Source organism: Schistocerca cancellata, chromosome 4 (genome assembly GCF_023864275.1).
Source record: "Schistocerca cancellata isolate TAMUIC-IGC-003103 chromosome 4, iqSchCanc2.1, whole genome shotgun sequence".
Classification (NCBI taxonomy): Eukaryota; Metazoa; Arthropoda; class Insecta; order Orthoptera; family Acrididae; genus Schistocerca; species Schistocerca cancellata.
Window position 1 is genome coordinate 617,182,618 of NC_064629.1, and position 72,089 is coordinate 617,254,706.

Below are 72,089 nucleotides of genomic sequence, written 5' to 3' on the forward strand. Positions count from 1 at the left end.
TCACATCTGTAGATGGTAAATGGGTGCCAATACACATAGTGCAGGGATACTAAACATGTGGTGCATGTAGCAGCCCAAGATATGCCGGTCTACTTTTACGTGCACTCAGAGACTCAGATGAAACCCTCATCGTGCACAGATTATCTTTCAATTCATGTCAAACTCAGGTTTCAGACAAGTGAACATAGTGCAATGATAGTCGTAAGACTCTTTGTCGTGCAGCGTTAGTGACAACTTTTGTAAACCCTCATCGCCAGGTTTGTAAGCCCTCGTCGCCAGTTTTCTAAAGGGCTCGTCGTTACCGCTATGGAGGCCGAGTTGCCACTATTGTTACGGCAGGCCGAGTTTGTGAGTTCGACTTCTGGTGCAGTACACCTCTAAGACAATTTCTCCCCGCCACCTTATACAGATATGCTCAGGGTGAGGTAACAGGATGGCAGGACAAGGGTTCTACAACACTCCAACAAATTAGTGACAAAGTAACACAAATTAGCTATAAAGGTTCACTTATCTTTATGACTTGTCGAACAATGAAGTCTGAAAAACTGCATGTAATATAACACTATAACGGCCTTCAATGGCTAAGTGCAAATAATCATAGGTAAACTTCACACTATATAGTAATTTCAATTTACAACTGTCTGTTCACTTCTAAGAGTTCACTAAACGACGTTCCCTGTCCAAGTCTGCCCTGGACGATGATCTATAACCAAGTGAGCGAGAGCTGCTCTTCTATCATTCGACTAGGCTTCTGTCCGTTGTCGTCATTGGCGGATTGTACTCGGCCGGAAATTCGCCGAAGCGAAGTCGATATCTTCATCTTCAGCGCCGCCCGTGGCGCTGGCAAAACTCGCGCAAGTGGCGAGCCTCTATGACGCTGGCTCCAGCTCGCATCTTTGCCCCAGTGGTGCTTTTGCTCTGGCTGTGTCTTGTTCAGTATTCACAAAGTGACTGAATGTCAATAGCGCAGATCAGCATTTTCCTCCGCTACACAAAAGTAGTACTTTAAGTCATTAGTGCCTGAATTAATTTTTTGTTAATTTTTTACATTGATTACTTTCAGCTTGTTTGTTACATTTAAACGAACATTTAAAGTGAAAAAATAATATACCATGCCATATATATGTAATGCTAAGCACTGTTGAGAGAAAATGAGACATGCATATCAAAAGATTACACATTTTTGTACTGAATGAAATAAATTAAACATAAGTACAAATTAAAAATCAAAAACAAAAAATTACATGGTATGATAGCAGCAAAACATTCTACACACTGTCCCAAATTACACAGCACTGGGTACGTGCTGATGTCTTACTATTTGTTCCAACACATTGTCTTCTTTTTTGGGTTCCCATATTTTTGCAATCAGGTGCTTCATTCCATCAAACTGGATCCCATCTACTTTACTCCTGCAGTACAGGGTATGCTCAAGCACTCCTCAAGTAGAGATGCACAATTTCTGTTTGACACCTTTTCATTTTTTGAGTTGGAGTATCAATACATTGTGTACAGTGGCATCCAATAACCAACCGAATTGCCCAGTACTATTACCAGTTACGGATATTTATCCTGTACTGATTCACATTTTGACACATTCAATCTGTTCCATGCATTTTATTGTTGTATTCTGTCAGAATGGAGCATTGAGGAACCTTGATGTGTTTCCTTGACTGCTGGAAGTATTTTTTTAATTATTGTGTTCATGCCAGTTATATTTGATACTGGAGAAAAAATGGAACTGCCATACTGTTTATACAGAAACAGACCATTTTTCCATTGTATGGCAGGATGATTAGTCTCTCTTCCATCTTTCTTTGTTTCTTTCTTCTTTGGAAGGGGGTGTTTGGGGGTCTTCAATTTTCTCTCTCTATGCAACTGCCCCCAATTAAAAAATTAAAAGGTGTGAACAAGTTGTCAAAATAGAAGTAAAAATTATTAAAAGCTAACGGCTATAGAAAGAAACTCTGTTGCCTGATGCTGCTACTTTCTGTTCTACAGCTTCATCGGTACTTCACAGGCTACCTGATGGTGTGTGGCGGAGGGTACTTCTGCTACCACTAAGTGATCCCCCCTCCCTATTCTACTCCAGAGCGGTGCATGGGCAGTATAGTTTTCGGTTAAGTGTCTGTATTAACTCAATTCCTCGTATTTTCTCATCGTGGTAATTTCGCGAATTGTATGTGGGAGGAAGCAATAACATGAAACTTCCTGGCGGATTCTGCTGAACAGGTCAGGTGGCCATTAGACGCAGAGGCGGCTACACGGATAGTGGGGCCTGTGTGGCGTGGACTGGGCGGTTTTTTAGTTTAGAGGGCCTCGGGGAACACAGAAAGCGTGCAGGTCGAGCACAGGAGGAAAGTAGATACAGGAACCATCGGTATAACAGTTGTAAATTGTGGTAGCCGTATTGGGAAAGCATCAGAGCTCTAAGCGCTAGTAGAATCACGGATGCGAAAATCGTTATAGAGACTGAAAGCTAGCTGAAGCCGGAGGTAAGCTCAGCTGAAATTTTTGCGAAGAACCTAACGGTGTTCAGAAAGAACAGGCTAAATACGATTAGCGGTGGCGTGTTTTTGTTGCTGTTAGAAGTAGTTTATCTTGTAGCGAAATTGAAGTAGGTAGTTCCTGTGAGTTAGTATAGATAGAGGTCATTCTTGACGACAGGAACGCAATAAATAGACAGAGGTCATTCTTGACGACAGGAACATAATAACAACTGAATTCTTTTGCCGACCTCCAAGTTCAGATGGTACAATTGCTAAACGTTTCAGTTAAAACCTGAGTCAAGTTTCAAACACGTACCCGACTCGTACAAATATATTTTGTTCGATTTTCCGCTCGGTATGTCGGCGGAAACACATGTTTAAATCCGGAGGTACTCATGACACATGATCAGAAATTGTGCTAAACGCATTATCTGAAATTTACTGTGAGCGATTATTTCATAAGCCCACTCGAATAGTAAACGGTCGTGGAAATATACTTTACCTCTTAGCAACAAATTATCCTGAGCTAATAACGAGCATCAAAGCGAATAGAGGGATTATTGAACATAGGGTTGTCGTAGCGAGACTGAATACCGTAAATCCACCAAAAATAAACGAAAAGTATGTCTACTTAGAAAAGCAGATAATAATTCGATTGACGCCTTCCTGAGAGACAATCTCCACTCCTTTCAAATTAACTATATGAATGTAGACCAGATGTAGATTGAATTCAAAGAGGTAGTATAGATAGCAATTGAGAGATTTACGCCAAATAAATTAACAAAAGAAGAAGCTGATCCCTCATGGTATGCAAAATGGGTCAGAACAAGAGAACACTGTTGCAGAAAGAACGAAAAAAGCATGCCCTAATTTAAATGAATGCAAAAACCCCAAGATTGTCGATCTTTAGGAAAAGCTCGAAATTTAACGCGGACTTCAATGCGAGACGCTTATATCACTTTCCAAAAAGGAAATTTTATCTGGAAACCTCGCAGAATATCCAAGGAGTTTCTGGTCGTGTGTAAAGTATGCCAGCGACAAGACACAATCAATGCCTTCTCTGCGTGATAGCAACGGAAATACGATCTTTGACATAGCTGCTAAAACAGACTTACTAAACACAGCCTTCCGAATTTCCTTCACCAGGCAAGAAGAACTAAATATTCCAGAATCGAATCAAGAGCAGCTGCCAACATGAATAACATAGAAGTAGATACCTTCGAGGTAGTGAAGCAACTTAAAACACTTAATAAAAGTACGTCTTCTGGTCCAGACTGTGCACCAACTAGTTTCCTTTCAGGATGCAATAGTTCCATACTTAATCATATACAGCCACTCGCTCGACGAAAGATCCATACCCAAAGACTGGCAAGTGGCCTAGGTAACGCCAATATTCAAGAAAGGCAATAGGAGTAATCCCCTACATTACAGGCCCATATTACTAATGTCGATATGCAGTAGGATTTTTGAACATATATTGTGTTCGAAAATTATGAATTACCTGGAAGAGAACGGTCTATTGACACATAGTCAACATTAACTTAGAAAACATCGTTGTTGTGAAACAGAACTGGTTCTTTACCCTCTCGAAGTGTTGAGTGATATCGGCAAGGGATTTCAAATTGATTCCACTACTTCTAGGTCTTCAGAAGGCTTCTGACACCGTACCTCACAAGTTGCTTGTAATAAGATTGCGTTCTTAAGGAATATCATCTCAGTTATGCGAGTGAATTCGTGATTTCCCGTCAGAGAGGTCACAGTTTGTGGTAATTCACGGAAAGACATTGAGTAAAACAGAAGTGATTTCTGGCGTTTTCAAGGTAATTTTATAGTCCCTCTGTTGTTCCTTATCTACACTCCTGGAAATTGAAATAAGAACACCGTGAATTCATTGTCCCAGGAAGGGGAAACTTTATTGACACATTCCTGGGGTCAGATACATCACATGATCACACTGACAGAACCACAGGCACATAGACACAGGCAACAGAGCATGCACAATGTCGGTACTAGTACAGTGTATATCCACTTTTCGCAGCAATGCAGGCTGCTATTCTCCCATGGAGACGATCGTAGAGATGCTGGATGTAGTCCTGTGGAACGGCTTGCCATGCCATTTCCACCTGGCGCCTCAGTTGGACCAGCGTTCGTGCTGGACGTGCAGACCGCGTGAGACGACGCTTCATCTAGTCCCAAACATGCTCAATGGGGGACAGATCCGGAGATCTTGCTGGCCAGGGTAGTTGACTTACACCTTCTAGAGCACGTTGGGTGGCACGGGATACATGCGGACCTGCATTGTCCTGTTGGAACAGCAAGTTCCCTTGCCGGTCTAGGAATGGTAGAACGATGGGTTCGATGACGGTTTGGATGTACCGTGCACTATTGAGTGTCCCCTCGACGATCACCAGTGGTGTACGGCCAGTGTAGGAGATCGCTCCCCACACCATGATGCCGGGTGTTGGCCCTGTGTGCCTCGGTCGTATGCAGTCCTGATTGTGGCGCTCACCTGCACGGCGCCAAACACGCATACGACCATCATTGGCACCAAGGCAGAAGCGACTCTCATCGCTGAAGACGACACGTCTCCATTCGTCCCTCCATTCGCGCCTGTCGCGACACCACTGGAGGCGGGCTGCACGATGTTGGGGCGTGAGCGGAAGACGGCCTAACGGTGTGCGGGACCGTAGCCCAGCTTCATGGAGACGGTTGCGAATGGTCCTCGCCGATACCCCAGGAGCAACAGTGTCCCTAATTTGCTGGGAAGTGGCGGTGCGGTCCCCTACGGCACTGCGTAGGATCCTACGGTCTTGGCGTGCATCCGTGCGTCGCTGCGGTCCGGTCCCAGGTCGACGGGCACGTGCACCTTCCGCCGACCACTGGCAACAACATCGATGTACTGTGGAGACCTCACGTCCCACGTGTTGAGCAATTCGGCGGTACGTCCACCCGGCCTCCCGCATGCCCACTATACGCCCTCGCTCAAAGTCCGTCAACTGCACATACGGTTCACGTCCACGCTGTCGCGACATGCTACCAGTGTTAAAGACTGCGATGGAGCTCCGTATGCCACGGCAAACTGGCTGACACTGACGGCGGCGGTGCACAAATGCTGCGCAGCTAGCGCCATTCGACGGCCAACACCGCGGTTCCTGGTTGTCCGCTGTGCCGTGCGTGTGATCATTGCTTGTACAGCCCTCTCGCAGTGTCCGGAGCAAGTATGGTGGGTCTGACACACCGGTGTCAATGTGTTCTTTTTTCCATTTCCAGGAGTGTATTTAAAGGATTTAGGAGTCAATCTGTGCAGCCATCTTAGGTTTTTTGCAGATTATGCTGTCGTTTACGTCTAGTAAAGCCATCAGAAGGTCAAAACCAATTGCAAAAATATTTAGATAAGATATCTGTGTGATGAAAAAATTGGCAATTGACCCTAAATAACGAAAAGTGTGAGGTCATCCACATGAGTGCTAATAGGAATTTGTTAATCGTCGGTTACACGATAAATCAGTCAAATCTACAGGTCATAAATTCAACTAAATATTTAGGAATTACAATTATGAACAACTTAAATTAGAAATAACATATAGTGGATGTTGCGGGGAAGGCGAACCAAAGGCTACGTTTCATTGGCAGAACACTTACACTTGTCCGTCCTCTTTTGGAGTACTGCTGCGCGGTGTGGGATCCTCACCATATAGGATTAACTGAGTACATCGAGAAAGTTCAGTGAAGAGCACCACGTTTTGTACTATCGAAAAATGGGGGAGGGAATGTCACGGACATGATACAGGATTAGTGTTGTACAGCATTAAAACAAGGGCGTTTCTCGCTGCAGCGGTATCTTTTCACGAAATTTCAGTCTCCTACATTCACCTCCGAATGCGAAAATATTTAGTTGACGCCGGCATACGCAGGGAAGAACGACTATCATTATTAAATAAGGGGAATCAGAGCTGGCACGGAAAAATATAGGTGTTCGTTTCATCCGTGCGCTGTTCTCAAGTGGAATAACAGAGAACAAATGTGAAGGTGGTTCGATAAACATCTGCCCGGCACTTAGGTGTGATTTGCTGAATAGTAGATGTAGATGTAGACGTAGAGCTGTGTGCTGTACTGAAACTCGAACTCGGGACCTTTCTCTTTCACGGGGCAAGTGTTCTACCGACTAAGATACGCTAGCACAACTCACGTCCCGTCCTCACAGCTTTACTTTCGCCAGTGCGTCATCCTCTACCTTCCAAACTTCACAGAATCTCTTCTCCGAAACTTACAATAGCTCCACTCCTGGAAAAAATGATTTTGCGGAGGCTGGAGCGTTGAGGTTTTCACTCTGCAGTAATATTTCGTCCGACTCTGCCTGGAAAATACTCTCTCGAAACTTCAGTGGTAAACACCTCTGTGATGCACAACGCGTCTTTCATAGTGTCCGCTATTGGAGTCTGTTGAGCATCTTTCTGACATTCTCGCGTGAACTAAACGATCCCGTGATGAAACACGCAGCTCTTCGTTGCATCTTATCCGTCTTTTCTATCAGTCTCACCTGGTATGTTCCCAAATTGATGAACAATACTCAAGAATTTGTCGATAAAGTGCCTCGTAAGCCACTTCTTTCGTGGGTGAGTTACATTTCTTTAGGATTCTTCCTACGAATCTCAGTGCAGAACCTGCTTGTCCTACTATTGCCTTTAAGTGGTCATTCCACTTAAGATCCTCTTCCTTGATATTTTACGGTAGTTACTACTTCCAGCAATTTCTCATGAATTGTGTAGTTGTACAGTAGTGGCTTTCTTTTCTTTTGTATGAGCAATATATTGCATTTATTTACGTTCAAAGTTAACTGCCAGACCTTGCACGATTCACCAATCCTCTGTCTGCTCTTTTTCAAACCGGTGTCGTCTCCTGGGGTTATAAACAAACGCTTCTTCTGCGAACAGACTTAAAGAGATTCCGACGCTTTCTTGTTTCACTCTAAATTGACATAGCGTTTTTGCTCTCTGGTGCGTTAGTCATAGATCAAGAATCGATTACTGACAGTCCCACATTACTGCTCTTATACATTTAATGACCAAACAGGAACTTATTACACTGGTGTGCAAAACTTAAGGACGAATGTAACTTTCGCATGATGTGTAGCTTCCAAGTGACATAGCTCGATAAAGCATGCACTATACATAGAAAAAACTGCTACAGTATAGCACAGAAAGCAACTGAAAGAAATAAATACTAAGACGAACAGAAATGGAACTTTTATTCGAATATATAGTAATTAAACTGAAGTCACCGGGATTTATGATGGTGCGCTGGACATAAAAAAGGCGGATGTGGTTCATAATAGAATGTGTGATCACCACGGACGGCAATTCATGCTGTGCAGCGAGCTCACAGTCTGGCCACAAGGTTGACATGGAGTTCTAGTGGTATGGTACTCCATTCCTCCACCAGCGCGGTCGATAGCTACTGGATTGTCCGCGGTGCATGTGGACGTGCTGCAATACATCTCCCCAACGCATTCCACACATGCTCGATGGGGTTTAAGTCGGGACAACGTGCAGGCCAGTCCATTCGGTTTCAAGAACTCCTCCACCTGCGCCGTTCGATGTGGTGGAACATTGTAATCCATGAAAATAAAGTCATGGTTGAACACAAATCTGATAATATGCGCATTGGGAACGAGTACAGTGTCACGATAACGTTGACCGGTGTGTGCGCCGTGTACCAAGATTTGGAGGTTAGTAAACCCACGCAAAAGTATGCCTCCCCACTCCATAACACATGGACCTCCAGAAATATCATACTCGACAATGTTCCTGGGTTCATACAAGGGTACGTCCAGAATCAATACTCAGATTTAATCTGCTCTGTTCTGAGAAGAGTAGGCGCTGCCATTGCCAGTTGGTTCAGTCCCTATGCTCTTGGCACCATCGCAAAGGGTGCCGCCGATGAGCGGGTATCAGCTGAACACTGCATACTGACAGTCGGGCAAAGAAACCACTCCCATGCAGTCGCAGCGCCACTGTGGAGTTTGAGAATGCGTGCTTTGCAGTCCTGTTAGATATGGTTGCAATTGCACCAGCTGTTTAACATTAGACGCTTCTTGCGGGCAGCAGTGTCTGTGGCTCGGAACGCTCCCCATGCACGTGAAAAAATTTTCTGAGCGGTACCAAACTTTTGGGCTCCACTCGTCACACTTCGTCCTCCTTCTAGTTTCCCAATGACTCTTCACCATGTGAAACCATCCAGTTGTTGTCTCCAAGCAATGTCATAACAAAGAAAATCAGCACAGCTCACCCTAACTGCTCACTGATTGACTCACAGTGTCTTTCCCCGTTTATTTAAGTGCCTCGTACAGCAGGGCCATTCCCATTTGACCTCACGCCACATGACGTCCAGGTTTCTGTGCACGACTGGGAGACCTCTGGCAATATGCTCCTGCACTTTTATTCATTTCCAAAAAATGGTTCAAATGGCTCTGAGCACTATGGGACTTAATTTCTGAGGTCATCAGTCCCCTAGAACTTAGAACTACTTAAACCTAACTAACATCACACACATCCATGCCCGGGGCAGGATTCGAACCTGCGACCGTTGCGGTCACGCGGTTCCAGACTGAAGCGCCTAGAACCGCTCGGCCACACCGGCCGGCATTCATTTCCACCGAGGGGTTAACATGTAGTGTTAGTTTATCTAACTAGTCCTTAAGATTTTCAGAATAATGTTCGGATCTCATTCCTGATTCCCTGTTAGGTTTGCTGCGTAATTTTTCTCCTGAATGAATCTGTCGCTTACAGTTAACAAGCTCTGCCCTTTTTTAGATTGCTCAGTTGTGTATTTCCTCATTAGGCGGATCTTTCATGAATGTATTCCTACCTACACTAAGATATGTTAATCGCCCTAACCACTGATTTCACGTCTCCTGCATCGAGCAGACTGCTAACTGAACGTGACAGTAAAAAGGAACGTAATTCTGTTTTCATCCTTCAGTGCATCTAAAAAAAAAAAAAAAAAGTGCATGCCTCCATGTTTCATTATAACTTCTCTACGTGTATTATTCATATAATTTCATCGTGATAATTATTATTCTCCGCCGTTTCTAGTTCATGTATACCCATCACATTATTACGCTACGCCGGACGCCAACGGTCGCTATCGAAACGCAAGTCCACTTGTACTGTCATCCTAGTAAATCTTCTTCTGCTGGCATGAAAGTGTACGATGTGTCCCCTCGAATACTCAGTGTTTTGTAGTGCTTAGGCAGAATCATATGCTTGTTAAAATAATCATGAACAAACTAAAAGCGTATTACAATAAAATTTAATATCGGCTATAAATAAATATTGCCATCCTTCATGTAGTTCAACCAACTACCGTCTGTCATGTAGTTAAATCAACTACTAGGTCGTGTTTAGGCTGTCGTGGTAACTCGCAGAGAATGACCTATTCTGCAGAGCAACGAATGTCGCCACAGACAAATTTGTTTTGTTGCTTGAAACAGTGTCATATTTTAACTGTTTCCTTTTCAGTTACAAGTTATACTCTCAAAAAGATGGACTGGCTATAGGTAATTCCCTCGCTGGAGCAGTAGAGATACATTCATAAACTGCATTGGACATAACTTCGTAGGCTTTCCAGGCGTAATAAGTCTTGAAAGTATCTTCGTGTTTGCTGCCGGATCCTAAAATCAACTCGATTCGATATGTCGGCGATCCAACTGTTCACTATCTTCAGGAGAATTCTGCTTTTGCTGATGAGTCCTGCTGAGAACTGACGCCAGGCTGCAAATCGACGTCCTATATAGGCACCCGTACAGTACACGTGGTGCATGTGACGTCCATCACAGTTGCTTCCCACCAAGACTTGGCAGGTAGCGCCGCCCTTAGTAGAAGACTGGCGGCAACGATAAATCGCACTTAGGGACCATTTTCGAACACTCGGACTGGCCGCACCGAAGAACATTCCGTTATGATGCGAGATAGTAGAGGATTCCCCGTCCTGCTAAGAGGAAACCCATTTCTCTATTAATTAAATTATCCGCCAACCAAATTTGAATTGCCTCTTTATAGACACTCTTCCAAAAAGCGGAAGTGTCGGCACCCATCACTGTTTAGTCAAATTTCATACCGTGCCTCTCATTCAAGCGGTGTTCTGCTACTGCCAATTTTTCCGGCTGTTGTAGCCTCGTATGACGGTGATGTTCCACACACCTGTCATTAACTGTGCGAATCGAAAGGCCGTTGTAAGCCTTCCCACATTGACACGGAATTTTGTATACACCGGGTTTCCTAAGCCCCAAATCAACTTTCACAGAGCCGAGTAGTGCCCTAGTCTTGGAAGGTACAGGGAACACACTCTTAATGTTAAAATTCCTTAAAATTTTTCCAGTCTGGCGCCACGTGCCCAATCTTGGAGGGCAGCAACCGTGATGGGCGGCGCATGCACCGTGTATGGTACGGAGCACTATATGGGACGTCGATTTGCAGCTTTGCGTCAGTTCTCAGAGGGACTCATCAGCAAAAGCAGCATTCTCCTGAAGATGGCGAACAGTTGGATCACCGAAATATCGAATCCAATTGATTTAAGGATCCGGCAGCAAACCCGAAGAGACTTTCAACACATGCATTGGACGTATTTTTTTAAAGAAAACCCGGAAATTAGAGCCAAAATTATTATTTACAAAAGATATGTTGATCGTACGATACTACTCTACACTAGCACAAACGGTGAAATAGATAACATTGCACAAATGCTAAATGGTATAGATTCTAAGACACAATTGACAGCCTAACATGAAAATGTACACATCGGTTCGCCATTTCCAGAAAGTTTACAACTAGAGATGCGGTTATTAATGCAAAATCATGTCATCCCTACAAATATATAAGTGAAATATAAAAGTGCATTATGAAAGTCTACAGTTTATGGAAAGTTAAAGTTACCTTTGGACCCAGTTGAATCTGAAAATGAAATCTTCATTTTCAAAAAAACTGTGAGGGCAAATGATTACAGTATTGCAGAAGTGGACGCTGTTCTAAGTAAGGTAAAATAGATATCGGTAAAAATGTCAATTATAGAAACACCCAGTTTCATCAGTATGATGTTTTATTGACAAATAGGTCGGACAAGATCGGAGTCGGTTATTTCAAAACCAAAATATTAACATAAGTTATGTCGCAAGGACATCCTTACAGATGAAACTGAAACACACTGTAGGTAACCACCAGAATAAGTTTTATCAGTCTGTTATTTACCATATTAAAACTAACGACTGTGATAAACAATATGTAGAACGGAATTACGTCAATTTCTTTATACGATTCAAAGAGCATATCATAGGAGTAGCACGTAGTAGATCTATATTTAATCAGCATCTTTTTAAGTAGGGAAGACAGTGGGCACCTTAAACGACAGCATAAAAATATTCATTAATGCTCCGAAAGGTTCAAGCGAGGCGTGAGCATAGCTGCCGCTGCGCACGACGTTTACTGGGCCGAAGAGAGCTTGGGAAGAGGTTCTCTTCTGTGGTTCTGTTGTTATCACAACGCAAGCAGATTGTCGTGTTCTCCGCACCACAGAATGGGAAAGAAGACTGAGCAGAAGAAACCTGCTGCCACGAGGGGACCATCAGTCGTGCGACTCACTGGAGTCTGCCGACCAGGCAAAAAAGGATCGAGAAGACGAGTCGCAGCCTGTCCCCCTTTTGTACATCAAGTACAGAGGCGGGTGGACAGCGCTGTTCGACTTAATGACAAGCTGCGCCAAGAGCGAGGTAGTCTACGAGTCTGACAATTCAGACTCGCTGGTCTGTGTTCTGGGAGAGAACATGGACGACGGGAGGGCCATCAGGTTCTCTAAGGTCACCCACATCGTCGACGCGCCACCTGGACGTGAGAAGACGCCGTCCCCCGTAAGAAGAAGACGACTAAGGCACTCTTAAGGAGACTGTGAAACGTCCCCTTTGAACAATTATACATGACTGTGCTTAAACTGACACACAATATTTTTAGCGCAACGCAATCTGACTTTCAATAATCCCTACAAAAGAGTGGCCCTGACTAACATTAACCTATACCTTTCACAAATCACTTACCTCACAAAAATCTTCGTTACTCGAACTACTGCAATACAGCGAGCGCCACTACTGCCAGCTAAATAAAAGATTCAAACTACGGAAGGCACTAACTACTGATAGGCATAGTTAGCAAATGAAAGATTTTAATAGAGAACAAACAATGTATTTACCTTAATAGTGTTGAAAAATCATAATATACATAGCAGTTCATGACATCCAGTCTTACAAATTTCAAAACTCCGCCAGTTTTCTACCCACATCCAACACTGCTGGCGGCTCACCTCCAACTGCGCAACGCTACGTGCTGTTCACATCCAGCTGCCCAACACTACAATGGCAGACAACAATGCAAACAAGCCACAGACTGCACACAGCACAGCCAGTGATTTTCATACAGAGAGCTAGGTGGCGTTACCAATAAGATAACCTAAACAGCCTACTTACATAGCCCCCATGCTCCCCACAAAAAATTTTACAAATTGTTTTGGGCACTGGCCAATACAGATTTGAAAAAAAATTTTCATAATTACAGTAAGAAAGATATCAAATGCACACACTTATTAATACAATGTTGGTCAAAAGCTAAAATTTTCTCACAGTCCAGAAAGACAGTCCTGATCATTCATCACAGTAAAACTGCCGTTTCTTTTCTCAAAGTCTGAGCAGTAAAAGACAATGCACACGGAAGTAGTGGATTTCCATGCAGTCTTGAAGAAGTAGTGTTGTCCTTCCAACGGAAAGACAATGCTGACTCTCGACATGCAGACAGGTAATGGGCCACAACAGAGCAAACCCACAGCAGAGTCAGTCGAAGTTTTGAAGAATATTGGTAAGTAGGTCATCACAGAGCAGACCCACTGTAGTCCTGGTCGAGATTGTGGTATTGGTGGGCCACCAGAGGAGCAGACCCACTGCAGTCCTTGTAGAAATAATGGTACTGGTGGGCCACCAAAGATGCAGACCCACTGTAGTCCTTGTAGAGATGGCCAGCAGCCATCTGTTGTGACTGTGCAGGTGCACAATCACCATTGAAGAGTCTTGCGGATAATATAACAAGTCCATGAACCACCACTTGTGCAATCACAAAAATTTTTTTGAAATGTCCTTCGAACCAGCAATGCTGTTATCCAGTCCCTTGCTGAATTATTAACTCACGTGCAAACACTATCAGTCCCTACTTCTCACATATTGTCCATATACCATGACCAACAGAAACGTGTGCAGTGAAATGGAACTTACAAGTTAATAATATGATGAACTGGTGTCAATTATAATTTTATAACATAAGAATACAACTGCAAAGGTAGAAAATACACCATTAAAGAAAATAACAATACAGATAACTCTGTAGTAGTACAGGTTTTACAAAAGAATAGAAATAAACAGATACATCAGTGTTACAGGAATTATGACATAAGTAAATACATAAAGATCAGAATAACTTTTGAAACATCACCTTCAGATATGAGCAACAAAACGGAACAGATAAATAATGTCTAAACATCTTTACAAAGTAAATAACATAGTATTAGAAAAATTCCACAATATAACTCTCATCAGCTTAACACATAAAGACAGGAAGAACACAAATATACAAAAGTACACAAACACATAGCGGAATAACAGAAAGGGAAAGGACAGGGTTTGTTTTACTGCAGTATCTTGCAAACAAAACTTTCTTTACTTCTTGGAGATCTCCCTTCATTGTTCATTATTTCAAAAAGTGCTATCTATACCTGCTTTCTGTACTTTTTTCGTAAAACTTCTCAATGCATTTCTTCCAATTCATCGCAACTCATTCTCTTATATAGTCTACCCCCTCATATGCTAACTTAAATCTACTGAGCTCAGATGCTAAACTAAGGGATGAGGCAATGCAGCAGCATAAAACAATTAATACAAACAGCAATGAAAAATGGAAATTGTCAAAGCAAGCTGCAGTAAATCTAAATTACCAAGCAATGCAACATTACAACTAATATGAGCCAATGTGCAGCAACAAGAAAAATAAATCAGTAGTAAAACTAGCTTAACAGAGTAATACAAAGTGAAACTTAGTAGCACTATGCCTGGCAAACAGCAGCAGCAAATGCAATAACTTATATCTAAACATGACAAAGCTCAAGCAGAAAAAATATTACACTAAAGATGGCAATGTCTAATATCTATGTCACATCTTAATACTAGACTGATGCATCACCTTAACTTACACTACTAAATAGGTTACCCAGTCATTGACAAAAATTATGTATGCAATTCCTGTGAAGGGAAATGTCTTTTTGTGCTCTGTAGTTTTTTTGAAGTAGATTATAAAATGGTTATTTACTGGATCTGTAGGCATAAAATATCTACACTCCTGGAAATGGAAAAAAGAACACATTGATACCGGTGTGTCAGACCCACCATACTTGCTCCGGACACTGCGAGAGGGCTGTACAAGCAATGATCACACGCACGGCACAGCGGACACACCAGGAACCGCGGTGTTGGCCGTCGAATGGCGCTAGCTGCGCGGCATTTGTGCACCGCCGCCGTCAGTGTCAGCCAGTTTGCCGTGGCACACGGAGCTCCATCGCAGTCTTTAACACTGGTAGCATGCCGCGACAGCGTGGACGTAAACCGTATGTGCAGTTGACGGACTTTGAGCGAGGGCGTATAGTGGGCATGCGGGAGGCCGGGTGGACGTACCGCCGAATTGCTCAACACGTGGGGTGTGAGGTCTCCACAGTACATCGATGTTGTCGCGAGTGGTCGGCGGAAGGTGCACGTGCCCGTCGACCTGGGACCGGACCGCAGCGACGCACGGATGCACGCCAAGACCGTAGGATCCTACGCAGTGCCGTAGGGGACCGCACCGCCACTTCCCAGCAAATTAGGGACACTGTTGCTCCTAGGGTATCGGCGAGGACCATTCGCAACCGTCTCTATGAAGCTAGGCTACGGTCCCGCATACTGTTAGGCCGTCTTCCGCTCACGCCCCAACATCATGCAGCCCGCCTCCAGTGGTGTCGCGACAGGCGTGAATGGAGGGACGAATGGAGACGTGTCGTCTTCAGCAATGAGAGTCGCTTCTGCCTTGGTGCCAATGATGGTCGTATGCATGTTTGGTACCGTGCAGGTGAGCGCCACAATCAGGACTGCATACGACCGAGGCACACAGGGCCAACAACCGGCATCATGGTGTGGGGAGCGATCTCCTACACTGGCCGTACACCACTGGTGATCGTCGAGGGGACACTGAATAGTGCACGGTACATCCAAACCGTCATCGAACCCATCGTTCTACCATTCCTAGACCGGCAAGGGAACTTGCTGTTCCAACAGGACAATGCATGTCCGCATGTATCCCGTGCCACCCAACGTGCTCTAGAAGGTGTAAGTCAACTACCCTGGCCAGCAAGATCTCCGGATCTGTCCCCCATTGAGCATGTTTGGGACTGGATGAAGCGTCGTCTCACGTGGTCTGCACGTCCAGCACGAACGCTGGTCCAACTGAGGTGCCAGGTGGAAATGGCATGGCAAGCCATTCCACAGGACTACATCCAGCATCTCTACGGTCGTCTCCATGGGAGAATAGCAGCCTGCATTGCTGCGAAAGGTGGATATACACTGTACTAGTGCCGACATTGTGCATGCTCTGTTGCCTGTGTCTATGTGCCTGTGGTTCTGTCAGTGTGATCATGTGATGTATCTGACCCCAGGAATGTGTCAATAAAGTTTCCCCTTCCTGGGACAATGAATTCACGGTGTTCTTATTTCAATTTCCAGGAGTGTATATTAGTACATCTATTAAATTTTATTTTAACCATTGCTGCAGTGCAGCTAGAAACTAGATATTAAACAAAATAGCAAGGCATGAAACGTCATTCACTAGCCATATGGCATTTCATAATGCAGTAAACAATCTTTCAACTAGGAAGGCAATAGATGTGAAATGTTTCTCATCATTTCATTAGGCATGTTAGTGAACATCATAAATTACAAGCTCCACAGTGTAATCATATGTTTTCAAGTTTGAGCGTGTCGTATTTGTGATGCTTTCTACAAAGAAATGTCAATAGCGAGGATAATGGCCTCCTTTTTTTTTTACCTGTGCCTCTGAAAAGGCACACACTAATGGCTTTTTCTCCAGGCGTCTGACACAGCTGGCCGCTCAAGACGCATTACGTCAAGGTCACTTGGCTTTCTTACCGAAATATTTACGACACCAATTGGCATTACAGTGACAGTCTCATATAAAAAATTTCACAGGTCGAGAATTTGCGTTGCAAATGTGTAGAAACAAAATCCTATGAATATAACAGTGTGCAAAAAATTTTCGCCTGCATTGTGATACATTCACACATTTACACACATTTCATAACTCTTAAAGTACGATTCTTGGTTTCCAACATCCTTTTTCACAAGTCAGAATCCCTAACCACTATTCATTACTCCTTACCTTGTTACATATATACATATTCGCCGACACTTCTTCAATATTTCATCTTAATAAATACAGAGCATAATCAAATTCCTTATATAAAATCAGCTTATTGATCATAAACATACCTCAACAGCATAATACACATCGTCGTCATAAAAATAACATCATTGCACCTCAGTCAAATCTCTCAATAGTCGTAGCTTCCTCCAATAATTTCAAAACCTAAAAAATTCTCTGCTCATGTCAAAAGTGTCATCTACCTCAAACGTTCTTTAAAAATCGTGATCCCATACCAAATATATCATTCAAAGCTCTCATAATATCACAATGGGTCCGAAAAAATGTGAACAGTTCACAAAGTACAGACAAAATACAATTTCGTAAATGTGAAGTTATCCAACGGTATAATTACGTAAACATCTGTCACTGATGTAGTAAAAAAAAGTTTATCTCTCAGTTAAATGATCAGATAGCTGTGTAATTTATGTGTTAGAGGAATATGGTACCGATGTGTAAAGTTGTATAAGCAAATGCCATATTAGCTAGGGCTCCTTGTGCTTGCCACACATATGGTACACAAAGTAGGCGTGTACCCCCTGAGGATTAATGTAATTAATACCATCAGGTGTTACAGATTACAGCAATGGAATGAAATGTATCACGGAAAACCTTTGTATCATTGTACTTCAAATATCTTTAAAAATAAATGATTTAAGTACAAAATTAATCACTCAAATACGTGTCCTGTAGTGCTAAATGTGCGTCTTGCTGTAAGATAATCTCTGTGGAAGTGTCGTAGTTATTTTCCTCCGAAAGCTAAGTTCTGCAGAAGCCAATGTACTTACCTCATGATAAACAAAAGTGAAATGCTTTGCGTATAGATATTGTAGTTATTATGTACAGTACCGTGACCAAGAAAGTACTACACTGTAACGTATTGTTGTGCTACAAAACAAAAAAAAAGGCTGTCTTATTGTAGCTATGCCACAAAGTTACTGTTAAACATGTTTTACTTTCCAAAAGAATTCAGAAAAACTGTGCAGATATAAAGCAGATACAGCACAAAAGCAACAATGTAAATTGTGTCACACGTTAGTAGCGTCGTGATATAATTGTGTAGCTGTCAAAGAAACCAAGTGCTAAGTCATCTTTAATCCCACAGAAAGTACTTAAAATAAAGAATGTCTTTTCAAGTAAACCAAAATGTTGCATGAAAATCTCATTAGCAGTGCCGGTATATGTTCTAAGTATGTGGGCCTTATAGTCGTTACGTGATCGTGCAACTAACAAGCCAGAATGTACAAATAACAACACTGTGTCGTCTGTTCACTATAACAATGCATTCGTAATTTCTGTTTAAATAAGTTCTCTTGGTTCTTGACTGGATATTTAACTTCAAACATTGTTGCATGTTAACAGATTCTAAGTCTGACAAAGCAGACTGGTAATGTAAAGTGAAAAGTTATATGGCAAAGACAAAGTTAAAAAGCAGATTATCTTTCAATAAACGGTTTTACATGTGAAATGTGGTCTAAACCTTTACTCTTCCTAGTACGCAGAGTTTCATCTTCAACGCAATTATCATGTGGTATACGTCGGATTCTGTAAGGTCCATTGTAAACTAGAAAGAATTTGTGACTGAAGTGTTTCTTCTTATGTGACAATGAATGAGCTTTAATGAGAACTTTCTGACCAATATATAATATCTTTGCATTTGCTTTACCGTGTAGTTTTCTCCTTTTGTCTGCTGCATATTTTATATTTTTAAGAGCCAAATCAATTATGTCTTTGTGTCGAAGTTTACGTGTATTCGGGAAAGGTACAAGCTCTCTGATTCTGTTCTGTGGTTCTTCATTCTTCAGTACAAGAGTAGGTGGTAAAGCAGTGGAATCATGAGGCATTTCATTCAGCATATTTTGAAATAAGTGTAAATATCTGTCCCTATGCTGATGCTTTCTGTGACAATAAAGTCTGCAAAGGTTATTGATTTCTTTCATAATCCATCCAGACGGGTTACAATGTGGTGAGTACAATGAAATAAAAACAGGTTTGATTTTATGATTCCGAAGCATGCGTGACCAAACAGCACATCTGAATTGCGGTCCGTTATCTGAAATGACTTTAGCAACGTGACCAACTTCACGTAAGATATTTTTAACAAAGGCGTCGGATACAGACCGTCCAGTGGCTTTACGTAACGGACTGAAAGAAACAAATTTTGAAGTAAGTTCAACAGCGACTAGAACGTACGAAAATCCATTTGATGTTCTGACAAGGGGTCCCAAGAGATCAACAGCAGCAAATTCTTTTAATTTAGAAGGAATAATAGGAAAAAAGGGTGCACGATGTGAGACAGTAGATGGTTTCACCTTTTGACACAGTTTACAAATAGACAAGACTCTTCGAATTCTCTTTTCCATATTGTTAACATAACAAGTCGTTCGAAGAATATGATAACATTTTCGTGGACCAAAATGTGCGTAGCTGAAATGAATGTACCAAATGAGCTTATTAACAAAATCGTCTGGAATGCAAAGTACCCATAGCTTGTCATCAACAGTGCAGCGTTTGAAGAGTATATAGTTTCTAACCAGGTAATAATGCCGAATCTGAGTGTGTGTCTTTTCATTCCATTTACTTTTGATGTCTTTCCAAATCGGATCTTTATCTTGTTCATGAGCAATGTCCTTTAAAGATGTGGTGATGAAGTTTTCAAAGGCGACTTTCTGAATATAAAGAATACTGAAATTTTTCTCGAGGTTGCCTTCTGTGTTACTTTTCTCAAGCCCAGCCGGTGCGCGTGACAGTGCGTCCGCAACAATGTTCTCCTTGCCGGGAATGTAGACTATTCTGAAGTGGAATTCTTGCAGAAAAAATGCCAAGCGTTTTAACCTGTCATGATTTAATTTTGAAGACCTAAGAAATTGTAATGCACGATGATCACTGTATACTTTTACGTGCTTACCAGAAAGAAAGAAACGGAATTTTTTAAATGCCCAAACGATAGCTAAAGCTTCTAATTCAGTAACGGAATCATTTCTTTTCAGATTTTTTTAGCGCTCGGCTAGCAAAAGCAATGGTTTTCTGAACAGTAGTGTCATTTTCTGCGGCTTCTTGAAGTAAATGGGCACCAAGACCGACTTTAGAAGAATCCGTGCTAAGGCAGAAATCTTGTGACAGATATGGATGAGCTAGTATTGGCGCGTTAAGTAGCGATTCTTTCAAAGAATTGAATTCCAACTGTGCTTGTTCGTCCCAGTTCCAAATAGTATTTTTTTCAGTGAGAGAACAAAGTTTTGGTGTAACTAGAATTTGCATATTCAGAAAACGACGGTAAAAATTTACAAGACCTAGAAAACTGCGGACTTGTTTTTTTGTGGATGGAACTGGAATGGCTCTTATTGCTTCTAACTTTTCAGGATCCGGCTGAATGCCTTCAGAAGAAATAATATGTCCCAAAAACTTCACCTTTGTGCTACCGAATTCAGACTTTTCGAAGTTAACTGTAATGCCAGATTCTGCAAAAATATGTAACACGCTGTTGAAGATGCGATTGTGTTGTTCCCATGAGGCTTCTGTTATCAGAATATCGTCCACATATAAGGTGATGTGACGTTTTAAGAACTCAGGTAATATGGAATTTAGCCCGCGAATGAATGCTGCCGAAGAAATGTTCAAACCAAAAGGAAGTTTCCGAAACTGATAACAAACGCCGAAACAAAGAAAAGCTGTGTATTTTCTACATTCTGGATGAAGTTAGATTTGATAAAAGCTGGATCTGAGATCAATAGAAGACAACACTTTTACGCCATTAAAATTTTGAAGAAGTTCTTCCATCGTTTGCGGCCTGGCTGTTTCAGGAATGATGATAGCATTGATTTGTCTCGAATCTAAGACAAGTCTGATCGATCCATTTTTCTTCTCAGCAACATGTAATGGATTGTTGTATGAGCTTACTGCAGGCTCAATAATGCCTTCGTCAAGCATAGATTGCATTTCTGTTCTAACACGGTCCCTATAATGTGCTGGAATTACGTATGGTCTAACACAAAATTTAGTATGCTCACGAACACGAAATTGGTATTGAAATCCCTTGATTGTTCCTGTTTTGTGAGTAAAAACTGTAGAATGTGCTTGTAAAATCTCAAAAAGATCCTGCCTCTCAATGTCATTACAGTTCTCAATTGTTTGAATTTTATTCTGAAATAACTCATCAGTATCAAATACGCAGTCGATATCATCCCTGTCAGTACTTGCAGAGTGATTGTTAGTGTCAAGTTTCGTCGAAAATTCCGAACTGTTGTCTAGCAGAAGGTAAAGCCAGTTAATTTCCTCGTCATGGTTTGAGAGCCAATCTTCAAATTTCAAATCAATTGACTTACCTTCTTTCTCTAAACTTATTTCAGCATCGTGAAAGTTTAAGATTGCTTTGTATCCATTCAAAAAGTATACTCCCAATATAATTTCCGTCGACAATAATGGAGCAATAAGAAAGTTCATAGAGAGACTGTGGCTTTGACAAAAGAATTCTAAGTTGGTTTCTTGGCGTAAATCTACACTTTTTCCAAAGATTGCACCTTGTAATTTAATCTTACGTAACGGAAGTGGGGGACAATCGTTCGATTTGTTGCATTTGCTAAAGGCTGTTTCACTAATTACTGAAATGGGACTGCCAGAGTCAAGTACGGCCTAAATTTTACGTCATTTACTGTAATGTGAATCACAGGATATGCAGTGTTGTTATGTTTTACGTCGTGCTCCTGGAGTAAGATGTCCCTAATGTCTTCCATTTTTACGTAATTACTAGCTACGGCAGCTGCGTCGTCAGTTTCATAAGTACGTTTTGTGGCTGCCAGCGGTATGAGTCATTGCCTATTGTGTTTTTGTTGGCGCGCGTCATTATTGGGATTTGGAGACCTAACTTCTACAAATTCACCTTGTCGAGAGGGCCCTGCTCTGTTTGAATCCCGCCAGTTCTGATGCAATTCAGCTCTGTCGTTACGATCACATCGTCTGTCGTCATGTCGGTAGATTCCATAGTTTCTTTCTTGTCGGTCACGTGGGGGAGAATTTCTCCCTGAATCGTAACTGCGCGCTGGACCGTTGCGTCTAAAGTTTTTGTGTCGCCCTTGATAATAATTATTTTGGTTCCCAAATTGTCTGTTTTTCTGTCTCTGTGATAGTCACTACTGCGGAGAGATGATCTTTCCCTGTAATTATTACTACTCTGCCAACGGTTGCCATACGGGTGGTGTCTGTTTTGGTCACGATTTGTGTTGTGAGAATAGCCTTATCGTGTCCAGTTATTATTTCTTTCATCGCATAATTGCGACGGATGTGACCTGTAATTCTTGTGTTCCTGTTTTCGCATTCCGCGATTGTCAGTGTCAATTTCCAATTCTTGTAAGAGTCCCTGAAAAGCTTCAATGTCGTCTTTGCAACGTCCTGCCAAAATAATATTTCGTAAATGTTCAGGTAATTTGATTAAGCAAATGCAGATGAGTTCTGAGGGGCTGTATGGGTTTGACAGGTACTGATTCTTGTTCAACATGTCTTCAAAATATTTCACAAGACTGGAAAATTCAGATTGTTGGAAATGTTTCATCATTATGATGCTATGCTTTACTCGGTCTTATGTAGCTTGAGACCAATATGCTGAGAGGAAGGCGTGGTAAAATTCTCCTTCATTGTGGCAGTCGTGAATGACCGATCGCATTCTTACAGCTGGTTCATTCTCTAAATAGCCACACATAAATTCTAATCTGTGCTCTAATGACCAGTTGGGAGGAAAACAATGAGAGAATTGATGGAGCCATGCTTGTGGATAAATGTCGTTGCCAGAATTCTTAAATGTTTTGAATTTACGTGTAGTAATGAACAGCTTATAGTCAAAATCATCATGTCGGCGAGTCGCATGTCGGTCATTGTTACATCGTTTCGGCGGTTCCATCTCAAAATTCGGTGTACCTTGCCAATTTCTTTCATAATTTCTGAAGTGCCCTGAGTTATTATTTTGTGGCTGTTCCGTATTTCTATGTCCCTCTTCCCGTATTGGAGCGCGAGTGGCCTCTGAAATACGTACATCTTGTATTACCTGTGTCAGCTGATCTTGTACTTCCCGGATTTCTCTTTGGTGTTGCGTATTAATTTGATTCTGATTTTGTTTGAATTTCCTAATTTGTTCGCACACTTCTGTGTCATTAAATACTACCGGTTTTGTGTCATTCAGGTTATCATCTACCTTCGTAGATAAATTATTTAGCTGATCCGAAAGTTCAACTACTTTCTCTGATAATGAACTAATTTCCTCCGTGTGTCTTTCTGAACCAATTTTTAGAGTATCTACTGTGTCCTTTAAGTTTTCCTTAGTTTTTTCAAGTTGCGTAACCGAATCGGTAGATGCAACTGAGTCAATTTTAGCTTGCAAGGTCATATGATTTTCATGAACAATAGTTTGATTCTGTAATGCATTTTCATGCCGCGAAAAAATAGGTTGAAAATGCTCACAAATTTGTGTTTTTACGTCATTACAGACTTTTTGACATTTCGAATCGATTTTAAGTAACTCAGCAGTTAAACCTTCACGTGTTTGTTCAAGCGTTTGTTCCAATGAGTCTAACTTTTGAAGCTGTTGCTGTGTTTGTCTCTGATTTTGTTCCATCGTGTCTAACTTTTGAAGATTTTGTTCCATTGTGTCTAACTTTTGAAGATTTTGTTCCATTGTGTCTAACTTTTGAAGCTTTTGTCCCATTTGTTGTATTAATTGTAACAACAATGCACTGGTGTCTGAAACATGTTCCTCAGTGCTTTTCGGCAGCGAATTTGCACCGGCAACATTCACATTTTGACAAGCAGAAACTGTGTCTTGACTTATTTGAGAGAATGGTGAGGACCCAAAACCTGAATCTACAGTATTTGCGAGATTGTGTACTGTCATTTCGGATTCCTGAGGCGAGCTGTTACCGACCGATCGATCGATAATGCTTCCCAGTTCACTAATTGTTTCACTGTCTACGCCGTTATTTGCCGCCCGCTCCATTTCCCTATGCACAGTTACCAAATTACTATGTTGAACATTAGTTAATTCAATACACGGTGGCGCTAACACACTGCTTTCGTCTTCACTGTCATTTCTCAGTTTACTTTGGAGTCTAGTATTACGTTTTTCACACGCCATTATTGTCACAATATTTCACACGATAACACAGAAAAGCACAATCTGAAGAGCAAAAATAAGAGAACACATTAACATAGCACTGAAAATAATATCTAGTTAATTGCAAGCGCAGCTGCGAAATACTTGGTGCAAATCTACATGCATGCCACAACTGTTTTACTGTACAACAATGAAAGACTGCAACTACAAAGGAGATTCTCTCTACAATTCGCGCTAGCAATAAACAAAAGCTACACTAATTACACAAACTACAAGAAAAAATCAGAAGATTCCAGTGAGGTATCCTCGGCTAAGGGTCGACATATGAAACGTCCCCTTAGAAAAATTATACATGGCTGTGCTTAAACTGACACACAATATTTTTTAGCGCAACGCAGTCTGACTTTCAATAATCCCTACAAGAGAATGGCCCTGACTAAATTAACCTATACGTTTCACAAATCACTTACCTCACAAAAATCTTCGTTACTCAAACTACTGAATTACAGCGAGCGCCAATACTGCTAACTAAATAAAAGATTCAAACTACTGAAGGCACTAACTACTGATAGGCATAGTTAGCAAATGAAAGATTTTGATAGGGAACAAACAATGTATTTACCTTAATAGTGTTCAAAAGTGATTTTATATATATATATATATATATATATCAGTCCATGAATCCAATATTACAAATTTACTATTTCTGCTGGACACACGTCCAGATCGTCCACTTTCAAAATTCCGCCATCTCTCTCCCCACATTTACCACTGCTTGCGGCTCACCTCCAACTGCGCAACGCTACGCGCTGTTAACAGCCAACAGCCCAACACTACAATGGCAGACAACAATCCAAAGTAGCCACAGACTGCACACAGCACAGCCAGTGATTTTCATACAGAGCGCTACGTGGCGTTACCAATAAGAAAACCTAAACAGCCTACTTACAATTGTACCAGACGGCTTTCACTTTAATTCATTACCCCTAGTCCATATTCACCTATGACTTTTCTTTCCCTTCCTTTTCCTGCTATAGAAGTCCAGTTCCCCATGACTATTAAATTTTCGTCTCCCTTAACTATCTGAATAATTTCTTTTAGCTCACTATACATGTCTTCAATCACTTAATCAGATGCAGAGTTAGTTGGCATATAAACTTGTACTTCCGTGGTGGGTGTGGGCATCGTGTCTATCTTGCCTGCAATAATGCGTTCACCTGTCTTTCGTTGTAGCTTATCAGCGTTCGTATTTTTCATTCATTATTAAACCTTCTCCTGCATTACCCATATTTGATTCTATAACCCTGCATTCACCTGACCAAAAGTCCTGTTCCTCCTGACACCGAACTTCACTAATTCCCGCAATATCCAACTTTAGTCTATCCATTTCCCTTTTTAAATTATCTAACCTACTTGCCCAATTAAGGAAACTGACATTCTACGCTCCAATCCCTAGAACACCAGTTTTGTTTCTCCTGATAATGACGTCCTCCTGTGTAGTCACCGCTCGGAGATCCGAATGGGAGACTGTTTTAACTCCGGAACATTTTACACAAGAGGATACTACCATCATTTAACCACACAGCAGAGCTTCAAGCCTTCTGGAAAAATTACTGCTGTAGCTTCCCCCTTGCTTTCAAGCGTTCGCATCACCAGCACACCAAAGCCGTTTTGGTTGGTGTTACAAGGCCAGTTCAGTCAATCATCCAGACTGTTGCCCCTGCAACTACTGAAAAGGCTGCTGCCCCTCTTCAGGAACCACACGTTTTTCTGGCCTCTCAATATGGTTCAAATGGCTCTGAGCACTATGGGACTTAAGATCTGGGGTCATCAGTTCTCTAGAACTTAGAACTACTTAAGCCTAACTAACCTAAGGACATCACATACAACCATGCCCGAGACAGGATTCGAACTTGCGACCGTAATGGTCGAGCGGTTCCAGACTGAAGCGCCTAGAACCGCTCGGCCACCACGGCCGGCGGCCTCTCAATAGATACCCCTCCACTGTGGTTGCACCTACGGTAAGGCTATCTGTATCGCTGAGGGAAGCAAGCCTCCCCACCAACGGCAAGGTCCATGGTTCATGGGAGAAGGCTGCACAACCAGACGATAACAGGAGACCGTCGCTCTGTGCCGTGATCGTGCAAACGGCCGACGACGAGGACGACATCGTCGCATTTCGGAATCTGCTAGGCTTCCCTGTTACGGCAGAAGCTCTCCCGTCCGGCGTGGATCCTCAGCCCCACTGCTTCAAGTGAGAGGACGAGGATCATGCCGCCAAATACTGCCGCAATGCAGCGCGGTGCGTCACATAATCTGGCCAGCTGGACAAACGTGCCTGCGACCGAGGCAGAGAAGTTGAGCTGACTTGCGCTCGTTGTGGCGGACCGCACGTCGCCAGCTGGCGTGGCTGACCGCCTTTTTCAAGCCACAGCTGTGCCGTGGGCAGCGAGGCGACGCAGCAGAGAAGACGACGACGACCGGTAGGGACCAGCGCGGCACAGCTGAGGGCCAGCACAGAGGCAGCTCCCTCCGCCAGCCGCGGGGCGACCGCCCAGAGGTGGGCTGCCAGGATGAAGTTCACGCCCCGGAGAACAGCGGCGTCGACTACCGCACCGCCGTGGAGGAAGCCATAGCGGCCTCAAATCCGTCATCGCGGCAGAGAGGGCCGCCTTAGCAGCCCCCTGGCTGCAGAGAAGGAAGAGGCCTTGAGGCATCTGCGTACAGAGTTCGCCCAACGCCTACGTTCAGCAACAGAGGACACATCCCGATGACCGCTCCCACACCTAAGCGGAAGAGCGTCGGAAGATTCGCAAGGTGGCTGGCCCTGCGACAGCGCCGCAGGAGAACAGCGCCATGAAGACGACCGTCGTCCCCGCAGCAACGGCGGCGGCGCAGAAAGCTACGGTGGTGGCCAGCGACAAGACTGAAGAGAGCAAGGCAGCACTCATCGCCTGTGCGCAGAAGGCCCAGCGAAACTTCTATAGCTTACTCAAAACAGCCTTGGCAACATGTGGACGGATATCTTGTTGACAGACTATTTCGAGTAGGCAACACAAGTTTCGCTGGGTAGCCCGTAAACATCCTCCACACACTCCCGATTTCCATATTTTTCGAACCCAGAAGAAAGAAGTTCGTCGCCGTCGATTTGGTTCCGATGAAGATATGCACCCCTGGGTACTATCATGATTTTGCAGGCAACAGCGAAAATTTTGTGCTTGATGGCACTGCCTATCTTTTCTCGCAATGGGATAGATTACTTTTGAAACAATAAAGAGCTTACCTACTTTTTTCTATGTGTCTCATTTTCATTGGACTACCGATTATCTATTTATCTGTCTTCTAGAGATTAAACGGCAATTTATTTGTTGTTGTCAGTCAATAAATTCTTCTGGGTTTGAGACCGTACTGTCAACAATAAAATTCCGACGTTTCGGCGACTAATACAAGACGCCTTACTCAGTGTGTATTGCTAACTGCTGAATGAGCACTAGTTTGGTTACTTATGTACTATGGAGAAGTATTGTCATTGGATACGAGGCTGATGAGGAAGGGTATTAGATGTTCTTTTATTGGTTTTTGCATTGCGTCTTGTCATTGGTAGAAATAGGCGTTTTCCATTGGAGTTTCCTTTATTGCTTGCCATTGGTGGAAATTGGCGAACAGGAAACTGAGCGGCGACTGCAGCGTAGCGTTGTGTACTAACTCTAGTATCGGCTAGGGCGCGTCAGTCCTCTGTGTACCCTACACCGCTGTGACCTAACGCGCCTGTTGCTTTGCGAGAGCTGTCCTTCCGCAAAGCTGTCACTGCTGGCAGCCAAGACGGTGGAAGTCGGTACCCGTCTTCTCTATCCATGTTGTCGGGTCGCTTGGCTATTTCTATAGCCTCTCTAATCTTCCTCCTCAAACTAAACGGCTGTTTCGCTAGTACGCAGGCCTCTCGAAATTCGATCTTCATTCTGCACTGGTCCTGGTGTTCTGCCACCGCTGATTTGTTGTATTGTTTGATACGGATGTATCTCTCGTGTTCATTGGACTTATTGGACTTCCAGTCTCACGTACATACACCAGTCCACTTTCGCACGCGATTTAATAAACTCCGGCGGCATGAAACTTGTCAGTTTTATCTTTTGTCGTGTCTAGAACGTCTTTTATTTTGTTGTCGCTACGAAAAATAGGCTCAATATCTGCCCGACGGAGAATTTTTCCCAGACGTTCAGTAACCCCTTTTACGTATGGTACCAGGACGGTGCTCCGTGCTTGGTTCTGCATTCCCTATTGCCCTCCTCCTTCACCGCCATAGTTTTAAGTATCATCCTCAAGTCGTAGCCATTAGCTCCAAAAATGGACATGAGGTTCTGTAGTTCAGCTTTGTGATTGTTTTCATCGCTGATCCTGTAGGTTCTCTTGGTTAAAGTTTGCAGGGCCGGTTTCTTTTGCGTAGGATGGTGGTAGGAGGATGCATGCAGTTAGATGACCGTGTTGGTGGGCTTCCTATAAACTCTGTGTCCAAGCTTCCCGTCAGGCTTACGGTAAACTTCCACGCCGGGAAAAGACAATACCCCGTTCTTTTCTATTTCCATGGTAAAGTGAATTTTGCTGTGGTGCCGACTGAGATGTTGGTGGAAATTCTGAAGCTCTTCTTCTCCGTGTGGCCAGACGACAAAGGGGTCGTTAACGTATCGTAGCCAGCATTCTGGGCGTAATGGTGCGCACTGGAGTGCTGTTTCTTCGAACTCTTGCATAAAAATACCTGCTGCGACAGACGATAGAGGGGAACCCATAGCTACACCGTCCGTTTGCTCGTAGAAATCCCCTTTCCACCTGAAATAGATGGTCGTCAGACAGTGGTGCACTAGCTCGAAGATATCACGTGCCATGCGTTCCTCTAAGACAGGGGTCTCCAAACTACGGCCCGTGGGCCGAAACCGGCCCGCGAGGGCCAGCAAACCGGCCCGCGTTAGCTGGCTGGACATCCCCGGTATCCGGCCCGCCAAATATTTGAGGTGGTACCTATACTGCCAACAATTGAGTTTCGAGGCCTATCGCGACCAATACACCGCGACATTTTCGGAGCTCTATCTTTACAAAGCGGAAGGTCATGTTAAACTTGTGGCTATCCACAATAAACAGACAGACCATTCTCCGTGCTATAGTGAAAAAAAAGCGGTTAACAGATTAGCTTGGCGAAAACATTTTAAGTAAAAACATTCTTTGCATTTTATTCTACTCAAGAGTCTATTGCAAGTCTTTCAAATGGACGCCACTTCGGCGGCTAGCCTTAGTAATCAATCATTATGGAAGATGCTTCTTAAGCGAGGTTTTACCTTCTTTTGATTACGTTGTAAAATACACATAGCAAGTAAATCGTATAAAATATTTTTATTTAAAGGCAATTTAAAGAAAATACAATACCTCGTGTACATAATGATATTGGATATTTTAGTTGTAACTGATGTATAAAAATAATTGCAATTAATTTATATCTTGAAAACTCACAGTGTTAGAGTATTCACGTAAAGAAGTTTAACATCTTAGTGATAATTAGTGACTTTTATGTAGCTGTAATTTTACTTTCATAATTACCTCCAGTTGTGGATCAAGCTTACTAGTAGAGATAATTATCAGCGACTTCAAATGCTCATCACTTAATTTTGATCTATAAATACTTTTTGCATGTTTCATTTTGGAGGAAGTTTTTTACACAAATAAGTAGTGCCAAAAGCGGAGAAAAAGCCACGGGTAAATTTATGTAAATTTGGAAACTGTGTGGATGGAAGACACTTATAAAATTCCAGTAATGTTGACTTTGAATGTTTTTCTTTAAAAAAGTCGCTAAATTGCAAATCAATAATTTCAAACTGAAGTTCTGTGGATAACGCTTCTATATCGACGTCAAAGGGATTTTGAAATATCTTGATATCGTTTGAATTTTCATCGATATCTGAAAAACGTGATTCAAAATTAATTTTTAAAGCGCCCAAAGCTTCAATTGCGAAAGGTACAGGAAACGGAATCTCAGTTCGCTGACTGAATGTTTGGCATGTACTAAAATGCGTGAAGCATACTTTGTTCAACTGAGATTGAAACAAAGCAATCTTGCAGTTTTAAATTAAGGTCATTCATATGTTTAGTTAAGTCTGTATAAAATGCTAGCTTCCATAACCACTCACCGTTCCGTAACTCAGCCAGAGGGCGATTCCTTTCGTTCAAAAAAATTTCAATTACTGTTCGGAGTTAAAAAAAACGGGTCAGAACTTTACCGCAGCTAAGCCAGCGCACTGCAGTAGAATATGGCAAGTCGCTTTCCTCAACATCTTCAAGAAACTCGTGGAACTGGCGATGACTGATTGCATGGGATCTGATATAATTAACAACTGAAATAACTGGCTTTAAAACTTCTGCCATATCTAAATGTTTTCCACACAAAAGACTGTTGGTTAATAATACAATGCACTACTAATGGTTCTGAGCCACCGTCATTTTCCACGGCCTTAGAAAGGAGAGCAACAACACCTTTACTTTTCCCACACATGTTTTTGCCACCATCAGTTGTAATACATTTTAATTTCTTCCACTGAAGATTGTTTTTCTGAACTGCCCTTTCAACTCCTTTAAAAATATCTTCACCAGTGGTCGTCCCGTGAATACTGTGAACATCAAGGAGCTCTTCATACACTTCATAATTTTTGTCAATCCCTCGAATAATAAAGTAGTACTTGAGCCGTATCTGATACATCTGTTGACTCATCCACGGCCAAAGAGAACCGATCTTAGGCTTGATTTTTGTCACGCACTTTAGTGCTGATATATTTTGTGTAATGTCATCTATCCTTCGAGCCACAGTGTTTGCCGACAAACTTACGTTTTTAAATAAATTAACTTTTTCTGGACACATTTCTTCTGCTGTTGCAATAATGCAGTTCTTAATTAATTCACCTTCGGTAAATGGCTTACACTGTTTCGCTACTAAATGAGCCACACGAAAACTAGCACGAGTTGCTGCATGTTGTTCAGCATTTACTTTCTTAAACAGCGACTGCTGGATTTTTAGCTATCGTTTCAGAGACTCACACATTTCTAATCGTTCGCATCCTGTAAACTTGGAGTAATTCTGAGAGTACTTAGTCTCATAATGACGTTTTATATTGTATTCTTTGAAGAGTGATATTAGCCGGCCGCGGTGGTCTAGCGGTTCTAGGCGCTCAGTCCGGAACCGCGCGACTGCTACGGTCGCAGGTTCGAATCCTGCCTCGGGCATGGATGTGTGTGAGGTCCTTAGGTTAGTTAGGTGTAAGTAGTTCTAAGTTCTAGGGGACTGATGACCAGAGATGTTAAGTCCCATAGTGCTCAGAGCCATTTTTTCAAGAGTGATATTACTTCATTGCAATAATACACGTTGGTTTGTTGCTTGACTCCACCACGAAATATTGACATTCCCATGCTCTTTAAAAATTTTACGTTCACTGTCAACCTATCGTTTCTTTTCCATATTTGTACAGAACTTCACAAAAAATTGTAACCTGGAAATAAAATTGTGCTATTTAATACTAATAAAACTAGGGAGTAGTCTGCCTAAACAAAATACAATGAATTTATTTTTAAGGTACTTTAATTACTAAATTAAATACTCACAATTACACTGTAGTTCCACTAAAAAATACAGTGAAAAAATATTCAAGTCGTACTATACGTATTTCGATTTTCAGGTTTTCCTTGTCTCTTCGAATTCAAATTTTGAATTGTCGCACACTTCGTCGTCTCATCTACTAGTACAGCGCATAAAACACTAAAAAACTCGTTAGACACTCGCAACATAGACACAATCACGCAACAGAACTATCAAACATATGCTCTGGCTCTGCTACTCGCTACAAGACTACATAACTAAACTTATTGTTGCGCCGCTTGAAATAACAATACGTTGACATACTGTACCTCTGTTACGTCTTGCAGTAATAGTGTTGCTAACAATGATTCTGAAATTACGTTAACTTTGCAGGACGCTTTCGTGAAGAACGTACAGTGACATATTTTTTTGTCGGTGAAATTCGCCAGAGTAAAATACGGCAGAATTTCGGTCAGCTACGTCCACCAATCAAAATTATGTAATTAAATAAAAATCGTAGTTCGTTTCAGTGCTAGCTATACCCACAACCTTAGATTTTTGCGATTTCATCTTTCCTTTAGCCTTACATTACGGTGATCATAGAGTGCTAGGGTGCTTTAATCCCACTAGGTAGATCTTGGCCCTTATGACTTCGTGGAGGAGTCAATGTGGCCCGCGGACTAAAAAGTTTGGAGATCCCTACTCTAAGATGTTCATGGTGTCTCTCACAGATACATTCGTGAATAAAGACTTCACGTCAAAACTGACCATCAAATCCGTACTAGAGACACACTTGTCTTTCAAAAGTGCAACAAAGTGAGTGGAGTCCTCGACGTATGAATCTGCGTGACTTACTAAGCTTCGGAGCCAATTCTTTCGCTAGTTCGTAGGTCGACGAGTAGGTCGCCTGTAGAGGAAAGGCTTCTTTCTGGATCTTTGATACTCTATATATTCTTGGTGCCTGTGGTTCTTGTGAAATGAGTCTTCGGGCCGTGTCAAAATTCATCTTAGTTTGCTTCAGCAGCGCTTGCGTCGATTTCATTATCTTGGCTGTCGGATCTCCCTTAAGTTTATGGTAAATTGGTTTATTCAAGAGATCCTCCATCCGCTTGTCGTAATCTACTGTGTGCAACACTACGGTGGCATTTCCCTTGTCTGCCTGTATTACCACTGTCTGAGAGTTCTTCTTCAGCTCCTTGATGGCATGATGTTCCTCGTTACTGATGTTTTGCTTTGCAGGCTTTGCGCGAGCCAAGACTCCTACTGTTTCTTGCCGTATCTTCTCTGCCTCTTGTTTTGGTAGGTGACGAATCGACGCCTCCACTGATTCGATAATGTCTTCTTTTGGTAATAGTTTTGGTGCGATTGCATAGTTCATCCCTTTAGCCAGAATGTGTGTGACTGCATCGCTCAAGGTGTGGCTAGAGAGGTTCACCATTGTATGTCGTGTGTCCAGAATCGGTCCTCCATTCATTTTTATTGTCTGTGACATCGGTCGCGGAGGCCTACGTTTACATTTATTTGTTATTTTGCTTTAATGTACAGTGGCTTATATGAGGGAGACGTTTGACAATATTTTCTTATAATGTATTTTCTATTCCTAATACTTCAATTATGGTTTACCCACAGTTTGGAATTACGTATCGGTTAATAATGTACCTAAGAAATAATATACGCGTTGTAAATTTCTTGATATGTTATTTTTCTTTAAACGCATTGAAATTGCCAATCTAGCCAATAATACCAGGTATTAACCAGTTTAATCCGAGGTTTTCGTATGTTACCAAATATATCTAACTGGTCTGAAGCACGGTCACAACTTCAGGCGGAACACTTCACTATACTGGTACGCCAGCAAGAGCAGTTATGACTGGGATGGCAGTACAAGCGGACTTGCGTACCCCTAGTGACAATTGGCGTCCGACGCAGCGCGATCTTTGTTTGTCTGAATGGATTGTCTATACCAGACACTTTGAAAACCTGCGCACTATGAAATGGTTCGGTAAAGTATACAATAGGGATCAGTGTTTAATATTATGGCTGCTACTATTGCCCTTTAAATTTTTTAAACAGTTTTATATGTATTTGTGGAATTTTTATTACGTTCGCATGTACTGTATGGTGCTTTTCTGTTCATACGCACGCTATTCGTGAATTTTAATCGTTTTTATTACGGATCACATGGGGAACGGTGGGCACTATTTCCCCTTTATAACGCCTAGCCTTTGCTAGCTAGTTAGCAGTTGATCACTTATATCAGTTGGTACTCACAACAGCTCCGTGTACCGGCTCTTCACGTCGGCTGGGTAACTTATCATTTTATTTTATATCAATATTGCTTTTATTGAGCTAGCAGTGAAGGAATCAAAAGAAAAATTCGGAGTAGGAATTAAAATCCATGGAGAATGAGGTTCGCCGATGACATCGTAATTCTGTCAGAGACAGCAAAGGACTTGGAAAAGCCGTTGAACGGAATGGATAATGTCTTGAAAGGAGGATATAAGATGAAGATCAACAAAAGCAAAACGAGGATAATGGGATGTAGTCGAATTAAGTCGGGTGATGCTGAGGGAATTAGATTAGGAAATGAGACACTTAAAGTAGTAAAGGAGCTTTGCTATTTGGGGAGCAAAATAACTGATGATGGTCGAAGTAGTAAGGATATAAAATTTAGACTGGCAATGGCAAGAAAGCGTTTCTGAAGAAGAGAAATTTGTTAACATCGAGTATAGATTTAAGTGTCAGGAAGTCGTTTCTGAAAGTATTTGTAGGGAGCGTAGCCATGTATGGAAGTGAAACATGGACGATAACTAGTTTGGACAGGAAGAGAATAGAAGCTTTCGAAATGTGGTGCTACAGAAGAATGCTGAAGATTAGATGGGTAGATCACATAACTAATGAGGAGGTACTGAATAGGATTGGGGAGAAGAGAAGATTGTGGCACAACTTGACTAGAAGAAGGGATCGGTTGGTAGGACATCAAGGGATCACCAATTTGGTATTGGAGGGAAGCGTGGAGGGTAAAAATCGTAGAGGGAGACCAAGAGATGAATACACTAAACAGATTCAGAAGGATGTAGGTTGCATTAGGTACTGGGAGATGAAGAAGCTTGCACAGGGTAGAGTAGCATGGAGAGCTGCATCGAACCAGTCTCAGGACTGAAGACCACAACAACAACATTGCTTTTATGCTATGTTAGTTTCTAAGGCGAATAAGTTTTGCCGCACATGACTCTTAATGTTATACATTTGAGAGCTCGTGGTCTAAAGATGGTCATATAGACCGAAACTGGTTACCTGGTTCATATTATTCTCTTGGATGGGTGACCATCCGTTCTGCCGAGCTCTGCTAGGAAGGGGGGGGGGGGGTTGCTCTCAGCCCTTGTAAGGCAAACTGAGTACGGCTGGGAGAGCGGTGTGCTGACAACATGCCCCTCCATATCCGCATCCAGTGACGCTTGTGGGCTGAGGATGACACGGCAGCCGGTCGGTACCGTTGGGCCTTCATGACCTGTTAGGGTGGAGTTTAGCTTTTAGTATTTTATTCTGGGCCCGCTGCGTAATGTACGTCTTTTAATGACATTCTGTAATTCTGAGTCCAAGTGCGCTGCTATGTTTGAGTGCTTCAATTTTTACAAAAGACCTATTTCGGCTAAATTGCCATCAGCAGGTTATCTGCAAGTAATGGTACATAATTTTGGCACATTATTTCTAGTTTTATTGATAATTATTAAATGTATTTCGTTATTATACATTTTTACTAAGTCTGATGGTTTGACAGCCATGCGATATCACTGATTGTGTCATTGTCTATTTCCTTGTAATTATCTTCGTTACATGTTACTGCAGCAAAGTTAAATTAGCAAAAAAATTAAACAACCTTGTAACAAAATTCAATATATATAATAAAACATTTGCAATAAGAAAGTCAAGATCATTAGCACAAAAAGTAAAAGACATCAAAATAGCAACAAATGGAAAATTCGTGTAGCTCGATATTCCAAATCCTTACACTAATATTTCGATTCATTAAATAATCACTATAATTGAGAATGACCTACTAAAATTAGCGCTACAAGAAAACTACTTTCAATATAGCAATAAAATTTATACACAACGCGATGGAGTGGTCATGGTAGGCAGTATAGCTCTGACAATAGTAGATATATTCTTTGACAAGCTAGAGGAAAAAATTTTCAGAAACACAAAGAAGATGATGAAAAAATCGTGTATAGTTATAGATACGTCGATGATACTCTAATGCTAATAGAGGTAGACAATACAGACATCCGGTAAATGCACACGGCATTGGTGCACTGAACCTTTAGATGAAATTTACCAGACAATAATAAAACAATAAATTTGCTCGTCCTAACTATACAAAACATTAACAACACATACAAATCTGAAATTTATTGTAAGCCCACTACAAAAGATAACATTATTGATGCCAATTCCTGCCACCCAAAAGCGCGTAAATGAGTGTACACGTTAGACACAGCGACAACAATTCATCTACCCTTTTCCATCACCTGAAGAACAAACAGCACACAGTAGATAATACAGAACAGCCACTCCAAACTTTACACATAACACCCAAAGCACCGCTAACGAAAGTTCCAGAAGAAACGGAAATCTAAGTACGTATACAATAATACGCGTAGAAAATACTAAATGAACAAATCGACGCGAACCACAAACAATACATAGAAAACTTCATTGCACTTATCCATCAGTGCAACGGATAGATACATAAAAACTATTATAGTTAAATTTACAACAAGCTATAGATTAGAACAACCAATGCTGTTGCATATAGCATCGCTGGAAATCCTGTCACATAGCAGATAGAAAGACGCACCTACGAAAAGTAAAAAGAACGTATATCACAAAAATAACAAGAAAGAAGTGTTTAGTTCTATTTATACCTGAATACAAACGAATACATAGGACTAAACACAGCCTGTACCAGATTACAATGACAATATCCAGCAACAGCATACGGAATGCAAATAAAAAGTGAAATAAATAATAATTAAAAAACAGGACTCCAAAATTTGTAAATAATATCATAATTTAACGAACACGTAGAGTTACAAAAATAAAATACATAGGTATAACATACATAAAATAAAAGTTATACCAGTAGCAAAGATCAGTACCTATGTAACAGCAATGATAAACAGAACTGCCTGTAACCATACAAGAACGCTAGATTATCGCTCAAGTAAGCTGTCAAGAAAATACCTATTTAAAAATAGAATCCGACAACTATATAAAATAATAAGTGAGATAAGGTGAATAGCAACCATTATCATTCCAGTAGCACCTAAGGAACGTAATTGATAAGTAGACAGAAGTTGGTTGGTTTGTGGGATTAAAGGGACCAGACTGTAGACAGAAGTGACAGGTATCGCATGGATGTCAAAACCATCAGACATAAGTAAAAATGTGTGATAATGAAATCTGTTTAATACCCGTTACATATAGCTAACCTGTTGACGGCGGTTCAACTGAAATAGGCCCACTGTAAAAATAAACCAATCGAACTCCGCAGCATACTTGGAATTATAATTATATAATGTCATTAAACTAACAATTTATTGCAACCTACATTTTCATCTACATCCACATGTACAGACATACACCGCAAGCCACAGTATGATGTATACCACTACTACCCTTTCCTTTCCGTTTCCACTTGCACATGGAGCTAGAGGAAAACGACTTTCTATCTTGTCTTCGTGATACTTAGGACGAAATGTCGTAAGGGCAGGAGAAAGGTTTTCCTGTCAGCTGCAAATGCATATTCTCTACAATTTTTTTATAACGTTTCGAAAAAAGAACATCGTCTTTTCTTTAGGGATTGAAGTCGACCATTCGTATTCCATACTGTCGCTTTATGTGCTCATGCCATTTGGTATCACTATGCAACGTTACGTTTAGATATTTAATCGACGTGACTTCGTCAAGCAGAACATCACTGATACTATATTCTAATATTGCATGATCGTTTTTCCTTCTCATTTACACTAATTTACATTTTCTACATTTAGAGCAAGTTTCCATTCATCATACCAAATAGAAATTCTAAGTCAACCTGCATGCTTCTAGTCACAGCGACGATACTATTCTGAATACTGAAGCGGGATCAGCAAACAGTAGCAGATCATTTAGCTGTTATCTGCTGCTACGTTCACACAGCAGTAGTTGTGTTATAATGAGTGACAGTAAGTAAGTAAGCTATTGTACGTACAATAACGTTAGCTGCTCTCACGTATCTACGTCTACGTTTTCAGGCAAGCGTGTCTCAGGGCATTGATGCGCCCTCCCCCCCCCCCCCTCCCCCCTCCTCCAACTATTTGAACACGACGACGTGGTACTAATACAGGGTTGCTGGCGAACGGTGCATGTGGACGGGCGTAACCAAGTGCGCCCATCTGTGCATAGCGCCATTGAAGTAGCTATACATTATACAGAGTTTACATTATGCAACAAACTTAATAGTTTTTTAATGTGATATATGGTCATTGGTCTAAAAACGTGTCTATCCTCTACTTCACACTTTTGAGTGTCAATTTCTTTTTTTCTTGCATTCTAAAGTAGTCTGTGTCTTTTCTCATGGTTCAAAATACCTCATTACCAAATTTCATCGAAACTGGTTCAGCCGTTTAGTCGGGAAAACGTAACAGTGTTACCTTCGAACGCAATATATTATAGGGTGAAGCTAGTTGGGTTGACGAACGTAGGAGAGGATACGCAGTTTCCCTTTTCATACTTGCCGGCATGTAGCAGCACCAGTCTGTTAGTAGAGAATTAGTAGCTGTAGAACACAAGTGTGCTGCAAATTCTGTAGAAATTGTGAGAACATTCTAAAGTTTTAGGAGGGAATTAGCTCATCGACTAGCTGAGGCAAGTGTCTGAAATTTCAGGAATATGGTGCAATAATGCCATGGTAATAGCGTGTGAAGCGTTTAATGATAATCAGGCTCTTTTACACCGGAATGACAAGTTGTGACTTCTGTACTACAGTTTTAGGACAGTTGACGCATGAAAGCAGTCGGAGAGGAGAAGCAAACCGTAAACGGGTGTCAATTTATTGTGCTGCAGTGTCGCGCTTGCAGAGTAGCGTAATTTGTCTAAATCACCTGTGTTGTGCTTGCAGGTTAAATTCATCCTGCCGAATACCGTAATCGGATAACGGATCGACACTCTTGCTGTGAAGAGGATTTGAGAAATACAGTCGCGGGTAGCGAGCAAGCATTTAAATATACCTCAGAAAACTTTAAGGACTAGAATAACAACAAATAATTTCACTAAAGGAAATCTCGGACAGAACACAATTAGGGCTTGATGAAGAAAAAACATTAGTAAAACATAATCTTCATCACCGAGCGAGGTGGTGCAGATGTTAGCACACTGTACTCGCATTCGGCAGGACGACGGTTCAATTCCGCGTCCGGCCATCCTGATTTAGGTTTTCCGTGATTTCCCTAAATCGTTCCAGGCAAATGCCGGGATGGTTGCTTTGAAAGGGCACGGCCGACTTCCGTCCCCGTCCTTCCCTAATCCGATGAGACCGATGACCTCGCAGTCTGGTCTCTTCTCCCAAACAACCCAACCCATAATCTTCATCTCCAGACCGTAGAACTCCAGAAGAGGAACCATCCAAGGCTTTGAGGGCTATCTGGCCTATTTCGTCACACTTAAAACCATCTGTTTCAAATAGTAAAAAAAGTTCTGTTAACATAACGGATCCAGCTTAAATTGTCAAGCAGAAAATCAAAGAAGGGAACAAGAAGAAAAGCAAATAACAATAAGCCTTCTGATAAAGTTCCTCATAAAACACAGAGAAATGAATCTAGGTCGCCAAAGAAACTTGCAGAAGTTTCTACGAAGACACGGAGAAGATTGAAAGTAGAATCATCAATGGATGATGACAACGACCAGAAAATGGCTAATCACTGCGATGATGAGTCAGACGAATTCAGTGAAGATAAATGTATGAAATGGCTGGAAATTTAGTCTAAAAGTTGATCTAAAGCTGACTAGGTCATTCAAGAAACCATGGACCTAACCATACTTGATTCAGCGTTACAGGCAGTCGCACTGTGGCAGCAACCACATGGGAGGGGTACCTGTGGAGACGTCAGGCTAACATATGATTCTTGAAGAGAGCCAACAGCCTTTTCAAAAATTTCAGCAGTCTGTAAGCGTGACAGATTTGGTCTTGTATTATTTTCCGTCATGACCTTACTGATTTGATACCCTCGACGGCTGAACGGTTAGCACTACAGCCATTATTCTCCCTAAGGACTTTCAGCTCTACTGTATAGTGTAATAACAATGGCATCATCTTAGATAAAATATTTCAAAGGTAAAACTGTGTCTGTTTCGGATCCCTGGGCTAGCGTTTCTCAGGAAGATGTTGCTACCAGAAAAAACAAGATGTTAGATCCCTTAATCAAGTATGTTGGTTAGAGAACTTCAAAAGAGAAATGGATGGATGGATAGAAGGCAGATGTAGTGGGAATTAGTGAATTACAGTGGTAGGAAGAACAGGGTTTCAACTCAGGTGAGTGCAGTATAATGAATAAAAACTTAAATAGAAGTGACGTAGTGCGGCGGAGTGGTTTCGTTCGTCCCTTACCTGCGTTTACCTGTGCCCCGTGACGCCGTTGCAGCAGATCGCCGGCAGGAAAGCCGTACGGCAACTTGCACCAGGCTGCATACAACGTAACTGTTCTAAGAATCGGGGAAAGGTCTCAATTTCGAATGAAATGTGGAAATACTGGAAGAACTTCGATATATTCCGAACCTTGAGATGTACACATTCACTGCCAAGCCCACGCTAATTTTAACACAGTCATGCACAAACCCTTTCATTCACGTTTGCAAGTTTAAGGCAACGTATTTGTGGAAATATGAACAGCTACTAAGCACGGATTATTCTCAAATGAAACTGCTCGCCTTATTATTAAGTTTATTGGTGTCTGAGGCGTTCATAAAGTGCACGAACGACACCGTCTTCATGCTATCTTGAGCCTGTCATAGGGCACCAGAGGTGCTAAATCTCCCCACCCACACGACAGCACAAACTCCTGTCGAACCAGGGCAAGAGTTAAGAAACATGTCTCTGGAAAAAAAAGCGCTAATTACTGGCTTTTTTTGAGTTTTCACGGAGGAGGAAGATGATTTTCTCCAAAGTTGTGTCGCTTCCCACTCTAACAAATGAACATATACAGTCTTGAAGATCTTAATCTAAATAACCTGTGCTTTGGAGCTTGTCAGTCCTAGCTATGAGGAGTAATGAAGATTCTATCTTTAAATATTTCTCAGGTGCCAGAGTTTCTTATACAACTGAGACGGCCGATGGAAGTGAGCCAGAGGCCTATTTGCAGTATTGGCGAACACGAAAACTTGTGAATTTTGATTACATGTGGCTGTGCACATAATGCCCAGTTTACGACTCCACTGTGTAGATATGTACCTTCAGTCCACCCAGGGATCGGCCGGTGCCAATGCAGGTATCACCACATTGTTCTGCTGGAGACCTGTCTCAGAGAGGGGGCTGCTCTGTCTACCATGTATGGCTGTGTGCCTGTCTGGTAAGATTTACTGAGGGATTGGCTCGCCGCCCATTGCTTCCAGCCGTTGGGGGTAGCCACGTGGTCTGAGGCATCTTCTCATGGCTGTGCAGCTTCCCCCTTGGAGGTTCGAGTCCTCCCTTGGGCCTGGGTGTCTGTGTTGTCCATAGCATAAGTTAGAGTAAGTAGTGAGTAAGGTTAGGGACCAATGACTTAAGCAGTTTGGTCCCATAAGATCTTCCCACAAATTTACATTTACAATTGCTTACAACTCTCAAAATGCCATTTCTGCGAGCTAAGAACCATAAAAATATCTTATATTTTTAGCACCCTACGAGGCTCCATCAACGTCTGTCTGTTCAGTCCATTAACTTTCTAGAGTCTCGCTCAAGCTGCGTCAGGTTGTAACAAAATCTTTAATAATTTTCTGTATATGAAAAATAGCTGAGAGAGTAACTTGTCATCTCTCAAGGTCACTCACACCATACTGCAGTTAGAATACTTGGTGATTGCAGATTCCTTTGAGGAGCGAATCTCCTTCACAAGGATCGAGAATCTGGCAGGAGGGTATCAAGAACCTGTCGGGTTTCTAAGGGTGTGCCTTTCTGTTGTGGGAAAGGAGATTCTCATTGTAGTCAATGATCCATGGTAACCCACCATTAAATGCAGTATGGTTGCTCTGCGTCGAACTGTCCCCCCCCCCCCTTCCCCCCAAAGTTGGTTCTGGCATTGAAGAAACAAGTCTTGATTATCTTTTGGGGGGAAATTGGGTGATAATGTGGGGCACATCAATCACTGATTGGTTTTGTGAATCCACCTTGAGTGCTATAATGGATCGGTTTTCTGAGGTGGAAGTGGGAAGGGTCAGCTAAAGCACTCACCCGAAAACTACACCTGGACATCCATACATACGTCTATGATCTGGTAACTGGAGCCTCTGTCTACACTATGTGATCAAAAGTATCTGGACACTTGGCTGTAAATGACTTACAAGTTCGTGGCGCCCTCCATCAGTAACGTTGCAGTTCATTATGGTGTTGGCTCACCCTTAGCCTTGATGACAGCTTCCACTCTCGCAGGCATACATTCAATCAGGTGCTGGAAGGTTTCTTGGGGAATGGAAGCCCATTCTTCACGGAGTGCTGGAGTGAGGAGAGGTATCGATGTCGGTCGGTGAGGCCTGGCAAGATGTTGGCGTTCCAAAACATCCCAAAGGTGTTCTATAGGATTCAGGTCAGAACTCTGTGCAGGCCAGTCTATTACAGGGATGTTATTGTCGTTCAACTGGTTCAAATGGCTCTGAGCACTATGGGACTTAACATCTGAGGTCATCAGTCCCCTAGAACTCAGAACTACTTAAAGCGAACTAACCTAAGGACAACACACACATCCAGGCCCGAGGCAGGATTCGAACCTGCGACTGTAGCGCTCGCGTGGTACCAGACTGTAGCGCCTAGAACCGCTCGGCCACCTCAGCCGGCAGACATAAATGTGTCATGTAGATCACTACTAATACTGTATTCAGACATTACAAGATTGTTTTTCCTACTCATCTGCATTATCTTACATTTTTTCCTACATTTAGATCTAACTGCGATTCATCACACCAACGATAAATTTTGTGTAAGTTGTCTTGTATCCTTCCCGGGTCATTCAACGACGACAACTTCCCTTACACCACAGCATCAACAGAAAACAGCTGCAGATTGCTGCTCACCCAGCCCATCAGATCATTTACGTACATAGAGAATAATAGCTTTTCTATAATACTTCCCTTGGCCAGTGCTGAGGGCACCCTTGTCCCTGTGAACACTCGCCGTAAAAAAGAACATACTGGATTGTATTTCTTACGAATTCTTCGAGTCACTTCCATATTTGGGAGCCTATTAGTAGTAGGGCCACCCGATATGGCCCCACTCTGCATTGTTGCCAAATTTATTCAAGATGGCGGATGCAAGAAGATGGCCATAGATGTGGCAATGTTGCAGTGATGTCATAGCAGGAAGTTCAAATTTTGGGGGGGAAATAGGTCAATTGGGCTACCTCTACTAACCTAAGCCCCCTTCCGTCACCCCCTTCCCTACCCACTCCTCTCCCTCACCTGGAAATTGGCGAGAAAAGGACTCCATCTGTGCTCAACTGCCAGATAGGACAGACGTAATATGCTTTGTTTATTTAAACAAGTTGAGTTGTCATACACAGAAGTTCCATCCAGTGTGTTCACCACAAGGTCCAGAGTGCAACTGATCTAGTTCACAACACCACCACCAGAGGGCTCTGTCAGCCCTCCCACTCTCCCCTCTCATGACGTAATCCAGGATAGCGGTCTGATAAAAAATGGCGGGAAACGGATTTAGTCTGTATTTAGCTGCTGGACTGGGAAAAACTTTGTGTACTGACTTACTGCAAGTCTTGTCATGGGGGAAGCCTCGTCAGAGAGGTCCACCGCATGAGCGTCTAGGGAAGTGATCACAGTGGTCGTTTTTGTTGCCTTCCACTGGTGATGATGAAATGATAATGAGGACAACACAACACCCAGTCCCTGAGTGGAGAAAATCGCCAACCCACCCAGGAATCAAGCCTGGGCCCCTTGGCGTGACAGACTGCCACACTGACCACTCAGCTATCGGGGCAGACTGGACTGGGAGGAATGACATATTTGTTTACTGCGTTCAATTGATGAGATGTCTGTGTTGGAGAAGGAGTTTAAAGGACATATTAGCTGTAATCATGCATTTGAGAACTGTGTCTACAGCAATGATATTTGGTTAAGACGAATATGCTTTATGAAATAATGAAGATGAAGCAGGATGGGGCTAAGTTGCACTTCGCATCACACACTGATTAATGCGCTTGCTGTAATTGTAGCTCATTCGATAAAATCCCAGACTTCCGTTGCGGAAGAGGCAACACATTCACTCTGGTGCATGTACCCACATACCGGTTTACGCACAGCCACGCGGTATCCGCGTGAGTGGCCAAAGACTTCCTGTCACTTTGAAAACACCCACAGTCTTTCTCCTTCTCATCCCTGGCAGACGGATATACTTTGTCGTTGAACACAAACTTCTTCGGGAGATATTACATCTGGTGTTGCAGAATATTGTCACATACATAGCTTGAAGAAGCCACAGGAACTAAATGTGCCACTGCGAAAAGAGGGAAAGAGAGAGAGGGAGATTTGTAGATGACACAAGAATATTTAAACAGTTACACGTTTTATTCCGAATAATAAACAATTACACGTTTTATTCTGAGGAATACCACCACCACCATCACACTTGAACACAGACTCTAGAAGGATCGCGACGCAGTTGTGAACCCACCTCTGAGACACTTCTCACGCTTTTCTGACAAATACCCCTGTCTTTGAGCATGCACTGCTTCAGGAGTCACTAAATCCGATTGAATATTTCTCTAAATACCATTAAAAAAGATCTCTGCACAGTAGTGTGCTTCAATTTTTGGTATATACTGCCACACTTGAACACAGCCTCTAAAAATAAGATTGCAGCACACTTGCTAAACCATCCCTGAGAGACGTCATGGGTTTTTGAGAAAAATACCTTTGTCTTTGAGAACGAACTCCTTCAGGAGTTACTAAATCCAATTGAATACCTCTCTAAATACACTCTCAAAAAGATTACTGCACGGCAGTTTGCCTCAATTTTGCGGCGTATCCCGCCACACTCGAATATGGACTCTAAACATATCACTGCACATTTCTGAAATCCCCCTAAGACACTACACATACTTTTGCGGAAAGCAGATTCCGAAACCGATATCAGCTGCAATATCTCATTTTACAAGTACAAACGACGATATTAGAAAGTTGAAATAAATATCTCTACAACACTAAACAGAACGCTCACCAAATCTCCAGTTTCAGCTGCTTGTTTGAAGGCACTGTCAGAGAGAGAGAAAAATTTCTGAGTCCTAGAGCTTTTGTGGTGTTCACCACATTTCTGAAACGGTGAGTGGGCTTAGTTTTATATTTGTTGCTGCTGGAGTCAGGGACGTTATTTTCCTCACTTCTCGAAGAACTCACGGGTGTCAAAGCAGAGACAGGAAAATCAAAACAAGTACACAAAGAGAACGCGTCGCAGTGTCCACCAGGCGGGAAAAATGGCTGGAATTTTCTGTGTCTTAAAGCTGCTGTTCTGGAGATGCTCTAAAGCCATAGTGGCGGATGAGAGACCGAATCCTGCCAGAAAAGGATGGTCTGCTTGGACCTATCCCTAAACACAAACAAAGAAGACATCAATTACTCTCAGAACTTTCTGTAGATACCTTTATCCCATCTTGTTCGAACCAGCCAATAGAGGCTCCTATGCCCCACGCAAAGGATGTCTTGTGAATGGAGAATTCTGATTGGTTCTCACTGAATTTACTCTCCAAACTGCTGCTGCTGCCGTTGTGCGACCACTGTCTGCCATTTTCTGCAGACTGTCAAATTACGCGACTTTCAGCGGCAAAATATACAGCAGTGATATTGCACTGATAGTTATACCCTGGAAAAGTGGTCTACAGATCATGGAATATGGAAACTACCGCCAAAGACACTTCCTAAATTACAGTGCTCTGCCAATGTCGAGGAGAGCTCGAATTTTTCATCGTGAAACCAATCTCCAACTCCGCTCACCCTGTTTCTACACGGATTGCAGAAGGTTGTAGATATAGCGCTCTCCGACTTCTGCTCAGTTTCGACTTAAATTGGAACGATCACATGCACAAAGCTGAGGGAGGGCGGGGTGGGGATTGAGGAATAGTTACATTATACACTCCTGGAAATGGAAAAAAGAACACATTGACACCGGTGTGTCAGACCCACCATACTTGCTCCGGACACTGCGAGAGGGCTGTACAAGCAATGATCACACGCACGGCACAGCGGACACACCAGGAACCGCGGTGTTGGCCGTCGAATGGCGCTAGCTGCGCAGCATTTGTGCACCGCCGCCGTCAGTGTCAGCCAGTTTGCCGTGGCATACGAAGCTCCATCGCAGTCTTTAACACTGGTAGCATGCCGCGACAGCGTGGACGTGAACCGTATGTGCAGTTGACGGACTTTGAGCGAGGGCGTATAGTGGGCATGCGGGAGGCCGGGTGGACGTACCGCCGAATTGCTCAACACGTGGGGCGTGAGGTCTCCACAGTACATCGATGTTGTCGCCAGTGGTCGGCGGAAAGTGCACGTGCCCGTCGACCTGGGACCGGACTGCAGCGACGCACGGATGCACGCCAAGACCGTAGGATCCTACGCAGTGCCGTAGGGGACCGCACCGCCACTTCCCAGCAAATTAGGGACACTGTTGCTCCTGGGGTATCGGCGAGGACCATTCGCAACCGTCTCCATGAAGCTGGGCTACGGTCCCGCACACCGTTAGGCCGTCTTCCGCTCACGCCCCAACATCGTGCAGCCCGCCTCCAGTGGTGTCGCGACAGGCGTGAATGGAGGGACGAATGGAGACGTGTCGTCTTCAGCGATGAGAGTCGCTTCTGCCTTGGTGCCAATGATGGTCGTATGCGTGTTTGGCGCCGTTCAGGTGAGCGCCACAATCAGGACTGCATACGACCGAGGCACACAGGGCCAACACCCGGCATCATGGTGTGGGGAGCGATCTCCTACACTGGCCGTACACCACTGGTGATCGTCGAGGGGACACTGAATAGTGCACGGTACATCCAAACCGTCATCGAACCCATCGTTCTACCATTCCTAGACCGGCAAGGGAACTTGCTGTTCCAACAGGACAATGCACGTCCGCATGTATCCCGTGCCACCAAACGTGCTCTAGAAGGTGTAAGTCAACTACCCTGGCCAGCAAGATCTCTGGATCTGTCCCACATTGAGCATGTTTGGGACTGGATGAAGCGTCGTCTCACGCGGTCTGCACGTCCAGCACGAACGCTGGTCCAACTGAGGCGCCAGGTGGAAATGGCATGGCAAGCCGTTCCACAGGACTACATCCAGCATCTCTACGATCGTCTCCATGGGAGAATAGCAGCCTGCATTGCTGCGAAAGGTGGATATACACTGTACTAGTGCCGACATTGTGCATGCTCTGTTGCCTGTGTCTATGTGCCTGTGGTTCTGTCAGTGTGATCATGTGATGTATCTGACCCCAGGAATGTGTCAATAAAGTTTCCCCTTCCTGGGACAATGAATTCACGGTGTTCTTATTTCAATTTCCAGGAGTGTACATAGGGATTGCCTAGAGAACCACATTGGAGTCTTACTGTAGCAGATAGGTTCGAAAAAGGTGGTTCGTTTCGAGATATCAGAGTGCAATGAATATGAATAACTAGTGGCTGTAATCAGTAAGACATTCCATAGGATCTAACGCAGGTATGTGGTTGAATGGAAAGGATTTATTCCTAATGGCAGGCAGCATTTCTACCAGAAAGCGTAACACTACACATCTGAAAAGCCAATGTATTGGTCGTAGCATTTTGATCATCCTTACATCCACAATCAAGCGTTGCATTTTTTGAAAGTGATTCGTCGCATAACAGACGATCTACTGTATGTGACCATTCTCAGTCAACTATAATCCTCCTTTGTCTATAACCCAGTGAATTCATCACATAACCTGTGACTTGGCATCGAGGTAGAGTGTGTTAGAAATATTGGGGGAATATCTACTGGCGGCATGAGCAGTTGCAAATACTGTCTTCATATAACGTTCCTTAACCGAATCTCTTTCTAAATTCGATGATTTTACTACAAGCTTACACCGCCAGTGAGGAGCAATCCGCGCTTTCGGTCTGTTAATACACACCTAAGCGATCACCATCTGTATTCAGTCTCACGGTGCTTTTGTGGAAGACTACTACCTTCAGAAGCAATAACATACACCGATTTATAAAGCTTGTATAGTTTTTAACATGGATATTGATATCGATACCTGTGCACGTCAGTGAAAACAAGCAACTTGTGACAGTAACATAGCCGTTGCAATCGTGTTGTCTTAATAGCCTGTCTCTTATAAGGTGATTACGTCTGTGTTCCTAAGACACACTGGTACTACTTGTAAGAAACACAAATGAGACATGTCCATTCATCGCGGATTTTCGCTCAGTATTCTTTGGTATCGCCAGTATTCAGTTACTGGCGAAGAATTATACTTACTAGGGGATATGTGATGGATTCGCTGAGACCAGCAGGCTTATAAAGTATGTGTACTGTGGTCAGTGTCCAAATATGTGCGAAGAATATGACTATGTCCTGTCATAAGGTAAGTATGGATTTAACAAGGAAAATTGCTATAGCAATAAGGGGGATGAAAGATTTTCTTTAAATTTCCCGGAATATGGTAAATTCGGAAACTTTGTTACGAAAAAATTCAAATGGCTCTAAGCTCTATGGAACTTAACATCTGAGGTCATCAGTCCCCTAGACTTAGGATTACTTAAACCTAACTAACCTAAGGACATCACACACATCCATGTCAGAGACAGGATTTGAACCTGCGACCGAAGCAGCAACGTGGTTCCGGGTTGAAGCGCCTAGAACCGCTCGGCCACTGCGGCCGGCCTTTGTTACGAATACTGCGACGATTGACCGATAAAATTTTGACAGTCGGAGTGTCTTTATTCCGAACTCTGTTTCATTTGCTATCTGCCTACGACTGGTTAGTGTTCATCAGTGTACCTCAATCTACCACATAACCTAAGAAACCTCATGTGCAATCCACAAGTACTCTGCTACCCGAGTAGCTGGTTCCTTTGGGTGATGAACTCCTGGCCTGTCAAGGGGAGTCCTACAAATCTCCGCTCGATAACGTAGGTCCAGATATCTGCAGCCAAGGCTTTCATAGAGTCGACTGAGCCTTTGGTTGAGTCCCATCATCTGGCTTCAAACCAAAGGGCACTGATAAACTGTGCTGCAAATTGCGAGCTTTGTTTGCACCTCCACGCAGATGACCATTAGTCTTTACCAATTCCGTCAGCCACTCGTATGAAATGAGTATGGTCTCAGAACCTAAGTGGTATTAGTCATTGATACCGACGGGAGCCACAACTTGCAAACGACTGCGCCCTACACGCTCGATAGTTGTAGGAGAGGCCTCGTCCACATCTCTGATGAGCCCCCTCCCCCCCCCCCCCCCCCCCCCGCCCCATAGACATACGCTGCACTTAAGGCAGATGCACCGTGCACCGCGTAGGGAACACTGCAAGGTGCCCATGGGCGAAACAAGAGATACCTAAGGCGTCCCATACGACAAGCCAGATTCTTCGCCAACGATACAGCCCGAGGAAACAGCCTCAAGACGGCTGATCGTAGCCAGAAGGGTCTTCAATTGTTTCCGAACTGCGACCATCTCCTCCTGTGTCTGTACCAGCATGCACACATGACGAACGGGGTAGCCGCACGGTCTAGGGCGCCTCGACACGATCCGCGCGGCTTCCCTCGTCGGAGGTTCGAGTCCTCCCTCGCGCATGGGTGTGTGCGTTGTCCTTAGCGTAAATTAGTTTAAGTTAGATTAAGTAGTGCGTAAGCTTAGGGACCGATGACCTCAGCAGTTTGATCCCATAAGACCTTATCACAAATTTCCAAAAATTTTCCATGCACACATTCCCTCCACCCCAGCACGACTAAATTATAAGAAACACACAGTGATACCTAAATATGCTACCCTTCTGCCTTATCGCTAATTGAGGCTGAAGCCTTACTGAGCAGTGTACTTGCCGCTCAAAAGAAACGACAACTGAGCTTCAGACTCTACACCTAACAGACTCTACACCTTACAGTTACAAAAAGGCGAGAATGCACCTCTTAAATAGAAAAACACGCGCGGAATATAAGAAATAATTACGAAGAAAACAAAGAAAAAGCTGAATACGTAACTTGCTAGTGTGACAGGCGACAGCAGAACCTGACTGTGACTAGGCTGAAACGAACAGTTGCTGGCTCTTCAAAACAATACTAGTGACCAGCCCACTATAACCACGGTGTCGACAGTTGCAACTGGAAAGAAGACAGGTGCTGACAGGTGCAAATATTATCGAACTATAAGTTCGGTAAGTGATAGCTGCTAAACACTGAGTGGAATTATTTACAGAAGACTGGAAAGACAGTTAGAAGCCAAAGTCGTGGAAGATCAGTTTGGATTCCGGAGAAATGTAGGAACATTGCAGGCAGTACTGACCTTATGGTTTATCTTAGATGATGAAATGAAGAAAGGCAGAACTTGGTTTATATCATGTATAAATTTAGAAATAGTTTTTAACAAATTTACCTGAAACACACTCTTTGAAATCCTGAAAGTACCAGGAACAAAACATAGGAGTAAAATGTTACCTATAACTCGCAGAGATACCAGCTTGCATTTATAAGAGTCGTAGGACTTGAAAGGGACACAGTAGTTGGCGGAGGGGAGGGGGGGGGGGGGGGAACAGAATCTTCTGTATTATTTAACCTCTAAACTGGAGCAAGCAGTAAATATCACTACACTGAAATCTGGACAGGGAGTTACAGTCCATGAAGAAGAAATTAAAAATTTAAAGATTGTTGATGGCACTGTAATTCTCAAAATACTTGGAGGGATCAACTGAACAGAATGGATACTGTAACTCTTCAGACTCTCCTGGCGAGGCGTTATGCCGGCAGGAACTCGATTGTTCAGGAAGGGATACTGCCTTGAAAGAGGTTATAAGATGAACATAGATAAGAATAAAATAAGATTAGCGCAGTGTGTCCAGTTATATCAGGTGACGTCGAGAGAATAAGATTCGGAAATCAGACAATAAAAACAGTTCATGAGTTGACTGCAATGAATCAATTACACCAGACGCGTTTCGCTTTTATTTACAAAGCATCTTCTGTGGTATTCTGTAAATTGGATACACACGTTTGTACATTTATTTGGCAAAAACCGCAGATGTGAAATGAAGCTTGTCGACACCAACCACAGCTAGCAAGAGGGAAAGAAGCAGATTATGTAAAGAAACATCGTAAGTAGCTTGCAGACCAACTTTTTAAAGAAAACGCTGTTTTTAACCTAAAAGAATCAAAAAATAAATGTACAAACGCGTGTATCCAGTTTACAGAATACCACAAAAGTTGCTTTGTAAATAAAAGCGAAACGCGCCTGGTGTAATTCTTTTTAATTACATTACAATCAGCTCAAGACAGATAACCGATAATAACAGATGTTAACAGCTGCTGCGGAAGATGGTCACACAAACAATCGTATTACAGTTCATGAGATTTGTGATTTGGGCAGCAAAGCAACTGATGATGACCGAAGAAGACAGGATATAGAAGGCAGACTGTCAATATTAAGTAAAACTTCTCTTAAAACGAAAAAAAATTTCAGCATCGAACATTAGGATTTCTTTTCTGACAGTATTTGTCTGGAGTGCAATACAATAATTGTGGCAGCGAAATACGGACAATAAAGAGTACAATCAAGAAGATTACAGAAGCTGAAGAGGCACTAAGTCCAGCCGGAAAGAAAAAGAGATCTTTATGGTACAATTTGACTAAAAGAAGGGATACGTTCAAAGGGCACACCCTGAACTATCAAGGAATCGTCACTTTGACAATGGAAGGACATGTTGAGGATACAATTTGTAGAGGGATCCAAGCGTTGACTGTGATAAGCAATATGAAGTGGATGTAGGTAGAAGTAGTTATGCAGTGATCAGGCTTTCACAAAACAGAATAACGTGGAGACCTGCAACAAATCAGCCTTCAGAGCTAAGAGTACAACAACAAAATTTCGGTTGTTCACAAACATTAAATTTATTTCGATATTTCCCTTTTCGGACCTTATGTTAGGGTTAATATGTATAAAATCAAATTTCTCATTCCAAAAGTTGCGTGAAATTTCATTTTATGTATCAAATAGCTACTACCCAAGACAAAATTGATACTATTTAAATTTACATGACGTTACCCAAAAATATTCAAAAATATATAATTAATTCTCACAATTTGTTTAGCAATTTTTTTAATGTTCCTGCGCAAGATTTAAACAACATATTCGTCAATGTCTCCGTCTTGTATTGATTCTTCAATGACATTCTCTAATGGTTTTCATAGAAATTCGTTAAATACTATCACTGAATAATCTTCATATGAATTTAGCATGATGATGTGGCGCTCATTTGAGCCAAATGTTATTCATGAAACAATGTACAATTTAGTGATAAGCATTTTACAGTTTATCCATCAATGACACCGTGTCTAGCGGTAATCATTCTCAATTTGGTCCAACTTACGTATTGGAGGAAGCATCATCACAGCATCTACACAGTTATTTACTCACACATCTACACTCCTGGAAATGGAAAAAAGAACACATTGACACCGGTGTGTCAGACCCACCATACTTGCTCCGGACACTGCGAGAGGGCTGTACAAGCAATGATCACACGCACGGCACAGCGGACACACCAGGAACCGCGGTGTTGGCCGTCGAATGGCGCTAGCTGCGCAGCATTTGTGCACCGCCGCCGTCAGTGTCAGCCAGTTTGCCGTGGCATACGGAGCTCCATCGCAGTCTTTAACACTGGTAGCATGCCGCGACAGCGTGGACGTGAACCGTATGTGCAGTTGACGGACTTTGAGCGAGGGCGTATAGTGGGCATGCGGGAGGCCGGGTGGACGTACCGCCGAATTGCTCAACACGTGGGGCGTGAGGTCTCCACAGTACATCGATGTTGTCGCCAGTGGTCGGCGGAAGGTGCACGTGCCCGTCGACCTGGGACCGGACCGCAGCGACGCACGGATGCACGCCAAGAACGTAGGATCCTACGCAGTGCCGTAGGGGACCGCACCGCCACTTCCCAGCAAATTAGGGACACTGTTGCTCCTGGGGTATCGGCGAGGACCATTCGCAACCGTCTCCATGAAGCTGGGCTACGGTCCCGCACACCGTTAGGCCGTCTTCCGCTCACGCCCCAACATCGTGCAGCCCGCCTCCAGTGGTGTCGCGACAGGCGTGAATGGAGGGACGAATGGAGACGTGTCGTCTTCAGCGATGAGAGTCGCTTCTGCCTTGGCGCCAATGATGGTCGTATGCGTGTTTGGCGCCGTGCAGGTGAGCGCCACAATCAGGACTGCATACGACCGAGGCACACAGGGCCAACACCCGGCATCATGGTGTGGGGAGCGATCTCCTACACTGGCCGTACACCACTGGTGATCGTCGATGGGACACTGAATAGTGCACGGTACATCCAAACCGTCATCGAACCCATCGTTCTACCATTCCTAGACCGGCAAGGAACTTGCTGTTCCAACAGGACAATGCACGTCCGCATGTATCCCGTGCCACCCAACGTGCTCTAGAAGGTGTAAGTCAACTACCCTGGCCAGCAAGATCTCCGGATCTGACCCCCATTGAGCATGTTTGGGACTGGATGAAGCGTCGTCTCACGCGGTCTGCACGTCCAGCACGAACGCTGCTCCAACATCGTGCAGCCCGCCTCCAGTGGTGACGCGACAGGCGTGAATGGAGGGACGAATGGAGACGTGTCGTCTTCAGCGATGAGAGTCGCTTCTGCCTTGGTGCCAATGATGGTCGTATGCGTGTTTGGCGCCGTGCAGGTGAGCGCCACAATCAGGACTGCATACGACCGAGGCACACAGGGCCAACACCCGGCATCATGGTGTGGGGAGCGATCTCCTACACTGGCCGTACACCACTGGTGATCGTCGAGGGGACACTGAATAGTGCACGGTACATCCAAACCGTCATCGAACCCATCGTTCTACCATTCCTAGACCGGCAAGGGAACTTGCTGTTCCAACAGGACAATGCACGTCCGCATGTATCCCGTGCCACCCAACGTGCTCTAGAAGGTGTAAGTCAACTACCCTGGCCAGCAAGATCTCCGGATCTGACCCCCATTGAGCATGTTTGGGACTGGATGAAGCGTCGTCTTACGCGGTCTGCACGTCCAGCACGAACGCTGCTCCAACATCGTGCAGCCCGCCTCCAGTGGTGTCGCGACAGGCGTGAATGGAGGGACGAATGGAGACGTGTCGTCTTCAGCGATGAGAGTCGCTTCTGCCTTGGTGCCAATGATGGTCGTATGCGTGTTTGGCGCCGTGCAGGTGAGCGCCACAATCAGGACTGCATACGACCGAGGCACACAGGGCCAACACCCGGCATCATGGTGTGGGGAGCGATCTCCTACACTGGCCGTACACCACTGGTGATCGTCGAGGGGACACTGAATAGTGCACGGTACATCCAAACCGTCATCGAACCCATCGTTCTACCATTCCTAGACCGGCAAGGGAACTTGCTGTTCCAACAGGACAATGCACGTCCGCATGTATCCCGTGCCACCCAACGTGCTCTAGAAGGTGTAAGTCAACTACCCTGACCAGCAAGATCTCCGGATCTGTCCCCCATTGAGCATGTTTGGGACTGGATGAAGCGTCGTCTCACGCGGTCTGCACGTCCAGCACGAACGCTGGTCCAATTGAGGCGCCAGGTGGAAATGGCATGGCAAGCCGTTCCACAGGACTACATCCAGCATCTCTACGATCGTCTCCATGGGAGAATAGCAGCCTGCATTGCTGCGAAAGGTGGATATACACTGTACTAGTGCCGACATTGTGCATGCTCTGTTGACTGTGTCTATGTGCCTGTGGTTCTGTCAGTGTGATCATGTGATGCATCTGACCCCAGGAATGTGTCAATAAAGTTTCCCCTTCCTGGGACAATGAATTCACGGTGTTCTTATTTCAATTTCCAGGAGTGTATTTTACTCTCTTGAGTGCATATATCTTCACTCGTCTAAACCATGGTAAATCACTACATTCACTTCCGAGACGGCGATGGCACGAGTCTCCATCTAGACATAGGTGAAAGCCACGATGTTTCTTTTCAAAAGGATACAATCTGTTTCCTTGCCCATCCTTCCCAAACACAAACTTGTTCTCCATCTATATCTTCCTCATCATCGCTGGAATATTAAGCCGTAATCTTCCTATCTTCCTTTAAAAATATCACCTAAGAGTAGTAAGAGCTGCAGCAGCACAACTTTTATCTTCGAATGCGAATAACACGCAAGCCTCAATTGCAACTGACGTAGTAGCACAGGTTTCTCTACATCGGTAGCATCAGCACCAACTTCACCTCATCAACATAGCTCGCCATGAGTGACATATCAAACTGAAAATCCCAATACTTTGAACAACCAACTTACTCAAAAAAACTTTTTTTCAAGTCTTCCAAATAAGACGGAATGCTGACATTTCACGCATCCATATAGCCAGAAAACTTCTCACAAACCTGACAACACTAAACCATATAAATCCATCCAATCACACCTAAAACTCCTACAACCCATTCTTTTGTCCTATCCTAAGCTCGCCAAAATCTCCTTAACTGTGTAACATTATTTGGAATCAAAATGTTTCTCCCAAACTTAACATTTTCTCAGCTTACACCATGCAAAGACTCCGCTCCTCTGTAATCTTTGATCGCCGTGCATCCTTGCACTGTTCTGGTCTCATAGTACCTAAACATCCCGAACATCCGTGCCATTCACGAACCTTCATTTCAGTACCAACGGGGTAGGCCATGAAATCACGTCTGATGAAATTGACTGAGAATTTAATTTCATCTTGTATTCCGAATCTGTGAACCCTTCTGCATCTCTAGCAACTGATTCTATAATCCTTGTCCGTGTTTTTCCATAATCCACATCAACTATACACTCCCTAATTACCCATGGCGCCCTCATCTACTACCGGAAACGTCTAGTAATTCCTACTCTGACCAAATACCAAGCATACTACTCCAAAAAATTCCTTACATACAATAAGCACCTAACACAATAGTGAGTAGCCCACCTGTCTTCATTACAAACCCCTTCATCTCCTATAAAAATATCCTAACCTGAAAATTCGTAGTGATATTCGTTTAAATTAAAGAAACATTTGCATCGGAATCACAAAACATCAGAACTTTAAAATTGGAAACAACAATGACCTCGACTTATAGCCATCTGGACTAGATTTGGAATAAACAAACTGTGTGATATTTATAAACATAATAACTTACGAAAAGTACTGATTTTGATGTAGGTAGAATACTTGATTAAAGTAAACAAAATCTCACCTTCTTGTTGTACACTCATTCCAGCCGTTATCAAACGTTGTTTTCGGTGTAGGGTGTTGCATTTGTGTATAATTCAACTGTACTGGCTGTACTAGTCCCGAGTTAGCCTTTCTGGGACAGATCGTTGCTTGCCACTTTTGCATCAGCCATGATGAGCTCTTAACCTCTTGTCATCCATGCTACATGCTGTATTTCGATGATTCTTACTAATGAGACGTCTTGTTTTAAAGTAAAAAGTCCGTGGAAACTGATTTAAATTGTTTTCATATTGGAGTATTTACACTAAAATACATTCCTGCTTATACTGCAGTCTGAGGTGTGAATTAGTCGAAAGACTGCTACAAAGATATATCACCGGATTGAACAAAATCAACTTTTGCAAGGTGCTGATACACTGGGTATTAGAAAAATATATCTTTGAATTCTATTGAATTCCTAAAAGTATCAGCTCATTAGACAGATTCACGTTCTGAAATAAATACCTTGTTTCTTTTTGCAGCCTGAACCATAGAGAATGGGCGAGGAGATCGACTGGGGAAAATATACTGGGCGTTCGCCATTGCGAGTCCTAGAATAGCAGCAGAGTCCAGGGAAGCGTAAACGACTTTGTTTAGGCCATAAAGACAGCACTAAAGTTTCTGCCGCCGCCTGCAGATGGCAGGCACCGTGCCCTCTTATATTTATGCCAGGGAACAGCCAACTGCATGCATCTGCGTGTTTCACTATCAAACTTTAATTTTACATTAAATTTTCAACAAGCGGCAGAAATAACGTACTTCATTTCTGTGAGTACACTACTCACTTATCATATCGAATAAGGACACTAATTATAATATAAAACAAAGGTGTACTTTTCTTCTCAGTTGCGTACAAATTTAAACCGTAATATTATGACTCAACTAAAAATAATTCTTAAAACTTCTACAACAGTGACCTTAACATGATAAATATTTTGAGGTCTCTTAAAACTTCTGTCTTTGTCTCTCAAAATACCCACCTGCCCGTGCTTGGTTTTCTACTGTGCATAAATAGCGTATTCCTGGTGCTGTGATATGACATTGTGATGTATCACTTCATTGTGAGTGAGAGAGTTGCGGTGAGCAGGAGAGTTATGAAGATAGGAAAAGATACAATCGCACTCGCCAACTGTAAACGGACCGAGAGTGAAGTAAAGCTCCAATGTACCTGAGGCAGGGACTTGACCCTCTTTGTTCTACAGATGGTGACGGACAGAGCGCAATCTAGCGAGACTAAAGAAGGTTGGAAGAGATTTTGGTAAAATTAAAAGTGATTCTACAATTTTTCTCAGGGAACAATATTTGACAAGTGTGTGTCCGTATGTTTTCGTGTGTAGTGTGGGAAAAGAGGGTCTTTTCCATAATCGAAAAGTGTTACTGACAAGCAACTCGATTGACGGGGCTCAGAACCAAATCTCGAAATCGAAAATACAAAAGTCCTAGGTCAATTACATTTCCTAAATGCTTGGAGAGGAAACAAGAACACATTTGCCTTACAGTCCTGCAGTGGAACACTTTGTTTCTGCTGCTGATGTGAGAGACACTTCTACTTCTGTTGAGATAAGCTTTCTGTCTTTTCTGTGTAACTAGAACATAGTGTATGATCACTCACACTGGTGGTGATGCAGAGACTAATGGAACAAACAGGCGGTTCCAGTGGTCGATGACGGTGCAGTTCACGAAGTGAACGCCTAGCCAGAACCAAAATCCAGAGAGTAACGAAAATCGACGTAAGCGTGCAAATAAAGTCCACGGAGCGATCAAAATCGAAAAACGCAAAAATGGGCAAGGTAAATAACTCTTATATTTTCTACACACTGAACGCTTCAATTAACAGCGAGAACTAACCAATAAGTGCGGGGGGGGGGGGGGGGGTTAGGTGACACAGGCAGACAAGATATGGCTCGACCTACATTTTCTTCTGCGTTGACTACGAGCGATGGAACTTTAATAGTGCCAACTATTTATTTACAGCTCGTACAAAATAGATATGGGTTTCAAAGTTTTACTGACCTTCAGAGTAGTCACCAGCATTGTGTATAACCCGTTGCCAGTGATGTGGAAGTCGTAGGATACGCATAGCAGTGCCAGTTGTGTTGACAGTTCGAGCGGCACGTTCTATTGCCCGACGAATTTTTAGCATTTCTGAAGCAAATGCCGTGAAGTGTTTCCTCTAGTTTAGAAATTGAGTTGAACTCACAAGGGCTTAAGTCAGGGGAGTGCAGTAGTTGGTACAGCACTTAGCAGCCCTATCAGTCAGACAAATTAGTGACAGCTTGCACCGTACGTGCTTCAACATTGTCTTGCAAAATGATGGTCAGGTCCTGCAGAAAGTGTCATCACTTCTGTCTCTATGCTGTTCATTTTTGGAAAACGAGCTACGAACAGCTTAGAGACAGAAGTGATGACACTTTCTGCAGGACCTGGCCATCATTTTGCAGGACAATGCTCAAGCATGTGCTGTGCAAGCTATTACTGTTTTGTTTCACTGATGGGGCTGCTAAGTGCTATACCACCTACTGCACTCCCCTGACTTAAGCCCTCATGAGTTCGTCTCTATTTCTAAACTGAAGGAAACGCTTCACAGAATTCGCTTCAGAACTGCTACAAATTCGTCGGTCAATAGACCGCGCCGCTCGAACTGTCAACACAACTGGCACTGCTATGAGTATCCTACGACTTCCACACTCGTACTGTCAACACACCTGGCACAGCTAAGATGATATTGTGGCTCTGAGCACTATGGGACTTAACATATGAGGTCATCAGTCCCCTATAACTTAGAACTACCTAAACCTAACTAACCTAAGGACATCACACACATCCATGCCCGAGGCAGGATTCGAACATGCGACCGTAGCGGTCACGCGTTTCCAAACTGAAGCACCTAGAACCGCTCGGCCACTGCGGCCGGCCTCTGATAAGAGTATCCTACGACATCCGCATCGCTGGCAGTGGGTTATACCCAATGCTGGTAACTACTTTGAAGGTCAGTAAAACTTTGAAACACGTATCTATTTTGTACGAGCCGTAAATAAATAGTTGTCACTATTAAAGTTCCAACCCTCGTATGTATATTTGTCTACATTATGATTCCTCGTATTTCTTCTGCTGTCGCTACTAATTTTAGTGCACCTATTCTTTCTTCATGTCCTCTTTTTCTTGATTATACTACTGCTATTAGGAATGGGACATAGGTTGCTGTGAGGAAGGCCGGCGTAATGGTTGGTTTTTGCTTCGGAACGTGAGCCACTGTGTTCGACTCAGTTCGTTTTTAGGACGTGCAAGGATACACGTAAAGGCTACGTTTTTGACGTTTAAGTCACTCCTTGTACATTTAGGACGTCACAGGAAAGTGCTAATAGAGCCTTCGGCGCCACACTGATTTCATCCGCTTAGCCGTGATCCTTCCTGCTGTATCTATATGCCTAACTGTTTATCTTCCTTTTCTGTTGTCACTGTTGAGACCTTGAGCAACACGCTACTATTATTCCTGTGCCTTTGTCAAGCCTCCACTTTACCTGGGTGAGCAGCACTGTAGACCCGTCTGTCCATTGACGAGCTTGTCCGAAGCTCGTGGTCGTGCGGTAGCGTTGTCGCTTCCCGCGCCCGGGTTCCCGGGTTCGATTCCCGGCGGGGTCAGGGATTTTCTCTGCCTCGTGAAGACTGGGTGTTGTGTGATGTCCTTAGGTTAGTTAGGTTTAAGTAGTTCTAAGTTCTAGGGGACTGATGACCATACATGTTAAGTCCCATAGTGCTCAGAGCCATTTGAACCATTGACGAGCTTACCGCTCCTTTTGTGTTTGTCTGGAACGCGGCCTCAGGTTCGCTAACCCCGGGCGCTGTCATATTTTCCTGATCGGTTCAGTCATCCCATCAGTTGTATCGTTCCGTTTTGCCGTCATTGAATATCGTGCCATCGTGCTGCTATCGTCTTATTACCTGCACCCACTAAGAAGTACAATTTTAATCATTGACATCTTTTTTACATGAGTTTATACAGGGGAACAAACATAATAAACAATATTATTATTTGAATAAAGAATTAGTCAATAGTTAGGTAATTTAAATTTACATATTTTGGAAATTCTATTTGTTTGCAGAAGAAATTGAATCCAAAGACCTTCACTTACTTATATAAGATTAATTTCTGGTTATCATTAAGTACACAAAAAATATTATTTGGGCTGCTCTCCTGTCCTCCGGGTGCCTGTCATATTTAGGATAAATATTTTGATTAGTACAAACAATGTATATTTCACCACCAAGGTCATTAGTATTGGCTAAATTTCAAAATCTATGATTCTTGTTAATCATTTCAAACACGAACTGGCCAGCATGTCTAGTCTACTCTTATGCTAGTTACCCTATTGTTTGGTAGATACTGTATGCTCGAAAGCATTGGCAACCTCTTTATCTTGCCTGGACGTGGCTGTCATGTGGTTATTCCTGTGAACATAAGAAACAGAAAGTGCGACTGTGTGCAGATGTATCTGTCCAAAAACTTTTCTTCTCGTTTATTACCGGCCGCTGTGGCCGAGCGGTTCTAGGCGCTTCGTTCTGGAACCGCGCGACCGCTACGGTCGCAGGTTCAAATCCTGCCTCGGATATGGATGTGTGTGATGTCCTTAGGTTAGTTAGATTTAAGTAGTACTAGGTCTAGGGGACTGATGACCTCAGATGTTAAGTCCCATAGTGCTCGGAGCCATTTGAACCATTTTTTCTCGTTTATCCCTTGCTTCCAGTGGTCATTCCTCTGATGGTGTCACTGGTACCTCTTCTGCTTCTTCACGATTTTTTATGGCTATAGATAGTACATACGACATAATTGTTGGTATCTGCAGAAATATAAATTATTGGTATGATACCATGATCACTGTCCAAAGGCACGATTGCCACGATCTCGCTATTATTACTTCATACATTTAACAGACATTTCCGGAACTACTTCTGTGACTACTACTGTTATAAATCTGTGCTACCTATTTTTATTTAATTATGCGCGATTAAAGTACTGCACTTAACGTCCTCACGTCAGGTTACAACAATATGACATCCTTGCGGCGTGTTCTTACGCCACCGCGCAGATCATGCCATCTTATAAATCTTTCGCTACTGCTCGACGATTTACAACCTAAGTTTACACAATTAACGGTGCGCTCTTACGTCCTTACGCTGAGCAGGCCACCTTCTCTCATACGTCTTCCTTCTCTTATAGTAGAAATTCCTCTATATCTTCGTATTCTAAAATACTGACATGACTGAATCCGATTTTATTTTCGGGCTGTTTCTTAGTCCTGCCCAACCCACGGCCCAGTCAGTCGTGATTATCTACTTCTTCAATTCGTACACGGCCCAGATTTGGCGGTCTTACCCCTATTCCTAGTTGTGTATTATCTTGGTGATTGCCTTGCCATCCTTGGTTGTCACGTGGGTGGTTGCCACCATTATTATTATTATTATTATTATTATTATTACTCCACTGTGTCCCATTATTCCAAGATTTCCACTTCAGCTCATGTGGTTGCCTACTGTCTCTTCCGTAGTTTCTGGATGTAAAACGTTTCCGTAGTGTTTATAGTGTTGGAATTTCCTGACCGAAATCAAATACGTGAAATTGAAATACTCCTCTGGTCGTCGAACTGTCTCAGTATTGCGTTTTCGTATCTTTTGAACTCCTCCTGACGTACGCTGTTCTGTCTGGAGTCCCTCCTGATTTCTAATGCGCATTCCGCACTATTAGCCAGGTGTGCAGTAGTGGCTGCCGTCTTCAAGTTACCTCCCCTCTCGGTTTTCAGTCTCAAAGTAGGCACGTAACGCGTAAACAGTGTCTCCTGACTGCTCTTGTATGTAAATCCTCTGGTCAATAGAAATATGTCGAACTTTTCCACTCATAACTTTCGACGGCCTTCCTATTGACACTATTCGGTGCCACACTACAAATAATGATAACAAATTAACAGTATAAAAAAATAACAATTGCTACTACCGTAAAAGTAAACACAGAGTAACAGGGTTCAACGATCACAACAGAACTGCAAGCTGACTGAAACTGAAGCACAGTGCAAGCGGGAAATGTTGTGGTGCTGGAGCGAAAGTTTGTTAACTTTGATTGTTTGATGTGGCTACCGGTCTCGTGAATTGTCTTAATATAGTCCGCGCCTCTCACCTGGGCTTTCTCCCTATTACTTCGGTCGTATCTGTCATTCCTGAAGTAATTTTGAATAGACTATAATGACACGTACATGAATTAATTAGGTAATAGTTAATACGTACAAGTTAATTTAAGAATGTAATTATACAGTATGAAAGCTGAAAAGGCACGGTGTATGTAAAACTCACCAACTGGGTAGCCCCTATCTGAGGAAAAAGGTGACCACAGAAAATAGAAAATTTTATTCCTAAATATATTTCTTACCTTTACTGTACCAAGTACATGTTAATGTAAGATGTGCTACTCTGTAAACCAGGTGTGACCTACAATACGGTTCGCAAGCCGTTGTCCGGCACGAGTGCCATAGCACTTAGCCTTGCTTCACGTTTCTCCCACCGCCACAGCACAGTTTGAGGCCGAGGAGACGGAAGAGCGGGAAACTGCGAACGTGTCGCATTTAAATGGCAGTTCAATCGCACTGATACTACTTGGTTTTATACTTTAAATTTTGTAACAACATAGATCACAAACAAAACAAATTTGCAGTATTATTTCATTATTCTTAGCTCAGTGAAGACATAATATATGTTTTATCTGTTACTAACAGTCAGCACACGGACAGACGCCGACAGTTTCATAGATTTTCGGACTCAGTTTATCACATCTTGGACAGTGTTAACGTAAAAGAATTTGTTATTGAAACAGGAATTACCTCGCAGGTCAGTCAGTTACATCTGCTCATGCACGGTGGCTATTTCAACTGCAAAGGCAAACGGTCTCGAAAAGAAGTGTAAGATTCGCAGTGTCCTCGAGGCTTCTATGAAACTATCCTAAACTTGCACGACAACAATGAATTCTTCAAGCCTCGAGTTTTCTTTAGCCGCAGTGAGCTTAGGGAGCAGGAGTGTGTTTGTCAAAATGCGTCAATTTTATAACACGATTTTCTTTTTAAATGCATCCTCTTCAAATCATAAAGAAGTTTTTCTCACACTGCAGTGTCTTACTGTGGGCAGTGAAGTCCACGTAAAATTCGAGGTCCGGAATCCTTTCCGAGTGTTATAATTCTCGCTCCCGCTCTTCTTTTATTCTTCATAAATTCGACAATAGCATGTTTTAAATCGAAAAATCGTTCCAGCTGTGCTGTTTGACTTAACCAACGTACTTCGCAGTAATATCCATTGTCCAGTAACATGAATGTGACCGTCTTTAAAAAGCCTGAATTGCTACCTTTTGTAGTGCGGACCGCTACGAGACATGCAGCAAGAGAGTTAACCAGTTTCTGGGAGGTACCGACAGAGAAGTGGAGCCATGCCGATTCCAGTGCCGTGGCCAGCTGCACTAGGTTTCTTGGTTCCGCTAACAGCCCGACATAGGTGGTCCCACAGAATCTCGATTGGGGCGTTTTGTGGCCAGGGAAGATTAGATTAGATTAGATTAGATTAGATTAGATTTTCGTTCCATAGATCCGTGTTGAGGAGATCCTCGTGGATGTGGAACATGTCATTTTTTAAGCTTAAATAACAATGCTAATAGTATGAATATATACAATACATCATTTGTTTCTATTAAAAAATTCGTCAATGGAGTAGAAGGAGTTGGCCACTAGTAAGTCTTTCAGGCTCCTTTTAAACTGATCTTTATTTGTAACTAAATTTTTGATGTTTGCTGGCAAATTATTGAAGATGAGTGTTCCTGAGTAGTGGACCCCTTTTTGAACTAATGTAAGTGCTTTTAAGTCCTTGTGCAGATCATTTTTGTTCCTGGTATTGTATGTATGAACTGAGCAGCAACAGGTCCCAGGTTCAAACTATTCAATTCCCTAAAAAAACACCCACAGAGCGTCGTTGCGCGAAAGTGGTAGGGAGACACGATATAGAACAAACGGGCACCACGCAGAATGTTTAGACTATAACATGTCTCATGATTCCAAAACACTGGAGTCTATTTTTAACGAGCTCTATGTGGAACGATGGATGTGCAATTATTGGCAAAGTCACGTGCGAAAACTTTTGTGAACAGTACAGTAGAAAGCATTACATCTTAGAAATACACTGACCGCTATAGATAACGCCTGAGAGAGGAGTGAGAAACAGCACAGGAGATGACGCCTCTGAAGTGGTGGGACTCCACTATCAAGCTCAGGCACTGCAAAACAAAATGTTTAACACAATGAAAAAACAGCTGTGGTTCGGTAACAAAAATAACTGAGAAGTGAGAGAGAAACACGGCTGTGCTACAGAGGTCCATCTTCAGAGTCCATAGAAAGAGACAGGAAAAGAGAGCAGAATACACTTTTTTAGCGCCAAGTGTTATGTAGCTTGTTACTGGTTAACCCCCTGAAATGCCAGTAAGAGTAGGATTCTAGCATCTTTCAAAACAGGTTTTCACTAGCCGGCACTCTAAGTATCTATCTTTTAGGCAATCAAGGTTTTGTGATGATAGAGAAACGCAGGGAGAGGAGTTTTCCTTGTAGGAAGCAGATGGGAGTAAGTTACTCCTCAGCCGAGCCTCCCCAGCTGAGCTTCTTTCTAGCCAGTCGTCTCTCCAACCACGCGCCTCTTCGAGCAGACTTGATGAAGTGGGGACTTACGCACTTTTCCGGCTCTTTCGAACTTCTATGCAGACGCAAGTTGTTGGTACTAAACCAATGTTTGATTTTGCAACCACTTTATCTTCCATCTGTAACATGGTGAGATCTAGTCGCTACAGCGAGACGAACTTTAAGGAAAGTCGAGGCATTTTTTCCGAGATTCAGTAATTTCAAGCGTCACTTTCAATACCTGTTTGTAGTTTATGGATCAATATGTTTTCAACTCTGGTCATAGATGCAAGCGCATACCCTTCTGTTACATTCTCTGTCTTTAAACAGTATCCTTCGACAATTACGGTACAATTTTCTCAAATATAATAATTTTATCTTGATACGCTTTTATATCGATCGCGTTCCAGATCTATTGTCCAGGCTTGTTTAATTTCGTGGACAAAGAACGCCTTGATCGTTATTTTGGAGGGAAATGTTTTAATTCTCAGATAAATAGGGCCACTTTGCATACCTCTAATTAACATAACAAGCATTTCCCCCACCGACCACTAACACGATACGGAACGTGGCGAGCCCACGTAGACTACCCTTTCCAGCACCAGGAAACACGGAGAGAAAGTGAAATAAAATTAGTCAGTAACATCCTATTACAGATTCATAATACAGACGATATGACGAGCTTATTGGTTCCGAACTCGGTCCTAGTAATTGCCTAATTAAAAAACTCACTAATTAAATCAATCAGTTTTAGTTTTAAAACTAATTTTCTACTGCCAACAAAAACCACCGATGTCATGCCTGCAAGGTGAAATATTTTCTGGCTGGGACTAAACGTTTCCCGTTCACCATCCAATTAATATTAAAATCGCTCAAGATGGCGTGTTTTCTTAAAGTTGGAACCATTACTTACAAACCCGACGAGACGCCGCGCCGACACGAACAGTATAAGAGTTAGAAGATATGATCCACAAACAGGCGTTGTAAACTTAACTTCAAACGGTCGAGTGGCTCCACCAGACTGGGGCCACCGGAACCGTTACCGCCTCCTTCCCACGTTATGTTAGCATTTGGAACCTCTTCGCCTCCGGCAGATGTATACTGTGGTACCGCTCCCAACGTAATAAAATCGTTGAAAACCGATCTCTGGGTCCAGACATATGCAGCTGCTTGAAAGTGGAGGACGTCTCTCTCCATCAGTAGTCACAACGTGGAAGTTAACGCTATCTTAGCACCCGCTTGTCTCTCTATCACCTTGGAAATATCAACGTCTGTGCAATAGATAGCACTCGAGTAGTATGATAGGCGACCGCGAGCTTCTAGCAACTATAATGGCTGCTGTCGCTCAGTCACGCCGATTTCGCCGCTCGCATTTGGGACTGCGAGTTCGTCTGCCGTAATGAAGGAATACTTAACGTGCTTCCCCAGTTTCTGCTAACGTATCTCGATTCCCATTCATTTCTCATTTTCGAGGTTCAACTCTCTACATTAGTCCTCTCTCCCTCGCTCTCTCTTTACTGGTTTTCGATTTCATTGTGTTATTTTCCTTCCTGCCATTATACATTTTGGGCTTACAATATACTTTAATGTTAAACCTCACTGAAGGTCTTTTATTTAACTGCAGTTTTCCCTTTTCTATATCATTGACTATATCATCGACTAGACAACCATCTAACATACTGCGTGGTGTCTGTTTGTTCTATATCGTGTCTCCCTACCACTTTCGCGCAACGACGCTATGAGCGTGTTTTTTAGGGAATTGACTAGTTTGAACCTGGGACCTGTTGCTGGTAAGGAGACGCCAGACCACACATGACATGTAGAGTTCAGAAGAGTTCAGTGAGACTAGCGATGATATAACCAAATACTTAATGATTTCAGTGTCAGCTCCACTGCACTCCCTGTAAAAGAATCTTAATACTAACTAAATTTAGTGTAAGTGGTTCAAGGCTTTCCTATTTTTAGTTAGCTGGTAAAATAACGTCGAAAAAGCAGTTAAGTTTACCATTGGAAATTTTATTCTACTCACAAAACATTGTTTATAAATTGCACTATTGGTAAAAGGGAATGTTTTAATACAGGATGATAAAAACCAACTGCGTTCAACAAAAATGTGAAAGAATATTCCGTGAGTAGGTTTCCAAGTTCTACAATGGATCGAAGGATGACCTATCCCATATCACATCTATAATCTAGGTTTAAATTAAGTTTCACAAAAGAGAAAACTATCAAAGTGGTCTACAGTGACCCTCAATTATCTTTAATTACTTATCTAACTTGTCGTAAATTACAGTGGCTGATGTGGCTTCTCAATAACTATATAACAGAAAAATTATCGCGTTTCAGATTTTTACTTCAAGTGGCAAATGTGAACACCATGAGCTTTAATTGACGATCGACACTAGTATTACGCAAAAAGGGGGTGTAACAGATGAGACTTCTGCAGTTCTGAGTGAAGCTTTATGCGCTGTTATGCGGCATCGCGTGCATTCATTACCTTGTCGGTGTTCGTCAGGGGGCGGCGGGCAGCACAGTTCTGCTCACCTCGCCGTCTCGGAAGCAACTCTCTCCTAACTTCTCCTTACTACAATTTACCGAAGTTGGTTTAAAAAAACTATCTGGCTGTGTTTTTATCTGACCAATCGGGGTCTCAATGTTAACCTTAAGCTTCGCCTACAAAAATTGTGTCTATCCAATGAGAAACTTTGTACTTTTCGTGGTGGAGCAATGTTTTTAAAGATTACAACGTAACAGAGACGCGAAAAAGTCTCACGCTAAAACTTGCGGCTGGGGTGGCCCTTTTAGTGTTATTGTAAGACCTATACTGTTCTTCTGGAGGGCTCTAGCTTTTAACATGGGCTGGGGGTGGTCCTAGCGCTTAGCTGGCGACGTGGGTGCCCGTCCCTTATCGTAGGGCCTTCTAGCTTAACACGGTTCTGCTCTCGGCTTCTGTTCTCCTTTCTCCCCTCGGAACTGCGTCTGTCTCACGGTGGGAAGGTATGACATGCATTTAGGCATTCTTGTGTTAGTCTGTGGTATTCCATTTGCTCACTCGTTACTCGTATTACTTTGGTTAATTTAATGTAACGATTTATTCGGAGCTATGTGACATACTACTCGATTTGCTTATCATGTCAGGGTTTTCATGGAAGGTGTTGGATTTGCCTGACACCTTACAACCAACTCCTGCAAGTAGATTACGAAGACGGATGCCTACACAGTCTAGGGACAGAAGATTTGCAATATCAGATGAGAGAAACGTGTTAGGCTAACCTTCACTTCTTTAATCATATTAGACACTGACGTGAGTACAATATAATCGCACCAAAAATCCATGACGACCCAGACATAAAACCCAGTCCCTACAATCTGACGTGTTGAAAAGAACCTGTTCAATTGGCACTTTCATTTTTCCTCTTATATTTTGTCTGAAGTAAACTGCGATATTTATCTTTGCCATAATTTGTGCGAGTCTGCCATAATCTGTTTAGATAAATCGTCAACTCTGTAGCTACCCCTTTGATTGGTCACTGACGCAAGTTTGCGTCTTTGGCGATTCTGTTCCCTTTCCACCAGTGGGAATAGATCACGGGTAGTACATCCTGTCTCTCGTCCTCTTTGAAAGAATATTAACCATTTCTATTTTACTTTCGAGCAAGAGTGCTCTTCAGGATCTGTTGGATGCTTCTTGGTGGAGCCATGTTTTGAGAGAAAACTGCTTTTGTATGGTGGAGGTCCATGTTCTCATGTAGATTCTACAATGAGTAAGGAATCCGGTGAGACCAATTCAATCTATTTTTTGTGTTGAAGTTTAGTTCTTGTGACGAGGTTAGATTAACATTGCTAGCTTGCGATTACTCCACACGTAGCCTTGGACTGAAGCGTAATAACAATGGAGCTCTTATGTCGCTAATATGTAACTAGATGGAAACTGATTGTACCATCGTACATTATTATTCACTTCGTCAAAATATGAGTTCAAAAATGTGACCCTCTCCAGAAGTATAAAATAGTAGTTGTGACTGACAATTCGCAATTTTTTACAAACACAACTTTTATTTATGCAAGTTTACAAGGTTGATGACTGAAAAACCAAAGAAAGGTAACAATAACGATGCCAGTAAAAGTCTCCTGATTGAGGCAAACAAAAGTTCACTTCTAAATGTCCACAAAGGTTCGTGGTAACACACACACTAGTAAAAGTCCAATTCAGAGACGAAGTCGTGATCTTCATCCGTCGAAGTCAACGCGGTCGGCATCCGGAGTGAACTGAACTTTGGGGCTGGTTCTAGCCCCTAAATAGCTGCCTCCAGCCAATCAGGTTTCGCCTTAGTGATAGTTCCTGCGCCGTCCGCTGTGGCCGATCGGCTGTAGGCGCTTCAGTCCGGAATCACGCGGCTGCTACGGTCGCAGGTTCGAATCCTGCCTCGGGCATGGATGTGTGTTATGTCCTTAGGTTAGTTAGGTTTATGTAGTTCTAAGTCTAGTGGACTGATGACCTCAGATGTTAAGTCCTGTAGTGCTTAGAGCCATTTGAGCCATACTTCCTGCAGACCGTGGCTCGAGCTCCCCCTGCAGGAAGTAGTGCTCGGAATGTCTGTTTCCATTAGCTTGTATGTAAATAGCCGGTGTTTACCATGGTGCTTTTGGTACGCCTTGGACATAGACAACCCCGTCCTTTGTGGTGTAATATGGGTTGCCGGCCTTCAGGGGCTCCCTTGGCTCCAGCATAATACCAGTTTTCACTTATTCGACAACTGAGAGATAAGAAGACAATGTTTCTATTATTTGGCTTAAATCTAAATCTTGTACTTGCACGTCTAAGTACCTTGCGCGGCTGCAAAATCATTTCCTTGTATTCAGAGACAATATACACTACTGGCCATTAAAATTGCTACACCACGAAGATGACGTGCTACAGACGCGAAATTTAACCGACAGGAAGAAGATGCTGTGATATGCAAATGAGTAGCTTTTCAGAGCATTGACACAAGGTTGGCGCCGGTGGTGACACCTACAACGTGCTGACATGAGGAAAGTTTCCTTACACAAACAGCTGTTGACCACCGTTGCCTGGTCAAACGTTGTTGTGATGCCTCTTGTAAGCAGGAGAAATGCGTACCATCACGTTTACGACTTTGATGAAGGTCAGATTGTAGCCTATAGCGATTGCGGTTTATCGTATCGCGACACTGCTGCTCGCGTTGGTCGAGATCCAATGACTGTTAGCAGAATATCGAATCGGTGGGTTCAGGAGGGTAATACGGAACGTCGTGCTGGATCCCAACGGCCTCGTATCACTAGCAGTCGAGATGACAGCCCTCTTATCCGCATGGTTGTAACGAATCGTGCAGCCACGTCTCGATCCCTGAGTCAACAGATGGGGACGCTTGCAAGACAACAACCATGTGCACGAACACTTCGACGACGTTTGCAGCAGCATGGACTATCAGCTCGGAGACCATGGCTGCGGTTACCCTTGGCGCTGCATCACAGACAGGAGCGCCTGCGATGGTGTACTCAACGACGAACGTGGGTGCTCGAACGGCAAAACGTCATTTTTTCGGATGAATCCAGATCCTGTTTACAGCATCATGATGGTCACATCCGTGTTTGGCGACATCGCCGTGAACGCACATTGGAAGCGTGTATTTCTCATCGCCACACTGGCGTATCACCCGGCGTGATGGTATGGGCTGCCATTGTTTACACGTCTCGGTTACCTCTTTTTCGCACTGACGGTAGTTTGAACAGTGGACGTTACATTTCAGATGTGTTACGACCCGTAGCTCCACCCTTCGTTCGATCCTTGCGAAACCCTACCTTTCAGCAGGATAATGCACGACCATATGTTACAGGCCCTGTACGGCCCTTTCTGGATACAGAAAATGTTCGACTGCTGCCCTGGCCAGCACATTCTGCAGATCTCTCACCAACTGAAAACGTCTGGTCAATGGTGGCCGAGCAACTGGCTCGTCACAATACGGCAGTCACTACTCTTGATGAACTGTGGTATCGTGTTGAAGCTGCATGGCCAGCTGTACCTGTACACGCCATCCAAGCTCTGTTTGACTCAATGCCCAGACGTATCAAGGTAGTTATTACGGCCAGACGTGGTTGTTATGGGTACTGATTTCTCAGGATCTATGCACCCAAATTTCGTGAAAATGTAATCACATGTCAGTTATAGTCTAATATATTTGTCCAATGAATACCCATTTATCACTTGCATTTCTTCTTGGTGTAGCAATTTTAATGGCCAGTTGTGTAATTGCTTATTAATATACTTATTTCGATTTTTTTTCAAAATATAAACAATCATTACTTGTATTAAGTTAATAGAGCATACCACGTTGCATGGTCGTCATCTTATTGAAACCTGTGGCATTGCTTTATGACGTACAACCACACAAAGTGTATCACAAATCAATCACTGAACTCCGATCTCACAAGACACAGATAATAAGTGATTCTTCTTTGAATGCTATTAATTTCCAGTTGAGTCAGACATTATGTTACTGAATTTTGCTCACTATTATGATGTTACGTAAGAATGTGAGTCAGGATTTAGATGCTCATTCAGGCCATTTAACTAATTTTGCATGTCAGATCGAGAACTGAGGAGACATCGTCACTGCACAGATGGTTATTATAAGCACAAAGCTAGATCGGTTGACTGCGTTTACCAATCTCTGCTCAACGTGGCAGATGCAAGTATAGCGATACAAACCCGTATCTTTCCCGTTGCACTGAATTCAAAGATGTAAGTGTGTGTATTTCTATTCAATTCCAAGTGTCAGATAGCGTTCCCAAATACTTTCTTGGCATGAGAATTATACATTCGCGTCGTCTGAAGGTATCAGCCTTTGATGATCACTACTTATTGGTGACAGTCCGTGCTTTCTGCGCCACTTAAACGGCTTTCGTTACTGGAGACACCTGCGGCGATCTTGATAC